Here is a 59,430-nt window from a genome sequence, read left to right as displayed (position 1 = left end):
GTAAGAGTGATTATTACTGTTTAAATTATCCTCATCCTCAACTGAAAATTCAGGATGGAAAAATGACAACATTACAAAACAAACAGGATAGACTGATACCACATACTGGAGATACTGGGTCGGAGACAGAACAACAAGAAGACTACTAAACAAGTATGCTTTCAGTCAAAAGCCCTTCTAAATTATGCCACACACACACACATATGCATGCACGCCCCCCCCCCCCTCCCCACACACACTAAGTATTATTATTATTTACCCATTTGAGATAAGTAACATTTGGTTTAAAATCAATGTTTATTTCTAAAATATTTACAGGTACACAAAACTATGTATATTAACATTTGATAAATAGGCTATATGGCTAACACTAAATATTATGCAAGAAGTGACGACAACTCTTAACACAACTTTACTAGACTTCCCAATGTTGAAGGAATCTTTTGCTGAATGTTTTGCAAAATCAATTTCTGTAAAAACGGTTGACAGTGGTAACTTGGGGAATGTATAAAGATTCTTATATGACTATGTCACGAGTGGCCACTACATTCTTAGTAAATAAAATGTGAATTATGAGGTCCAGCTTCAATGTACCAAATAGATTAAAGTGGTTTATAATATTTTAATAGCTGCAATTGCAGGTAAGACTTGCAAATGCAGGTAAGGAACTTGTGGATGCAATGTGGCTAACATTTTTCTTATCTGTGCAGGCCTCTAGTTACAAACTATAGAATGAGATGCCTATGATACCTGACTTTGGACATAAATTTATACACTGTATACATTATTCAGCTATTATCAGGTTCCTTTGTATGTGGTATGGTAACTTATTCATCAGAATTCATTCAGTCTGAGATACAAAGTATGCTAACTTATCATAATTATTCCCCAATTTCCTTTGCTCATGTTAAACTCAGAACTGAATGTGTGCCACTCAGGCATCCAAAATATACTGATAATTGCTTTCCCATTATTCAGAACAAAATTATTTGCTGCTGTATAGCTTTCTGAATTCCATTTTTCTTCTCGACAGAAAGCCTATTTAATTTCATAGAAAAGCAGTGGAACAATTGTGAAATGTAACAACTATTACAAACTGAGTTGGTGTAACAAATTCTTGATCATTTATGAGTGCCTGGTAGTGTTTTTTAATCTTAGCAGCTGCCTTCTCTCTTTAAATACTTCATGTATGTCTATTACTTGACAAATAACACATGTAATTAACACATTGACTGCTGTGTGGTCACCGGTGGCCACGGCAGAAATGCATGCCTGATAGCATGTAGCCACCGGCAGCAAAAGCAGAGCTTCACGCCGTAACGTGTGCCTCACCTGGCATGACCATGAAACATCCATCCATCACTAAGCATATGGCAGTCAATGTGATGAACAGAAGGAGGCTTTGGTGGGTAGTGCTACAGAGAAGAAATTGAACATGACAATATATAAACATTAACATAAAATTAAACAGTTTCACTGAGTACATTTAGTTAGGCTTTAGATAAATATTGTTTACCTCACACAAAAGCAAGTACACAAATTGCAACCATTTGCTTCATTATGTTTCTTTTGCTACAGTGCTACCTCATGTTCACAAAAATACTTCTCTTGGTAAATACTTTATGAGTCAACAAAAAAGCTTTCTATTAATACAAAAATCTTGACCTATTCATCTTAGAAATTTTGTACAATGACAACTGATGTGTTAACTGAAGCATTCAGATAAAGTCTAAGGTAACTGTGAAATTAACTAAATGATTTGCTTTGGTTGTAGCTCCTAAAACAATACGATTATTCACACTAATCTCTGTCGAGCATTTCTATAAAAGCAGTTTTCTACATTTTTAAAACAAAAAGAAAGAAATTAAGAATGCAAGCAATTCATTTAACTGTGAAATCTGGTACCTTGCTAATTTTTATTTAAGAACAGCTACTCAATTAGAATAAGCAGGTACTTCTGACATTAATACTGAAGTTTAGCAATCTACCATTTTCACATGTGCAACCAAAAATTTTGTTTGCATGAATGACCAAGTTTGTTACCATATTGATAAAATGAGCTGCATTCAGCTCAATCTGTGCTTGAGTAACTAGCTTTGAGCAATACCCTGTATTGTAATAATACAGTTACAAATTTCACACTTAATTTGGCTGGTTTTATGCAAGTTAAAGTAACAAAATTCAGTATATTTATTTTGTTGACAGCATTAGTGTCAAACTCCCTGAATATCACCAGAATGACATTCTGGGTAGTTAATTGCAAAAATAGATGGGAAAAATTTCTTCTTGTCAGTCTCTGCAATCAAGTGCCTAGCAGTCACTCAATGCCCCCTCCCCTCTCCCCCATAACCAGTTGTATGCAGTGAGTACACTGGTAATATATAATATTGCACTGCTGTAATTGTAACTTTTAACAATATTAAGTACTTTAACTAACATGAGGCAGTGAACAATCAATATGACATTCACACTTCGAACACAGAGGAAGACTATACAATGTGACTGAATTCTTCTACGACTTCACATTTAAATGTCCAGCCATGATGAAAATGATAGCATATGAGCCAACTTGTGGTTCACATACCAAAATGTTTACCACAAAAGGTCCTTTACAGAAATCAAAGCACAAATAAGAGACATATTCCACATTTCCATTTCTAGTCTACTTCAGATCTGTAAAATTCTCAGAAAAAGATTGACATTGTGCCTTCTAGGGAACAGGGTAAGTTAAAAGCTGCTCTCAATCAATTATTAGCTGTTAACAGTAACAAAATATTTACATGAGACAAATAAAGAAATACCTTGTGGTGAAAAAAATACAAAGAAATACAAAGACATTTCTACAGGTAACACAGAAAAGCAGAAAAGTAGTTCTAGGATACGAATACCACACAACCTGTTGCTATTCTGCGTATTCTGTACTTTTTTCAAAGTAGAATTAGATCCCAGGAAGCTATTTTCTTCATAGTCTCAGATTTGCCAGGTACTTAGCTATATCTTGACAGTCACTATTTGCAGTATCTGCATAATATCATATCTTTTTAGATCCCAACAAGAGTAAGGACTAGACAGTCTTAAGAGATTCATAACAAGTGAGCAAAATGATTTGTTATCACAATTATTAATTTTGTCAAGCAGACGGTTTCATGGAAATGTTATGATAACAATAATTTCATTTTCAATCACTACTGCCAACAGGAATAATAACGCTGTAACAAAACATATCACCCTACATATGGTAGATTGTAGCTGCTACCTGACAAAAAAGACTGCATACTATATGTAAGTCAGAACTCAATGATATTACATATCTTAAAAAAACTAAAAAGTATGCAACTCTTCATATTGTTTAGGATATCTATACTGAGTACAAGAACTACAGCCATTTCACAATACTGGTTTAAAATAAGTATGGTAGCAAAACAACATTACTTTTGCTTAACAACTGACACTATTTAACAATTATAAAAATAAATAAAGCATGTAATTACATCTAACAGTCAGTCAGAACAATACAAACAAGTGCTATAAGGTCGTTATTCATATGTACGATAATGAATGAAAATGGAACTTTGTAAAAAGTGGTGCAAACAAAAGGATAACAGAATAAAATGTTAAAACATACAATAGTACAATTGATCTCTTCCAAGTGAATATTTTGCTTATATAAAGAAATCATTTCTATTACTAAAATGAGTGCTTTACGCAACAGAATCGGCATCAGATAGTACAGAACAGAAGAATGAGATGCACGATCATGACCAGTACATGAAGAATTTAATGATTAAACTTAAAGAGAGTATCCAGCATGAAAGGCAACAATTTTTTATGCAGATGGAATAGTTTTATCTTCAACCCTTATGGCAAGAAAGAAGTGAGAATATGATTGAGATTCAAAATACTGGGAGGCAAAAAATAAAACAAGTTTACATAAAACTACTTAAACCCAATTACATACTCTTGGGTAACTCTTCCTGATTTTCACCTAAAATTATTTTTTAAAATGATCAACAAATGCCTGGATGTCATTACAAAAATGCTGCCAATAAAAACTTATGAACTACATTCCATTATTGACACATATTTGTAGTGTTTCCAGTAATGAATGAGTATCTGAATAATACCTATGAAACTGGTAACATATTTTAGTTTCTATCAGCAAATAACATTTTATTGGTGTTTCAGTACACCAATCTCCTATCTAAAATTGCAATATATCCTAAAACTAATATAAAAAATAAGTTTTAAAAGAAAAAAGTGTTGCTTGATAAAATCGGATCTGAATTGGAAAAAAAGAGCAAACATAATTACCACATTAGGGATAAAAGTATTCTGAAATGAGGAAAGTAAGAGTGCACAGGCTAGTTACTTTTTGCTGTCAAACTCTGTAATAGCATCTAAAAGAGATGGACATCCATCAACTTTTATACCACGGCGACGGAGGTCGTCTAACCTTGCTTCCAGGGGTCTTTTGTCACGTCCAAGTGCCCACCACAGCCGAACACAAAGTTGTAGCAGTGGTACATAAAAACGCAACAAATCAATATCACTTACAGCTTCATAGCGATGCAAAGCTAAATCAGCAAAACGTTCAGGGCGTGCAGACTCTCCTGCTGCATGGCTGCATGCTACAAGACGACACAGTGCCAACAGGACTGCTGGATGCCTGTGAATAAATGTAACTTCCATAAAACCATTTTTGTTGATGCCAATATTAATGATCATAACAGAAAAAGATATAAAATATATGTGACAATATTGTGAAAAGGATAGTTGCTACTCATCATATAGTGGAGATGCTGAGTCACAGATAGGCACAATAAAAAGATTTTCACTTTTATAGCTTTCGTCCAATGGCCTTTGTCAGCTATAGTACACACACACACACACACACACACACACACACACACATACATACACGAATGCAGTCTCAAGTAACTGAAACCACACTGCAGTTTCAGTTGCCTGAGACTGCAGTCATGTGTGTGAGTTGCGTCTGCATGAGTTTGTGTGTGTGTGTGTGTGTGTGTGTGTGTGTGTGTGTGTCTACTACTGATGACAAAGGCCACTGGCCGAAATCTGTAAGTGTGAAAATCTTTTTGTTGCACCTATCTGCGACTCAGCATCTCCGCTATATGGTGAGTAGCAACTTTCCTTCTCAGAATATTGTTATGTTCCATCCTGGATTTTCCATTGTTTGACTTCTCATAATATTATTACATTCCATCCTGGATTTTTCATTGTTTAAAATATATGTGTCATACATATAAAAATAACACTCAACAACGGTCCACTGTATATCAGCAAACCTACCTTTTTTAGGGAAGTATTTTTTCTCAAGAGCAACTGCGACACAGAAAATAATAAAATCACTTATTAACTACAAACACTATGTGATCCAAAGTATCCAGACACCACCAAATAGATATGTTTTTCATACCAGGTGCATTGAGCTGCCACCTACTGCCAGTCACTACATATTAGCCACTTCAGTGGTCATTAGACATCGTGAGAGAGCAAAATGGGGCGCTCCGCAGAACTCACTTCCACACTCCCAAAACATCTCTAGGTCCACTGCTTCCGATGTGGTAGTGAAGTGGAAACGTGAAGGGACACGTACAGTATAAAAGCATACAGGCCGACCTCGTCTGTTGACTGACAAAGACCGCCGACAGCTGAAGACGGTCATAATGTGTAGTAAGCAGACATCTATCCAGACCATCACACAGGAATTCCAAACTGCATCAGGATCCACTGAAAATACTATGACAGCTAGGCGGGAGGTGAGAAAACTTGGGGTTTCATGGTTGAGTGGCCACTCATAAGCCACACATCATGTCAGTAAATGCCAGACCATGCCTCGCTTGGTGTAAGGAGCATAAACATTGGACAATTGAACAGTGGAAAAATGTTGTGTGGAGTGACGAATCACAGGACACGATGTGGCGATCCGATGGCAGGGTGTAGGTATGGCGAATGACCGGTGAACATCATCTGCCAGCGTGTGTAGTGCCAACTGCAAAATTCGCAGGCGGTGGTGTTATGGTGTGGTTGTGTTTCTCATGGAGGGGTCTTGCATCCCTTGCTGTTTTGCATGACACTATCACAGCACAGGCCTACACTAAGCACCATCTTGCTTACCGCTGTTGAAGAGCAATTCGGGGATGGCAATTGCATCTTTCAACACAACGAGTACCTTTTCATAAAGCATGGTCTGTGGCAGAATGGTTACACGACAATAACATCCCTGTATTGGACTGGCCTGCACAGAGTCCTGACCTGAATCCTACAGAACACCTTTGGGATCTTTTGGAACACTGACTTCATGCCAGGCATCACCTACCGACATCAATAACTCTCCTCAGTGCAGCACTCCATGAAGAATGGGCTGCCATTGCCCAAGAAGCCTTCAATCACCTGATTGAATGTATGCCTGTGAGAGTGGAAGCTGTAATCAAGGCTAAGGGTGGGCCAACACCATACTGAATCCCAGCATTATCCATGGAGTCCGCCACGAACTTGCTAATCATTTTCAGCCTGGTGTCCGGATACTTTTGATCACATAGTGTACATGTATCAGCTGCATTAATATGTGACACAGTATGGGATATGACATATGGCATTAATTAGTATTGTCTACTTTCTTCACTCACTTTGATGGAAAATTAGCATCTATATCAATATGAAGCTATGGTTGTTTTGTGCGCTTGCAAAAAAGAATGACTGATAAAATCATCATCCTGGTAAGAATACATTATGTACTTAATTTAACACAACTATAACTTTCTTTAAACATTTAGATATTTCTTCATGGATTACATTTGATATCTCCTACCACCAACTATTCATTTCAGTCCCACACCCATACTAAACACAGATCACCACTACTGTTGGAGTGAGTGTACGGCCAGCTTTGCTGGCTGGAATACTGATGGTTTTTTTATGTTGTTTCTGACACAGGTATTGACGTATTTGCAAGGTTTTCTGATCATACAGTGCTATCCAGTGCTATTTAGTAAATATAGTACAGGTCTATTAAAGTGTTTTTTTTTTTTAATTTATTATGCATGAATTAAATCACTTTCTCCTCATACCATTTATACAGTATGTCAGCTGTCTAAGCGGTAAGATTGCACAAAATGAACTGATTAACGTGCAGATCATAATTACAAGTAACTTTAAAGCTCATATCCTTTCCCTTCAATTTTTAATAACCCCTTTCCCTCATATGCTGTGCAGCGCTGAAGATAAATCCTCCTTCAGCTTCACAGCTCTCCCTCCCCGAGAGAGAGAGAGAGAGAGAGAGAGAGAGAGAGAGAGAGGGGGGGGGGGGGGGGGGAGCTGTCATCCCAAGGCAGAGACAGCAGGTTGTATTGCTGCAGAGATGAGTGGTTGTATGTGTGCAGTTGTTAGCTATAAAAGAACATTGTTAAACATTTTGAAATCACCTATCAGAAAAAGAAATAGATAAATATTTAACTCTACATGAACGCAATTGTGAGGACTGATAAAAAGTAGCACTTTTGACATAGTTTTACATAAGTTATACACTGCCATTTCAACTGTCTACCAAAGAGCCTGCACGGAAACAACATACCGCAGCCAACTGTTTAAAACTTCACAAGATTATTTTTCTACAGTGATTTATAATTAGAATCTACAAATTAATCAATGTTGAGAAACTTCAACTGTAATATAAATGTTGTATGTGTGCAAATGCGAATGAAAGTAATCTATTTCAGACAGAACCAATTTGTGACAAATTATATATAGTTGAAGCAAAGCACTTCCTATCATTGAACAATATAAAGTTATGATCTGTACTTCAGAATCCATCAAAGAGCTTGCAGTTTCTCAAAAGTTTAACTATCTAAATACACACATCCAAAAAAGTTCTGCATCACCTCAGTTCCCAGAGTTCTGGAACCTGTGCAGAAAATTGGAATAAAGATCAACATAAACTTCATTTCTACCTTTTTTATTGCTCATGAAAACCACACACTGCATGATGTATCACCATACAGCAAGACCTTCAGAGCTGGTCGTCCACATTGCTGTACACAGTGGTACCTCTAATACCAGTGGCATGTCCTCTTGCAATGATGCATGCCTGTATTCGTCATGGCGTACTATCCACAAGTTCATCAAGGCACTGTTGGTCCAGATTGTCCCACTCCTCAATGGCAATTCGGCAAAGATACCTCAGAGTGGTTGGTGGGTCACATCATCTATAAACAGCCCTTATAAATCTATCCCAGGCATGTTCGATAGGGTTCATGCTTGGAGAACATGTTGGCCATTCTAGTTGAGCAATGTCGTTATCCTGAAGCAAGTCATTCACAAGATGTGCACGATGGGGGCACAAATTGTTGTCCATGAAAACGAATGCCACACTAATATGCTGCCAATATGGTTGCACTATCGGTCAGAGGATGGCATTCATGTATTGTACAGCCGTTCGGTGCCTTGCATGACCACCAGCGGTGTACGTCAGCCCCACATTATGCCACCCCAAAACAGCAGGGAACAGCCACCTTGCTGCACTCGCTGGACAGTGTATCAAAGGTGTTCAGCCTGACTGGGTTGCCTCCAAACACATCTCCAACGATTGTCTGGTTGAAGGCATATGCGACACTCATCGGTGAAGAGAACATGATGCCAATCTTGAGCGGTCTGTTCGGCATGTTGTTAGACCCATCTGTAATGCACTGCATGGTGCCATGGTTGCAAAGATGAACCTCGCCATGGATGTCGGAAGTGAAGTTGCGCATTATGCAGCCTATTGCGCACTGTTTGAATCATAACACGACATCCTGTGGCTGCATGGAAACCATTATTCAACATGGTGGCATTGCTGTCAGGGTTCCTCTGAGCCATAGTCCTCAGTTAACGATCATCCACTGCAGTAACAGCCCTTGGACGGCATGAGCAACCATGTCATCAACAGTTCCTGTCTCTCTGTATCTCCTCCATGTCCGAACAACATCGCTTTGGTTCACTCCGAAACGCCTGGACACTTCCCTTGTTAAGAGCCCTTCCTGGCACAAAGTAATAATGTGGATGTGATCGAACTACGGTGTTGACCGTCTAGGCATGGTTGAACTACAGACAACACGAGCCGTGTACCTCCTTCCTGGTGGAATGACTGGAACTCATGGACTGTTGGACCCTCTCCATCTACTAGGTGCTGCTATTGGGCGAATTTAGTGACATTCTGAACAGTCAAAGGGACTGTGTCTGTGATGCAATAGCCACAGTCAACATCTATCTTCAGGTGATCTGGGAACCAGTGTGATGTGAAAGTTTTTTTGATGTGTGTGTATCTGAAAAGTAATGACCACTGCACTTTTGCTTCTAAATAACTTGCAAAGATATTTTCTGAAAGCTGCTAAAAAACAAAAATAGTAGTTAATTTAAATCATTATTTATGACCCAGCTCCCCTTTATTTGTAACGGAGAAGATTATCTTTTACCATCTTCTTTCAAACTGTCAACAGCTGCAACATTATATTTATCTTATGATCACAAGGCACCATAATTGAAGGGAAACGTGTGCAGAGGAAAATGATTCTGTTCCTTCCATGCTGAAAATGGGTGTAATAAAACATAGGGTAATCACAAAGTTTTTTTTAAAATGCAAATACACCTAAAACAAACTACTACCACTGTGTCCGATAAAAAATAGTGAACACATGAAAGTGTTGAAACAGAAGACTTAGTTTTCCTCTAACCTGTATTGTGTCACACACATATACTTAATTGTGCATCTGACATAACATTACGGAGACTGCAGGAAATGGAAATTTCCAGCAGATGTGATACTAGGTTGTGCCAGTTACAATGATTTTCCTTGGCATCGAACATATATTCATGACTCCCTCAACATTTGGTTCATCGCTACTAAAGCCTTTGTCACTGTTGCTTGCTTTGTAGCCATTAGATGACCGTCGCATTCTCTCTATGTTTGACAATAATCCAGATTACATGTCGCCTGCAAATAGTGTAAGTCTAGATTTGTTTGGAGCTAAGTTGCTGCATATCTTTATTGTTAATATTTTTACAGACTGTGTTGATATGAACGATTCTGATGAAGGTATGTGGTATGCGGTGAAAATGAAAAAAAATTCGCAGAGAAGGCTGACAGAAAGGACATCTCATAAGAGTGCATAAACTGGCTGTAAAGGAAATACAAACAGAAAGAACACATGATTGCTTATGTATTTTTGGCAATAAAAACTACTATACGAATGCATAGTTTCACGCCGATATATACTAGTAAAATTTTTTCTGGCTTCCAGACGCGTCACCACTTGACAATGGCTGAGGAAAACTCAGCCGAAAGCTTGTAGATTTTAAACGACTGGACGTGGCTCGAAGCCTGAGAAAATTTTATGAATAAAAACTACTGAAATAAAGTTTAATAGTGTATTTAATTTTGACACCAGCAATATGAAAATTAGTGAGTTAAAGTAGAAAGACCAATATACCAAACAATGTTTTGAAATTCCAACAACAGATTTCTACACATAAGTTGGACCTTCCTGAAAGCCACAGACTTCAGCCAGTTCATAAGTAATGGCAGCTATCTATGAGACCAGCACCATAAGTGTTTTTAAAAAATGAATAAATACAATGGCAGATTTTAAGTGCCTACGCACGATATGTTTAACCTTTTTTTCTTCACATTTTATTTGCATTTTTCCATTTTAGATGAACCACAATTTTATAACTACAGCTCTTAATTTGTATATACAGAACTAGCGTAGTATATGGAAGACTAGGAGTACACTTTTACATCAGAATGATAACACTCTCCCCATACCTCAGATATTGCACCCTTTGGACTTTGTGACAGAAAACTCTCTTTAGTGCATCTTGTGTTTTTGCTATTTCCTGGAGAGAATTACAAAAATTTTGCAATGATTTCCTCCCTTTACAAATCATTCCCAGTTAACATTTGTCTTTCTTGATTTTCATTGTTCATTCCATCTTTCCTATCACCATCCTCCTTTAATTTAGTCCTCATTTTAGTTTTGTGTTGACCATTTCACCCTTTTTCCATGTATTATTATTTTAGTAATCATAATCGTTACGCTGTGCTCACTTCCCAATAGTACATCTAACCCCTGTTTACCAGCTACGTAATACGAGTTGACCACCAGCTGAACACATGAACATGACTTCAATATGAATTGCACCACTAACTACTACACTAACTACTAGCTGCAGACTCAATGTTCTACTCTTCATTTGAATCTTTGGACTAGTCTCTTCCATTTAGTGATTTCAGTAAGAAAGGAGTTTAGTATTTGGGATAATTATACATACCTGTCAGTGTACAATTTATTGAGCAATCTGAAGATGTTTTCAAGAAGGGGGACAGCTTGGTCATACTGCTGAGCTTGCATCCAATGCCGAGCTTCTGCCTCTTCCCTATTCTGTAAGAAGTTCATGAGGGCAGCAGACTCTCTCAGCTGTGTTTCACGACCTATATGTTCCAGTAAAGCCTCAAATCCTGAACTTCGGGCAGATATGAGACTAGGATTCAAATTTCCTAAAAAACAGAGGGAGATAATGACAATATACATAAAGATCAAAACTTTTAATACACTATAGTACACAGGGATTTCAAACAGTAAGTTAAACATCATAATGACAGTCACAGTAGCTTTTACTGAATGGTGCATTACACTTCAAAGCGACACAGATACATAACACTATTTTCCAACAGTCCATAAACAATGGTTGAAACATTCTATCAATCATTCACTTTCTTTATGGTAGAAATTTACTCTTTGGTCACAGAGCCATTCAAGAACTGATGCATGAACGTCCTGATTGTCAGAAAAACTGTGACTATTGTGAATCATTTCTTCGACTGCCTGGACATTGTCGCCATCAGCATGACATGCATGTGTAGCCGTTGTTAAGTTGATGGCACCATTTCACTACAGCTGGATGTAAAATTGCATTTGGTCCACATGAGACTACAATTTGTTGTGACTCTGTCTACAATTTAGATGCTTCTCATACAAGAATCATTCTGTCCTGTGTACTTCAATTTTGGAGTTGTTTCCATTTGATGCAGTATATCAGCCATTATCCGTACTGCAGTAGAACTGTTTCTGCAGGAAACCACAACATGTACTCTCTTCTGACAATGCTGTGTAATGGTCTTAGTGGGGGACATCGTCTGAAATTCACTTTTTGAAGTCCCTTTGTGCGCAAGTGGGAAAAAAGAATAAACTCCCCTCTGTTTTGCTTCCCTGTCTGTTTATTACAAGTCACCATTTTTGAAAGACACACATTATCATTTAACACAATATGCACTACAGCAGATTTCTCTCGACCCACGCTGAAAGCAATCAGCCGGCTAAAAACCAACAATAAGTTTGTTTGTAACTTGTCTATAATGAGATCATACCAAACTTTCGAAAACAAATTTTGCGTTCCGTACAGGCCCTTTTTTACTCAAATAAATCCACTTCAATGTTACCTGTTCTGAGGGAAAAAGTCATACATTTTTGAGCACTGTCGCTTAAGAAATATCTCACATCCACTTAACTACACCTGGAAAGCTCAAAAGAAATTAAATACAGATGCATTTATTGTTTACTGCCAATGGTTTGTCATATTTAAGCCGTTCATTTTCAAACTGGCACATTGCATACTATATTAGGTTTTTTCCGAACTTCATAACCCATAGCAAACTACTGCTTTTGCCTACCTTCACAGGATTCGATAACTTGACAATCATGCTTAAGCATTTAACCGTAATATTTTTTCATCTGTTAACATCAAGGTCATTAGAGTAGGGACACCAGCTGAACTTGACATGGCCGAGGTAGGGAATCAGCCATGACATCACCAAAGGAACTTTCCTTGCACTCTCCTGAAGTGATTAAGATGAAGCATGGAAAAAGTGAATCAGAACTGTCAGACTAAGACTTTAATCCCTCTTCTCCAAAATATGAGTCCAGCTTCTCAATCATTGCACACTTTCATTCAGGGCAAAAATCAAAATTTCTTGGCACATAATAAAAATTTAAATTGGTTTATTATTTGGTTTTGAAGCTCTAGCAGTAGCCATGTTCACAAACAAAAAATACTGGGTTTCAGGTCCACCTATTATGCAAACAGCCATTTTTTTTCCCAATAAAGCCCAAATGTGTGTGAGTACTTTTATGCCACCATTGGAGGGTACATTAATTCAGTTTTGTAAAATTTCAACTTGTTTTAAGTTACAATTATTGTAATGAAATTACATCTAAAACAGTTTTTGTCTGTTGTTGTTCTTACCTTAACTTTTCTACATTTTTGGGTTCTGTAGGACACTTTTAATTATAGCATATCGATTGCTAGTGATCACCAATTACACGACATTACTGTGAATTTGGTTGTCGCATTAACAAATCACTTTATCTACACTCCTGGAAATTGAAATAAGAACACCGTGAATTCATTGTCCCAGGAAGGGGAAACTTTATTGACACATTCCTGGGGTCAGATACATCACATGATCACACTGACAGAACCACAGGCACATAGACACAGGCAACAGAGCATGCACAATGTCGGCACTAGTACAGTGTATATCCACCTTTTGCAGCAATGCAGGCTGCTATTCTCCCATGGAGACGATCGTAGAGATGCTGGATGTAGTCCTGTGGAACGGCTTGCCATGCCATTTCCACCTGGCGCCTCAGTTGGACCAGCGTTCGTGCTGGACGTGCAGACCGTGTGAGACGACGCTTCATCCAGTCCCAAACATGCTCAATGGGGGACAGATCCGGAGATCTTGCTGGCCAGGGTAGTTGACTTACACCTTCTAGAGCACGTTGGGTGACACGGGATACATGCGGACGTGCATTGTCCTGTTGGAACAGCAAGTTCCCTTGCCGGTCTAGGAATGGTAGAACGATGGGTTCGATGACGGTTTGGATGTACCGTGCACTATTCAGTGTCCCCTCGACGATCACCAGTGGTGTACGGCCAGTGTAGGAGATCGCTCCCCACACCATGATGCCGGTTGTTGGCCCTGTGTGCCTCGGTCGTACGCAGTCCTGATTGTGGCGCTCACCTGCACGGCGCCAAACACGCATACGACCATCATTGGCACCAAGGCAGAAGCGACTCTCATCGCTGAAGACGACACGTCTCCATTCGTCCCTCCATTCACGCCTGTCGCGACACCACTGGAGGCGGGCTACACGATGTTGGGGCGTGAGCGGAAGACGGCCTAACGGTGTGCGGGACCGTAGCCCAGCTTCATGGAGACGGTTGCGAATGGTCCTCGCCGATACCCCAGGAGCAACAGTGTCCCTAATTTGCTGGGAAGTGGCGGTGCGGTTCCCTACGGCACTGCGTAGGATCCTACGGTCTTGGCGTGCATCCGTGCGTCGCTGCGGTCCGGTCCCAGGTCGACGGGCACGTGCACCTTCCGCCGACCACTGGCGACGACATCGATGTACTGTGGAGACCTCACGCCCCCATGTGTTGAGCAATTCGGCGGTACGTCCACCCGGCCTCCCGCATGCCCACTATACGCCCTCGCTCAAAGTCCGTCAACTGCACATACGGTTCACGTCCACGCTGTCGCGGCATGCTACCAGTGTTAAAGACTGCGATGGAGCTCCGTATGCCACGGCAAACTGGCTGACACTGACGGCGGCGGTGCACAAATGCTGCGCAGCTAGCGCCATTCGACGGCCAACACCGCGGTTCCTGGTGTGTCCGCTGTGCCGTGCGTGTGATCATTGCTTGTACAGCCCTCTCGCAGTGTCCGGAGCAAGTATGGTGGGTCTGACACACCAGTGTCAATGTGTTCTTTTTTGCATTTCCAGGAGTGTATAAATGTAACTTTGCTGTGTGAAAATATTTTGTGATAAGTTACAGTTACTTTCAAAATATCTGTTCTCACCTGTTTTGGAGATACACAGACAAACACAATTTATGTTTTTGTAGAACTTCACACCCAAGGTATACTGACTGACGAGAGTTCCACTTAAAAACCTGTAAGCCTGCTTGGTTGAATTTATCTGTGGGCATTTCTGTGTTCTGGATTTCTTCTCTGTTGTGTCTGTATGTGAATTGTTTTATTATTGTAGGTGAAGTGTGTGCCATTTTGTTTTGTGCATCGGTTTTGCTCGCCTGTACTCTTTGTGTGGTCACTGTGTGTGTGTGTGTGTGTGTGTGTGTGTGTGTGTGTGACATGAGTTGTTTAATATTGTTACTTGTTGTTGCTGTGCAAGGTCAAAATGGACCACTAGATGATCAACAAAAATGACAATATTTCCCGGATACTCAACAAAATTGACTGTCTAGGTGTGAGATTGAAAGGTTGTGCAATAACATTGGGAACTTCAAAACTTTGGAAATATATTGCACTGCCCAGAAATATTATGCTGTCTCCGGGCAGTATTAACAATATCTTTGACACTAACAGTCTCTCGCATGCTACACAGACCAAGAAAGTTAGATTTCTGTTGTGTGGAAAATGAGTTCAAAACAGGACGACCGAGCATTATTATTAGAGTGCATTGAAATGTATAAGTTATAGCCAGCATTGTGGGGTGTATCGGCAAATGAGTACAAAAACAGAGTGCCTATGTATGGAGATACCAATGTATCAAATTTCAAATGTATGACAATCTCTCCCTCCCCCCCCCCCCCCCCTCCCAGCCTCAATTCTCTCCACAATTTTAGATGAATGATCTGTAACGTCCCTTGTACAAAGTTTTCATCCACCTTTCTTTTCTGCTTATAACAAAATAGAGTCATCATCACAGCAGCAATGTCTTTATCATCCAACACCCCAAATCACAGAACCATTGTACGATATTATTGAACAATTTAGGGGCAACATCAATAATATTGCAAAGTACTATTGTGCAATATTATTGAGCATCTAGGGCCCACTTTATGTGCATGTGGCCTGCCCATTACTTATCTGCTTACATACTCCACTGGACATGGCGGAAGATGGAAAGAATAAGTTGGATGGACAGAGTAAAAAATTAAGAGGTACTGAGAAGAGTGGGAGAGAAAAGACAGTTACTAGATGTAATAAAGAGAAGAAAGAAAAAGAAATTGGATTGGGCATATATTAAGAAAGAATGATGGACTGATAAAAACAGTTTTAGAAAGTTATGTAGAAGGGAAAAGGAAGCGAGGAAGGAAGAGATTCCAGATACTGGATGACTTGATGGACGGTACAACATACAGCAGCCTTAAGAAGGAAGCAATGGATCGCAGAAAATGGAGAGGCAAAGGACCTGCTAATATAGCAGATAACTGATGATGATGATGATTATTTAACTCCTGCGTGCAAATTTGTTTGTTTATGAGTGTTCTGTTTAATCTTTACATGAATCTGAAGCTTGCTTGCTTGGGCATCAAGGGTGGTTTGATTGACTGTCAATAGTGTTGGTGCTTGTGGTTGTGGGTTTCCTATATACTGTGAAATCATGCGTGTTGTTTATTCTCTGTGTGTTGAGATCCAGAAAATTTAGTGTGTTATCTGTTTCTAATGTGAAATGAATTTTAGGATGTAAATTATTTATTTCATGATGTTTTACGTGTGTATATGGTTCATCAATAACACATATTATGGCAATAACAGTACCAGTATATAACTTTGTATTTTGTTGTTTTATCGTATGTCTGAAGACCTGGTCCTCTAGAGGCTGTTCATGAATTTGTGGCTAAGAACCTACTATGTGATGGTCTGACTGACAGTCATTGCCTTGTTGTTTTAGTCCTTGTATGATGATATTGAATGTTTCATTTATACTCTAGTGTGACATCAAATGATTTAAGTCTTGTTGCACCCCCCCCCCCCTCCCCCCGCCTCCCCAGCGGTAGGTGATAGGACGGAGCCTTTCTGAAGTTAATGAATGGTCTTACAGGAATATTTAGAATATTTAGTTTGTGCACTTTCAGATAGGAATGTAAAGTATGTACAAGAATAACATTCAACAAACACTGAAAAACATTAAAAATACATTCGCAAAAGTCTAGTTAAACAAACTGACAGAAAAATCTAATGGTATCTTCACTAAATTCCTTACTGAAAGTGAGCAAACAGAATATTCTCGTAGGACTAGTCATTAACTTTAAAAAACCTCTAGTCTATAACCTAGCCCAACACACACACACACACACACACACACACACACACACACACACACACACACCTTTCTTCAATCTATCTGCTATAAAATGCAGGGTCAGTAAGGTCTGACTTGTTTCTACATAACCCAAACATCTTGCTCGAGATCAGCTTCTATCAAGTTTTCCACTCTTTTCTGAATAATTTGTGTTAGTAACATGCAGCCACGACTTCTTAAACTGATGGCTCGGTAATATTCACACCTATTAGCACCTGTTTTCTTTGGAATTAGAATTATTATATTTTTCTTAAAGTTTGAGGGTATTCAGTACTCCCCACATATCTTGCATAATAAGTGGAACAGTCTTGTCATGACTGGCTCTCTCAAGGACTTCAGTAATTCTGGGGGAATATGGTCTACTCCAGGGGCCTTCCTTTCACTTACATCATTCAGAGCTCTGTCACATTCTTCTTGTAGTATCAAATCGCCCACCTCATTTTCACCTACTTCCTCTACCCTTTCCATGGTACTGTCTTAAAATCTGTATCATTTGTACAGTCTTTCTATGTACGCCATTTATGTTTCAGCCTCCCTTTATTTGCTTAGTGCTAGCTTGCCACCTGAACTCTTGATATTCATACAGGCGTCTTTTTTTCTCTCGAAGATCTCTCCAATTTTCCTACATATGGTGTCTAACTTTTCCAAAGTCTTGCATGTTTCTATACCTTTGCATGTCTCCTGTGCTATGCCTTCTGCATTTTCTATCTCATTTTTAGACACCAATATACACTTACACCCATTTCGTTAGGTACATTTTTATATTTTCTCCTTTCTTCAATCAAATTCAATGTCTTACATGTCACTGAAGGATATCTACCAGGCACTGTTTTTACAGTATGCTGCTTACACTATTTCATCTCTCAGTCCTATCCTTTAGTCATCTACTGATTCCTTTACCCTGTTTCAGTCACTTGCTGCCTAATACTATCAACAACAACCTGTAGTTCTTTCAATTTGTCAGGTCATATCTTAAAAGTTTTCTATCTTTCCAAAATTTGTTCTGTTTTATACTGAGGTGGCAAAAGTCATGGGATAGTAATATGCACATATACATATGGCAGTAGTATTGCGTACACAAGGTATAAAATGGCACTGCATTGCAGAACTGTCATTTGTACACTGATACTTCATGTAAAAAGGCTTCCAACTTGCTTATGGCCGCACAACAGGAATTAACACACTGAATGTGGAAATCACTATGGAATTCAATATTCCGATATCCATAGTGTCAAGAGTGTACAGAGAATATCATATTTCAGGCCTTACCTCTTACCATGGACATGCAATGGCCAAAGCCTTCACTTAATGACTGAAAGCAGCGGTGTTTTTGTAGAGTTGTCAGAGCTAACAGCAAAGCAACACTGCATGAATTAACCACAGACTTCAATGAAGGATGTACGATGAATGTATCCTTTACGACAGTGTAGTGAAATTTGGTGTTAATGGGCTAAACAGCAGGTAACTGATACAAGTTCGTTTGCTAAAGCACGACATTGTCTGGAGTGCTTCTCTTGGGCTTGGGAACATATCAATTGGACCATAGACAACTGGAAAACAATAGCCTGATCAGATGAGTTCCAATTTCAGTTGGGAAGAGTTGACGCTATGGCTCAAGTGTGTTGCAGGCCCGATAAAGCTATGATCCAAAGTTGACAACACAGCGCTGTGCAAACTAGTGGTGACTCCATAATGGTGTGAGCTGTGTTTACACGGGATGGATTGGGTCATCCAGTCCAACTGAACTAACTGATCATTGACTGGAAATGGATATGTTCAGCTACTTGGAGACCATTTGCAGCCGTCCATGGACTTCATGTTCCCAAACAACGATGTTATGTCACCAGGACACAATTTTTCGTGATTGATTTACTGAAGTCAGTTCCTGCAGGACATCCTGCAATGGCAACACTTTCGTAATTATGAACAGCAACAGAGGCAGCAATGCTCAATCTTTCCACAGTGGACTTCCTACAACTTGCCGAGTCCATGCCACGCCGAGTTGATGCACTATGCTGAGCAAAAGGAGATCTGATACAATATTAAGAAGTATCCATGACTTTTGTCAACTCAGTGTAATCTGCAGTTCATAACCAATAAATTAGGTCAAAGTCCACATCTCCCCATGCGAATGTCCTGCAGATTAGGATCTGGTTTGGAAATATCTGTATTACCATTAAGCTGCCTATCTGAAACTTTCCAATGTCTCCGAGTACCTTCCATATACATAACCTCCCTTCATGATTCTTTAGCCAGGTACTGACAATGATTAAATTATGCACTACAAAAAGTTCTGTTCTTTCCTCTGCTTTCTCCCAGTCCACTATCTCATATTTTCCTTCTCTTCTGATTCCTAATATCAAATTCCAATTCCTTATTACAGATAAATTTTCATCTCTCTTAACTACCTGAATAATTCTTTCAATCTCTTCATAATCTATGAAAACCACTAAGCAAATAATAAACTTTAATTACAATGGTGAGTGCTGGTTTTGTATCTATCTTCGCAACCATTAAGCATTTACTGTACTGTTGGTACGAGCTTCCTGCATTCATTAATTTTCTCATGCATTGTTAGTCCAACTGCTACATTATCCCTATTTGATTTTGAGTTGATAATCGTGTACTCATCTGACCCGAATTTCTGGTCTTCCTGCCTCCACATTTCAGTAACTCCCACTATATCTAACATCAACCTATCCACCATTGCACTTTAGATCATCTGTAGCTATATACAAAATGTGGCCAACACATCATAATAGTTTTTAAATTTAGAAGAAGAGCCATACCTCATTTTAATATTTTGTAAATGTATTTTATTTAATGGCTGTACATAATATAGTGCCAAGCTTAACCCTTAACTCAAGAAGTGTGGTCTCTCAGATCACGCCAGAGTTTTCTAAGTCGCTCTCATAGGTCAGCTACGGAGGAATGATTTAATACACCAGCTACCCTCTTTTAATCACAAACCCTACAAATTATTATTGTCAGTTGCATTATTGCCTCAATTGATTGTTGTTGACATGTGATGGGGTCTCTTAGACCGCGCCTTGTGAACTATGCACCTGTTTTTGTTAGTTTAGTACAAAATGTGTTTTGCAAGAATGTGACAATTTTATGCACTCTAAATTTTATGAAACTTTTAGTCAGTGGATGGCGAATGATGTCAATGATATAGAACAAAAAGTAGGAGGAGGAGACAATGATTTTTCAATAGCCTGTGATCAAAATTCTGCTAGTGAACAAGAGAACCATTCAGAGAAACTTCAGGACAATGGTGATGAGGACCTTTGTGTTTCTCCAATAAAATAGTTAAACTAAACTCCAATAAAATAGTTAAACTCTTTTAAAATAGTTAAACTCTTTGCCTTTGAATATGTCTGCTTGTGTCTGTATATGTGTGGATGGATATGTGTGTGTGTGCAAGTGTATACTCGTCCTTTTTTCCCCCTAAGGTAAGTCTTTCCGCTCCCGGGATTGGAATGACTCCTTACCCTCTCTCTTAAAACCCACATCCTTTCGTCCTTCCCTCTTTCCTGACGAAGCAGCCGTTGGTTGCGAAAACAGAATTTTGTGTGTATGTTTGTGTGTCTATCGACCTGCCAGCGCTTTCTTTTGGTAAGTCACATCACCTTTGTTTTTAGATATATAAAATAGTTAATGTGTTAGTTAAAATTAAATGTGTTCTGAGTGGTGGTAAAGAAAACTGTAGACCTCAGTACTGAATGCCAATTTTCCAGCCTTTCTTTTTCTGAGTTCAGTTTTTACATGCAAGTTTAAACACTGGATATTAGTTTTATGTGAAAATTTGCTTTCTATACATACCATAATTTTTCAGAACGTAAAATTCAGTTCTCTAACAGTTCGTTTACGTGCACTACTGAAAATGCTTCACAGAAGTATGTGATTTCTGTGTGATTCAAAAATAAAATACTGCTGGCTTTATTTAGTGCAATATAATCAACAAGGAGTATAGAAACATCACTTAATTTGCAACCATAAATCCGTGGAAGGACACTGATGAAAACAAAATAAAACTTTTTTGGTTGTATTACATATGTGTACATGTACATAATTCTATTTTTGAAGAAATAAAGTTTTGTTTTGTTCATATTTGAAATTTCAGATAGCAGTCATGGCTTATTGAAAATAATAAAAGTTAAAACATGATACAGTAGCTGACACCACGCTCGTAGTCATCGAGGAATGTAACAGATTCTTTTCCATGTATTTTCTTTGGCAGGGATCTGGGGAAAGCTGAGTGATGGGTGTTTATACAGGGTGAATATTAATAAAACCAACAAACTGCATGGATGTATTCCCGATCGACAATGGAGGAAAAAAGCTCCTATGAACAAATGTCCGGAAATGCATCGTTGCCACGGCAGATGGCACTGACAAATGGCAGTTCCTCTGACAACATGCCGTGTGTTTATTGTGTGTTGCAAGCTGTGTGATTGACGTAATATACTGTAAGCAGCAGAATGGTCCGGTATTCGTATTGGGAACAAGCCAAGATGGTGTTTGTGTACGGCCAAGCAGATGGGAATGGGCGAGAGACAGCATGGCTATAACAAAACAAGTAGCCTCACAGACAACTGCATCACACAACGTTTCAAGCCTGGATCCTTTAAGACAGATGAACATGCAGGTAGGTGGCAGGCTGTGCTTACACCAGATCTGGAGGATTGCGTTCTGCAGGATATTGAGACAAACCCTAGTACAAGCTCCAAATCAGGCGTACATACAGTCCGCTGCCTCCCTGTACATTTGTCTTGTCTGAAAGGATCCATGTTCACACAAGCACCCAAAGAAGGCTTGAAATGTTGTGAGATGTGGTCGGTGTCTGTGAAGGTACTTGTTTTGGTATAGCCGTGCTGTCTCTCGATCATTTCCATCTGCTTGGCCGTACACAAACACCATCTTGGCTTGTTCCAGACATGAATATCAGGCCATTCTCCTGCTTACAGTACACTGCATTTACCACAAATACTTGAATACACCAGGAAGATAGGGCATTGAGTCAGAGGAACTTTCATTCGTCAGTGCCATCTGCCGTTGTAACAATGCATTTCCAGACACCTGTTCACAGAACCTTTTTTCCTCCATTTCCAGTCAGAATCCGTCCCTGCTTTCTGTCGGTTATATTAATGTTCACCCTGTATAGGTGCAAATTACTGAATACCATGAAGAAATGTACAATAACTCATATCGGTGGTAGCATCGGGACTTCTTGAAGAAAACCTTAAGTAAGCAGTTCCTAACTTTAATGGACAATGTCTCACATCATTTGACACTTTTGATAAGGTCCCTTGAGCTGCCACTTTTCAGCTGTCTATTGGCTACAATGAAATAAACATAGATAGGTGAATTATGTGATCCTGTAGCAGCTGTATGTTTAACAGGGACTTAACTGAAATGTTACCATTAAGGTTCTGCCAACCAAACCATTGCCATTTTAACAGCATAAAGTTTATATGAGCTAAAATTAGAAGCTAAATGACCAAAGATCAACAAAGACATGCATTGGCACAAGCAGAACAATTGGCAAGGGATGGTACAAACCAACACTCATCATATGAGAGGCATACTGTTGTGAAACACAAACGGAAATTATGGGAGAGCAAATGCATAATTGAAAACAACATTAAGAACGTCCTTATTCAGTGATGTTCTGATAATATTTTTAATGAGAGCACAGACAACAGTGAAAACAGTTCACAATTCAACGAAACTGACACGCATTTTTTGATGGTACAATCCACACCAAACAAAACCTATGTATGGCAATCCCTGTTTTCATCATTGATGGAAAATATCTCTCAAATGTGTATGACAAAATTTTAGACATACGTAGTGAGGAGCATTTGAAATGGGAAATGCATCTTTGAAATTTCAATAAAAAAACTGGATACACTTATGTATGCTGCTAGAATTCTCAGTCAAAACACAAGTTGCTCACCAATGGTGACAAAGTACAATGGCAGTATGCAGGCACTACTGATAAACTGCATTATTTTTTGAGGGAATTCCACAATTTAAAAAGAAAGATACTAATCTTTACCAAATAAATCACCATAAAAGAAGAAAACACCTTCACACATGGTTGTTCCTTTTATACGTAAACATAGTATGTATAAATGTGTGAAAGCGAGGAGTGTATCATACTGGAGATACATTACATAACAGTGTGGCTTCTTATTTACAATGCATACAACATTAAATATATTTAAAGTAAAATTAAAATAATTCTTGTTTGACCACTGCTTCTACTATTTCTCTGAATTCCTGGAGCACCATATTATGTAAAACCTGATTTACCAAATATTGTAAAATATATCTTTGAGTATTATGTCACTTTATACTTGATAGTAGTTTCTCTTACAACTACTGTAATTATAAAGTAATTGTTATACTTCATCCTCATACATACCAGCAATGTACTAAAAACTATTTACTGGGGCAAATAAATACTTAAAATACATTTGCTTTTTCAATCAAGAACAGTTGATATTTTTGTTGATACTGAGTGCAGCTGTCAGCTTGTCAGGCAAATGGCATCACAAGTTCAACAGAAATTTCACAGCATGCCTTTATGCAACCTGCTTGTCCTTGGATTCTACTACAACAAAATCAAAATTTTATGCCATAACTAACAGTTGATTTTGAGATTGTTATATCAAGAGGGAAATATAAATGTTGAAAGAACACAATAGCTTGATAGTAGAGAACAGAAATTGTTTCACCTAACATCATATACCAAGTGAGGTGGAACAAAGAAAAGACAAGTGAATCATATTCGGTAGGAATGAGATACAAATCATCCTCAGGTAATCCAGACTTAGGTTTTAAATGATTTCCCTAAATCAGTGCTGGCCACAGTGTGGAAAACTTCACATAGGCCATATGTGAGCCATGGCTTGGCCTGTCTTGACTTTGCTTACTCCTTCCTGGAAGTACTGGTACAGCATGACATTTCATCTAGTACTGTGGTGTGGCATTTTTTGTTCAACACGGCTCTCTTCAGTTCAGCAGAATTGTAGTTTCAGCACTGTTTACTGTTTACCCTTCACTATTGGTTCATGTATGAAGGACATTCATAGGTCCAGAGCCTGATTGCACAAAAGGTGGCAGTCAAGTGATTTGTCATCCCAAGTCTTTAAAAATGAATAGGAATTACAAAAGAGACGGATGAAAATTCTCAATACATATTATGCAGCTGCAAAACAATGGGAACTGCGAATTTGCAATGAAAGGATATTACAATACTATGAAGAAAGAATTTAAAGATTTACTTGACAATGAAAGAGCAGAAAATTACTACAATCGACACGTGAGATTCTTTGTTCTGTACACCAAAAAGCATTTGGTGCTAAATTTGCAGGCATTCAGACACGATGAAAAATGGTGGTATCAGTAATACAACTGCATGCATTATTCCACTGTCAGTTGCAACATTTTCAGGAACCGAATGTATGGAGATTACATATTACTGCAAAGTTCATTGGTTAAGTCACGAGGCATGCCGGGAATGATTTTTCGATTGAAAACTCACTATTGTTGAATTCATGAAGTACAAAGGACTGCAGAAACAAACATTATAACATCCAGAATGCATTGCAGCCCTCGCGGTTTAAGTGGACTTGACAATGCACTCTCCACAGCACGACACTGCAAAGTGAGAAACAATTTCTTTCTGATTTGATGGTGACACATTTAAAAACAAAATTGCATTGCAGAAGGAACACAATCCGATAAACACAGTCCAGCACCCTATGCTCACTGTTGTTAAAGAAAATGTGAGGTTTGATGAACTGTGGCCTTAAATGAATTACAGAATAGTTTCCTAAATGTTTTGAGGACACTGTCAACTTTACATCTGTTTTCCAGACCATTTGTTGTGACAAATTCTCTCACGTTAGAATTTTCCAGGACACGTACGTTGAAAGTTTTCATGTCTCCATAATGAGGTTGCAACAGTGCTACAATAATCTGATTGATCAACTGCAAAACTAAATAGGTTATGATTACGTGGCCTGTCTGAAAATTGTGAAATTGTCTGAGTCTGCGCGTATGCCAATAGTTTGCACCAGATAAAAATTATATTATATCTTCAGTAGAGCAAAAGTAATTAAATAATACAGAAAATCTCATTCATTTATGATCTACTTGCTGCAAAATGCGAACTATAAAACCAAGTAGTATGCAGGGCATCTCAACTGGCATTTAAATGCACCACTTTCACAGTTTCTCCCTCTTCCCACTCCACGGGTTTATACAGCAGTGTGACAGTGGGGGAAGTGTGCAACGAGGCTGGGGGAGAGGGGGGGGGGGGCTAAGAGGACCATGCATTTGCTGAATCATGCTGAGTGTCAATGATAATGAAGAGCCTGAAGCACCAAAATACCCCTCCCTACCCCATCCTTACTCAAGTTCAATAACTTCTCAGTTTCACCCTCTGACACTTGTACTTGCTCGAGATTACAGTTTGGCTTGAACCCAGGGCTACATCAAATGCTACAGAAGTGATAAGCATCATAAAATAAACAAAAGATTGAAAAAGACACGGTCTATTAGGGAGTAATATACAATAGTATACAACAGACATCCTAAAGAGATACTTTATTTTACGGACTATAAGGTGCACTTTTCTTTGAAAATTTTTCTCAAAAATTCAGTAGCATATTATATTAGAAATTAATATAAAAATGCCCAGTTTCTGATTTATAATTCCCACCACTCTAAAAAATGGCTATATATATTTGATTCCACGGGAAACCTATCTCTATCTGGTAACAATGGATTCAATTGAAAGCAGCACTGCACTGATGCAACCAACATGAGTTGCAGGGATTCATAAGCTTGCTAACACTTCTCTCTCCCACCTCACCATCACAAATCCAGAACACTGTCTAGCCCACAAGGCGTCATAGCAGTCTATCGTGCAAGTGGACTCTAATTTAAAGTGACTTGTGTTATCAGTAACAGTACAATATTTTTGTTAGTAGCTAGTTTCGTAATGGAAAAAAATAAAGGGTATTCATACAATGCAGGCTATAAATTAAAAGTAATGACATATGCAGAAGAACATGGAAACAGAGCAGCAGAATGGCATTTTGGCTCTCAGCCAAAATCTATTAAAGATTGACAGGAAAAAAATGTGCAAGTAGAGGACTGAATGCAAAATGGCCGAAACTAGAAAATGACATATTGAAATGGGTTCAAAGACTCTGTCAAAAAGGCACTGGAATTAATACAAAAATGATTCAAATACATGCTCATAAGCTAGAGTTACAGGCAAACCTACAGACTGTAAAGGTTGAGTAGGTTGGAGCCACTAGTTTACAAAGCTTCATGGGCTTGGCATGCGAACCCAAACCAAAATATCTCAGAAAATTCCATAAGAGTATGAAGAGAAATATTATCTTTTCATTGTTTTACTATTCAATATCAAAAGAAAACCAGTGTGGAGCTAACTCAAATAAGTAATATGGACGAAACTCCTCGGACATTTGACGTGCCGAGTAATAAAACTATTGCCGTGAAATGTGCTAAAACTGTAACTTTAAACAAGTGGACATGAAATAATGCACTACCCTGTTATCCTTTCATGCTGTGTTGACAGTATTAAACCTAATCCAATGATCATTTTCAAGTGTAAAACAATGCCACGCCTTCAGAAACACCGTCAGGTGCTGTTGCTCTCGTACATGACAAGGGTTGGACAGATGAGGCTGGTATGAAGTATGGATTAACAGAGTGTGGGAGAGAAGGAGAGGTGCTTTACTGAGGAAGACTTCTTTTCTTGTGCAAGACCAGGTCAGTAGTCAATTGAAAAAAATCTGTGAAAGAGAAATTGAGACAAGGAAATACAGAGCTTGCTGTTATTTTGGCAAGACTTACTTCACAATTGCAACCTCTTGATGCTTCGATAAACAAACCATTTAAAGAAATGAATGATGGATGAAACCCAACACGAATTCATGCCGAAGGGAGCTTTAAAACGACTTACAATCAAACAAGTGTATCAACGGATAAAACAGTCATGGTCTAGAGTGTGGGAAAACATTATTGCTAATCTTTCTTTAAAGAAGTGTGGCATAAGTAACACTCTTGATGGCAGTGAAAATCTACTTATATATGAAGAAGACAACGATGATGATGAAGAGGAAGAAGAAGAAGAAGAAGAAAGTTGGCATGATGCTTTTTAGAGATTTTAAAGGTCAGTTCGGTTTTATAAACTTAAGATTTTTTTTAGTCTGGCTTTGTAATCTAACAATAAAAATGTTATTTTTTTTCAAAAGAATGCTAAAGAATTAAGGCGAGTCTTATTGTTTCCTTAAATAGGTTAATAAACATACCTCCAAAATAGTTATTACTACACACTGAAGAAAATAAATAACTTTCTTTTGAATACAGTAATACAGTGTGGTGCATTAGCTTGAAAAATCCCACATCAAACAACAGCAACACTGATAAAATCTCTCTTCTGCATGTAATGCATCAGCAATAAAGTCTAATTTCTCTAACAGAAAATAAGAGAATAATTCAAAATTGTGGTAATACAGATGCATTCATGCTGCAGTGTCCTTTTCCCTCGACTAGATTCTTTTTAGTATTTTATTTACAGTGTGCTTGTATGTGTGTGTGTGTGGGGGGGGGGGGCGGAAGGGGGAGGGGGTGCATGATAAATTTTTTCACACAAAACATATCTTTATAACAACAAAATAATCAATTACTGATAATATAATGTAAATGGATAGATAAAAATCTACCCACCAAGTGGTGGCAGAGGACCATACACACAAAAAGGTTTTCTTTCCTTCTCATCCCATCCGGTAAGTCTTACCGGACTCATCCCTGACCTGGGGTTCTAGGTGAGTTTTCTGAACTGTACCCCTTTCCCTAAACCTCTCCAGTCCTTTTCCTTCACCCCTCTTCTTTCCCCTTCAACTCTTCTGCCAGAAGAAGGAGTCACTGTCTCCGATAGCTTGTAAAAGTTAAATCCTTTTGTGTGTGAAACATATCTTTAGGTAGAAGAGAAGTCATTTCTTAAAAACACATGTATCTCATGAGATTAATTTATTTGTAAGAACATAATTATGTCTGTTAATCCACAAGTGGGTGCACTAATTTTCATAACACAAGCAGGTGCACGGCGTACTCTGCACACACGTAAAGAATAGCTGTAGTCATACAAACATGCTTGAGCAAAACTACAGTTTAATCTTAGCTTAATTAAACAATGATAAAATGAACTTATATCATATGAGCTATATCACAGTCTAGTTAAACCATAATAAAATAAGCTTTTGTTGCATCACTCTGTTGCCGCATATAATTGTTCCCCCTAAGTAATAAGCTCGGAGCATTAAACAGTATAGTTTCATCAGATCCCTGCCAAACATTTATTTTATCACTAATTGTCTCGTAGATAACTGCCCCATTGTGAGATTATGCTGCTGAGTCATTTTCTTGCATGGATCGTAAATTTTTTCTCACCTAGCTCGCTGTTTATTTTATGTTACTGCTGCTCACTTGGACATATGACAACACAACGCATCTCTGTTTTGGCTGAAGCTATGACAAAGGCATACACGAGGACTGACAATTGTAAAACAACAATGGAACCATGTAAGACAATGTTACTTGTGGTTGGTGCACTGTGTACATAGACACGCCCACTTGACGTTAAGATTGTAAACACATATCATTACCTGTCAAGACCTTTCTGGGGAAAGCGATGCCTGTCATTAACGCTGGAAAGTTTCGCCGCAATCCATCATAAAGTTCAAGGAAATCTGTGTAACGTCGCTCGATGACAGCAGGGTTTGGATCAGGTTGTACACCGTCCTTACGAATCATTAATGTGTATGCCTACAGCAGATAACAAAAGTAGTAATATTAGATTGACAGTTGAGTAACAACTACAGGACAAACAATTACAATGGTGATCAGGATTGCAACTCACATTTTTTATGAAGTAAAAAGCTAAACTATAATTCTGAAACTCACCACATGTTTCTTTTCATTTTCTTTTTCTACTGTCCTCGCAGACACTATTTCAAACTTGAGAACAGGCTCTGCAAAAATGGCTGCATCATCCACTTCATTTTCCTCTGTTGAATTGTGACTGCTAATAACACCTCGTTTCACCTTGGACCACGACTCTAAAATAAATTATCAATACATAACTTTTACTGCCATTACACAAATCTGACCCAGTCAGTATATATGCTTTTCTTTTCTTTACAAAAAATAATAATAAAAAATCAAAAATAATTTTTAAATGGGGGAGGGTGTACAAAGATTTTATGGCACTCCTTAACATCTGCCTGTTGCACAGTCCCAAGAACATATTCAGAGTTAAATATACTATGTATCTCCACATATGACATCTTCTCTCCAAATAGTAGAACAGGTTCAGAAAACATCATTCATGTTAAATGCAACTGATATATTTAACACAATGGTTTGCAAATTCCAGATGCAGAGAAACAGGCACATGCCACATTCCCACATTTCCAAAAGGCACTGGGCACCACATGGACAGAGACAAAGATGGGCATTTGAGCTGTTTTGCAGATCAGTTTTACAGTGATACTGGTAATGAGATGAATTAATACTGTCACTATACAGGATTGTGTCAATAGCAGCATCAGAATAGAGTGATTGGTGCATATTGTTTGGGCATGCCACACTGTCTGCTACCACCATGAAGCAGTCCTTATCAGTTGCTCCCAGAGTACTGGTTCTTCATAATTTATTGTCCCAGTGAAGACAATAATTGAATCGAATACCGCACTGCCTCTCTATTGAAAAGCACCTAAAACTCCATTTAAAAAAAGATACTAATGAAAAGGAACAAGTCAAAGTTTCCTGTCAATTCTGTGTTGCATGAAACTTGTGATGAAAAGAATTAGTTTGAGGTGACTGCATCTACATCAGTCTTTAGGCCAGGGTTGCTTTCCTCTGGGTCTCGTAACGAGGGAACTGCTGTACTGTGTTATCCACGGTGTGCTTTATTTTGTTGTGACACCTCTACTGGCTATTGGATTACATTGCAATTTCAAAAGAATGTTGATACGATTGTGGAAAGAAATGGAAACTTAATAAAGTTAGTTTTCTGTAGTGCAAGGAGTGGCACTCTGCTGTTGCCCATTGACATATTTTATACGAGTGTGCTGAATGAGATGTAGTTTACTGTGACAGTTGGTAGCCTCATGAGGGATATCTGTTGTGCTCATCTCATTAGTAACACTTATATCTGATGCTGTTAGTATACCCTGTTGGGCTGTGATGGCTGGCACCAAGGATGGTCCAAGCCTATAGTTATCTGCTCTATTCAGATTATTTGGGAGAGATATTTGATGGAGGTAGTAGAATAGATTTCCCATGTAACTTCAGAGGTGACAGCTTTGTGTCAAAGATGCTGAGTGGACCACAGCAACTGTTAATGGCAGTCAAAAGCAATTAAATTTCACAACCTCCAGCATTGCTGGCCACTATAAACAGTGAAACATTAGCCAAAATCTGACTTAGCAAAATATTAGAGAATATAAACCACACAACAGCTAAAACAAGGCCTAACTCCACTTTGTCTGACGTTCAAAGCCAGACCGCATTCACAGGATGTAGCTGCCTATTCATCTCCACTTTAGTATGAGTGTCACTCTCATTGAGAATAAAGGTTTTTGACACAACTGCTGGTGTTCCTGTTGAGCGGCTGCACTGCAGCTTCCTTTTCAAGCTTTTGGACCCTGTTCTCCACCACTGCTGTCTGAACTCGCAACAAGTGGGCACGGAGCAACTGTATCGTCTTGACTGACAGAAGAACAGTATCTCACCACCTCTGGTAGCAATATTTACAAACCTCACATCTACATTTGGTGGCATAAATGGAATAACACAAGTGGAGGTAGAACTTGTATCCTTCTGACACCTTCTACAGGTGAATTCAAAAATAATAGTGCCAATGGTCAGCTTAGACTCCTCATCACCTGATGGCAGCAACAAAACCAACAACGGTCATGCATTGGGGAGCAACCAAGCCGTGGAATGCACTACACCATTGTGATTAAATGGCAGCCTGAGGATATCATTACTACTCACAGGTTCCTTAAGTTTCTTTTGTCCTCTTTCCCTTCCTTGCAGACATTCCACAGGCAAATAGGCTAGAAATAATAGCGCAAATTTATTTCGAGGGCAAGAGCCAAGGCGTGAGCTTGTGAAACCTGTAACATGTGCTCAGCATAGCCTACCAGGTCATGCAGTTTCTTGTACACAGTCACACAAAGTAATGTGTTTTACTTCTCAATGGAAGGGGCATTATGAAGAGACAGTGCAAAAAGAGTGTGCTTGGCCAAACCAAGCTTCTGGGCAAATACAGACAAGCATAAGCTACATTTGACAATGGTGGAATTGACCTTCATTCCACTGAAGCTGAAATTGCTATGGACAACATGTGACTTCTAAGTTCAAGAGTCCTCCATCGATCTCCTTCAGTATATTTTTCTTTTCATAATCCATATTAAGCTTTGAGTCACATGTGCAGTTAATACCTTCTATAGTGACATACATTTTGACATGTGTTAAACCATAGTTTGGTGGAAAGTTAACTGCCTCTAATGGCACAGAGCAAGATAAGGTCAAATGTCACTCCTCAAACTTCAAAGGATAATACTGAAGCTCCAGCTTCAAGGAAATGAATCACTTAATCTGATCCAATTTAAAGTTTGGTCAAAAGTACGCCGTTGAATACCAAACCCACTGGTTACTGGAATTTTCACTGATATAGTGTCCATCTTATTCCATTGCATGAGCACAGAAAACAAGAACCTGAGTACAAGATGTATGATATGCACAAGAAGTATACCTCAGACTTTCTCCATTGTTCAAAGGAATCTGTTCATATAACTAAGTAGTGCACCTATGTAGTTTCATGCCACAATTTGTTAGGCAGTAAATCCTTCCCATCATTTGGGCAGCTGAAGGCTCTATCAGTTGATAGTTCACATGAAGAAGTACTGAAGTTAGTATGAGTCTTTTGTTTTTGAAAGCGTGGCGATGATCTACTTGAAATGGCCAAAAGCTGTGATGAAGAACTGAGAACTGAAGTTTTTCCTCCATTCTTTACAATGAACTGAGAGCAAAGCAAAAATGTAAAAGTAAAGGATGTCCACGAACCCTTCATGTATCGTATTAAATAAAACACACACACACACACACACACACACACACACTAGACAGTTTGTTTGCTATCTAATGAACTCATAAAAGAATGCTTATTATATCACTTGAAGCCAATTCCACATCTAAAAATTGGTTCAGAAGGGCACATGCTTGATTCTGAATTTGAATTAATGAATGTACTGAATTGTTCAGAAAAGCTATTTCTATTAAATCTCTCTAAAGAATTCCAACTGATGACATTACTGCTGAACGGTTGGTTATTGACTTAGTTGGGCCTCCTTTGGACTGTTTATTATGTGAGATTCTTAAACTAGAAGCACACAGAATGCAACTTCAAAAACGTTAAAAACATATGTTGTGACAGAGCACAGAGAAACTGTGTGACTGTGAAACTGTTGCATTCATTTGTTGCAGCTTATGTGACAAACTACATTTTCGCCAAGGTTGAAAATACTGCTACAGTTGTAATGTTCTTTTATATAGAACACAACTGGTTTCGGGCTCTTATACGCCCATCTTCAGGTGTCGTACCGAAAATAGCAACAGATGGGAGATATTTTTTTTTACAAACAGCAATACACATAAAAAACAAAACAAAAAATTCCATAAAAAATTTAAAATCCACCGGTTGGGCTAGGTGCTGTAAAACCTAAGTCAATGCCAAAGTGACACCAGACAGTACTATGGACGACTGCCTGGGTAAAGAAATATGCAAAGAATACCAGAACACTTATACTTGGTGCTGTGACCCCGAGCGGCGCGGTGTACAAGACTCTGTGTGCTACCAGTGAGTGCAAGAGCATGAAGTGGCGCACATGAAGGAGGAAGCAAACTGGTAAACCAGAGTGGCAAAAGTACTGCCATCTGTTGTAGGAAGAACGCGGGGCCGCTAGCCAGGCCATTAACAATCTGAATTAGTGATTTACATTTAAAATGAAACATGAAAAAAAGAAAAAAACATTATTTAGGAAGTCACATGAAAAAAGTTAAAGCCTTGATTGGTTGTCAACTTTTAGTTAGCAGTTTTTAAACTGACCCCACTTTTAATGTGTCCTTGCTCCTCGGAGTATGGGATCTCATCAACATTGGTGTTATTACTACTAGCTATTAATTGGCATAATAGTTTTTGACAATGTGGGCTGTAAGGTTTTGCTACTTTCCATTTCATTTTGGAGCTTACAAACAGGAGTGACACTTGTGTATGTTCTTTTAACTAATGGGTGTGGCGTATTGTTCCATATATATAGAACCTTACAACTGTAGCGGTATTTTCAACCTCTCATATAATGTTCCTCCAACAGGACTGTTTATATTATATTTTCATATATATACACCCCCACTAAACTAAAAACTTGCATGCCACTCATGTAAAGGGAGAAGTTTCATTGTGTTTTATGGTTTATACATAAATTTTATGTTGCCAGCTCCCACTCAGTATTCCTACAGTTTTTTACTACTCTGTTCAACATGTTCCTTCACCACGCTTAATGCACTTTTAATGTAGTATTGTCTGGCATCACTTTGGCATTGACTTAGGTTTTACAGCACCTATCCCGACCAGTGGATTTTACTTTTCTACCTGGAATTTTTTTTTTTTTTTTAAACATGTATTGCTGCTTGTAAAAATAAATAAATTCACCCGTCTCTTGCTATTTTCAGTGCAACATCTGAAGATGGGTGTATAAGAGCCCAAAACCAGTCATGTTCTAAATAAAAGAACCTTACAACTGTAGCGGTATTGTCAACCTCTCGTATAATGTTCCTCCAACAGGATTGTTTGTATTATATTATCATCATTTCTTTGGGAGTGATCACACTGACATAGCAACATCTAAATCTGGAAGGGAGGCATACCTCACTCACTCACCAGGCATACAAGTTAGGTGCGTAGATAAGAGATTCCTATCATATGACACACACACACTCACCAATATCGTGTATGACACACCAGACTGTTTTCCAGTGGAGGATTCAGTTGACTTGTTGCCTCGTCATCAAAGGTTTGCAGTTCCCATTTGAAATCCACTTCCTTTCAACTGCTGACAGAGTAGTTGTCCAGAATCAACAACTTTCATTATAGGTCCCTTCCTTACACCTCACCATTGTAAATGGCCATTACACCTTGACACAAACACAAATTTGAATACGGCGAACAGTGAAAAAAAGTAAAACAAAATTTTAAAAAATGCACGAGGGAGCTTTCAACACGGCTCTCCCACATTGCAGCCTAACACCGTGACCACTTGATAGCGACAGTGCCACCTGTCTTCTTTGCTTAATGTTGCACTTGTTAAGCTTGGTCCATTCACTGTTTCTATTTTGCTTTTTTTTTCACAATTTAGTAGACTTTCTTCTTGTTTCCATGCTTGATCTGTGTTCAGTTTTTGACAGGCTGTCCACTGAACCCTCTTACCACTAAATCTGAGGGGGTGGGGGGTTGCTATGGGGAGTTTCCCTTGGTATAATTGTTACAAATCAATAGTTTGCTCTCTATACATTAGCAGCAGCAAATGCATGTCATAACAGCTGATCTCAAAGGGCTGACCCAAAAGTGTTGATTTCTATGCGCAAATCAGAGTTGTAAACAATCCTAAGCCAAATCATTAGTGTGTGATGTAATAATTAAGAGCACACCTGATAAGGAAGTTTGTACGCAAGCATTTAAATTAACAAACCTTGTTCTCGAGGAACAGCAAAAAAACTTGGAAATGTCATGTGCAGCACAGTCATATTTTGATGGAAGTGGTATATTTTTGGTAAAATAATGTTCCTGTTTAATGTTCCTGTTCTCGGCACAGAAAGCGTGATTAGAACTCATCATGATCATCATCCAACTCAATGATTCAAACTCTGATGTTCATTTAGAGACCTGGCACAGACAACAAATCAGCAGCGGCACATATTTGACACACAGTCTTAAGGTAGTCCCTATACTACCCAATCTCACCATAACAGCAGGAAGTGGTACCCAGAGTGTTTTTCTAAACATATGCACAATCAGTGCCCACATAAGGATATGTGCTGAGACACTGCTGTAAACAATGACATGTGACGAAAGTCTGCAAAGGCTGCATTGCTGTGCTCGACATAAATAGGCTACAGCCGCCGCTGAACCCTTTCACAACATGTTCACAAAAGTTCTATTTCCCACAAATAATCAACAACCTGCTAACAAAATTCCTACTTGATACCAGTTCACCAATTTCTATAATAAATGAGGAAACCCATTCTCAGATTAGTTCTCTGCCTCTTCTACATCTACATCTAGAATCTGCTAACCACTGTGAGGTGCATGGAAGAGAGTACATATCCCACTGTAACATTCATTAGTGTTTTTTCCCATTCCATTCACATGCGGAGCACAGGAAGAAAGACTGTTTGAATGCCTCTGTGAATGCAGTAATTATTCTAATCTTATCCACACAATCCCTATGTGAGTGATATGTAGGGGATTGTAGTATAATCCTAGAGTCACCATTTAAAACCGGTTCTTGAAACTTTGTAAATCTACTTTATCGGGGTAGTTTACTTCTATCTCCAAGAGTCTTCAAGTTCAGTTCCTTCAGTATCTCTGTGACACTCTCCCATGAAGCAAACAAACATGTGACCATTTGTGCTGCTCTTCTCTGTACACATTCAATATCCTCTATTAGTCCTATTTGGTAAGGGTTCCACACAAGATCAGTTACCTAAAATGGGTCGCACGAGTAATTAGTAAGCTATCTACTTAGTAGACTGATTGCACTTCCTCGGTATTCTAAAAATAAACCAAAGTCTACCACCTGCTTTACAGGTACCGAGCCTATAAGGTCACTACATTTCATATCCCTACAGAGAGTTACACCAAGGTATTTGTATGAGTTGGCTGATTTCAACAGTGACTCACTGATATTATAGTCATAGGGTACTATGTTTTTTCATTTTGTGAAGTGCACAATTTTACATTTCTGCACATTTAAATCAAGTTGCCAATCTTTGTACCACTTTGAAATCTTATCAAGACCTGACTGAATATTTATGCAGCTTCTTTCAGATAGTACTTCATTATAGATAACAGGATAATCAGAGGTTGTTATTAACACTTTCTGCAAGGTAAGTCAGCATGATGTAATGATTATGAACACGCCAGATAAGTCTTCGGCTGCCATTACAAAGGCTACAATCCTACAGTACACAGCGTAGTTTTGTGCAGTAAATGCACAGTAATGGTGTTGAACAAGAAAGTCAGCCGTTGGATTACTTTCCTCACTGTGCCTCCCTCACCTCAGACACAAAACATTTCTGGGATGGACACTTTTTCGTCTTTTGGTCTGAAAATAGTACAAGGCATCAACATTGTATAAGGAGTAGTAACATTTGATATGTAGGAACTGCTGGTATAGCAATAAAGCGTGTGACTGGAAACAAGAGGTTGCGAGGTCGGATCCTGGCTGCACCATGGAAATTTTCTGTCTGCCTTTAATCTAATCTTCACCTCTTAACAATGTTAGAAGTAGCCTGGAACGATATGTGGTTTGGATTACACATTAAACTGTAGTTCCCCTTTCTCTGGTTATATAGATGGGGTTGATTATGGAAATACAAGACTATCAACTTTGAAGAGAAGCTATCAGTTATCAAATGGCAAATGTGGTTGCCCCCCCTCCCCTGGCTAGAAAATTTTATAAATTAAAATCTCGATTAAGGCCTTTAAACACTATATTTCAGACTTTTCTGACCCTAAATAAAGAGGGTATGCCCTAAATAAACAGAGTATATTTAATTGAGGTTTTATTTCTTTCATATTAAAATTAATTCAAATTACTGTTTTTAATACAGAAAACTATTTCATCCTCATTGTTACCCACACTTCCAAAGAATGTGACGGGGGAAAAGTGCAGTTGATGGTACCCTTGCCACATCAACAAACAGGGTGGTCCATCTGAAGTTTCGGATGAGATTATCTCGAAAACTATACATCGGGTAAAAGTAGTGGGTAACCCAAGTTCGTAAGCTCAAAGGGGGACATCAAATGATACTACACGTGACCTCCAGCCACCGCCCCCTTGGGTGGGGCGGGGGGCAACTTTTAAATCTTAAATGGAAACACCCATTTTTTATTCAGATTCGGATTCTCCAGAAAAAAGTTATCAAGTTTTGTCTGAACATTTTTTTAAACCATTGACAGATGGCACTGAAATTGAGAAAAAAGTAAAATTGGGGAATAACTCTGATTTATTTAGAATTATCCGACAAAGATGCATCAAATTGATAAAAAATGTGCACCAATTCTTTAGTTACGCCAAATGAAGCTATTTTTGTACAAAATATGCTGTATCCTACTTTCAACATTACCCAGGAACAACAACATGGACGTAGCACAATGATGTTCCCATGGGGAGCTTCATTAGTGTGAGTCCCCTTGCATCTCACATGTTGGGGTGCTTAATTAGTGTGAGTCCCCTTACCTCTCACATGTTGGGGTGCTTCATTAGTGTGTGTCCCCTTGCCTCTCACAATTTGGAGTGCTTAATTAATGAAATTAGCCATGAAGAAATTGTTCAAAATGATTTCCATCTGCTTCAATGCACACAATTTTGAGCAGCACATCCTGTGGTATGGCTGCACAATCTCTTTGAATGCGTTGCTCCATATTGTTTCATGTTGTGGGCTGTATTTCATAAACAATATTTTTTAAACAACCCCACAAGAAAAAATCAGGAGGTGTTAGGTCTGGTGAATGTGGAGGCCACTGAAATGGTCCACCGCGTCCTATCCTCCGACCAGGGTACTGTAAATTTAAAATGTTCTGCATATTTTTACCATAATGGGGAGCTGCTCCTTCCTGTTGGAACCACATTTGTTGCCTAGTTTCTAAATCAACATCTTCCATTAGCTCCAACATAACAGCTTCATTAGTGTGAGTCCCCTTGCATCTCACATGTTGGGGTGCTTAATTAGTGTGAGTCCCCTTACCTCTCACATGTTGGGGTGCTTCATTAGTGTGTGTCCCCTTGCCTCTCACAATTTGGAGTTCTTAATTAATGAAATTAGCCATGAAGAAATTGTTCAAAATGATTCCCATCTGCTTCAATGCACACAATTTTGAGCAGCACATCCTGTGGTATGGCTGCACAATCTCTTTGAATGCGTTGCTCCATATTGTTTCGTGTTGTGGGCTGTATTTCATAAACAATATTTTTTAAACAACCCCACAAGAAAAAATCAGGAGGTGTTAGGTCTGGTGAATGTGGAGGCCACTGAAATGGTCCACCGCGTCCTATCCTCCGACCAGGGTACTGTAAATTTAAAATGTTCTGCATATTTTTACCATAATGGGGAGCTGCTCCATCCTGTTGGAACCACATTTGTTGCCTAGTTTCTAAATCAACATCTTCCATTAACTCCAACATATCATCACAGAGAAGTTGTAAATAAGATTCCCCAGTAAAATTTCGGTCATAAAAATACGGTCCTATCAAGTAACCATTTAAAATTCCACACCAGACCATTAACGACCATTTATGTTGATTGTCAACGGGTCTGTGCCAGTGCGGATTGACAGGCGACCAATAATGACAATCATGACGATTTAATTCACCATCATTTTTGAATGTGGCTTCATTGGTGAACATAATGAACCTAAAAAATTCATTGTCACCTCTTGATATTTCCAAGGCCCATTGGCAGAAATGCATGCGTATTTGCATATCTTTTGGTGTTAATGCCTGTGTCAGTTTGCATGATATTTATGTGCCTTCAAAATCCTCAAAACAGTTGATTTTGGTATTCTAGTTTGTCTCTGAATCGCACAACTACTAATTTCGGGATCCAGTTGAACACAGGTGAGAACAGTAAGGGTAAGAGCATTATTTTCATTGCATTCGCGATGACGAGGTGGATGGTGCATGTATCCATTTCGAGCTTGCTGAGTGCAATTTCGAATAATGGTCTTGCTTGGATGTCATCTGTTTGGGTAAAGATCCGCATACAATTGCACAGCAGTAGCGTAATTGTTATGGCAGTCACCTAAAATTAACATCATATCGACAATCTCTGTATGAGGATAGAGAGCCATGTTTCGCTAAAGAATAATTTACTTTCGTCAATTGATGTTTACAGTTCACAATCTGAAAGTGAAGTGACGTCTGATCACATTACACCAACCTTTATACAGAGCCACAGTTCGCAGTTTGGCCATGGTAGCGCCACAGTCGGGTGGGTAATGCAATTGTGAAGAGTTCCCTAATGAGATTTTAATACCATTCCACCTCCCTCCATCAAAAACTGTGGCAGGTAGGATACATTTTGTAACAAAAAGCTTAATTTGGTGTAATGAAAGAATTGCTGCACATTTTTTATCGATTTGATGCATCTTTCTTGGATAATTCTAAATAAATTGGAGTTCTTCCCCAATTTTAATGTTTCTCGATTTCAGTGCCATCTGTCACTGGTTTAAAAAAATGTTTTTAAGGAGAATCAAAATCTGCAATAAAAAATGGAGGTTTCCATTTAAGATTTACAAGTTGCCCCCCCCACCCCAACAAAGAGGGCAGGGGCTGGGGGTCACATGTAGTATCATTTGATGTCCCCCATTAAGCTTACAAACTTGTCTTACCCACTATTTTTACCCGATGTATAGTTTTCAAGATAATATCATCCGAAACTTCAGATGGACCACCCTGTATACTATGACTGCTGCTTCCTACATCCATTCATCATTCATTTCTGCCAAGATTCCAAAGGCACTTGGCACTCCTCTGCCTCACAGTTAGTGACAAAATCATAAAGTCTGCTTCTTGTCAGCTCCATTTTGGAAAGGAAGACACGTAAAAACTACACACAATACTACAGACAGAGCAAAAACAAACAAAAGTGCTGCATACCAGCATTTAATGGTAGCAGCCTAGGAACAATGTCCCTTTGATCTGTACACACACAACCGTGAAACACTGGTTTTGTGTTGCCAACATGTTGATGACATGCTGTGAACATCTGCAGTCCAGTACTAGCTGCAAACAATATTGCAGACCATGTTTGAAACTCAGTGTAAACACGTCTTTAGTAAGCTGTGGTGACAATATCATTTGTAGATAGGATTTCTGTGTATTCAGGGAGGAAACTGGTACAATTTACAAAACATTTTAGTAGCATATGATTAGCAAAGTGCAAACCGTACCTCTTTTGATTTTTTAAAAACATCAATTGTAAAATAACAATTTCCATAATTTTTTAGTGACTTCCCGTAACTCTGTAATTAAGTTGATAAATTATGGGCAATCTGTAATAATTGGCAGCCATGGAAACGCAAGTCACTGAAGTGGTGTCCAATAGAAAGACTAGCACTAGGTCATTAAGTCATACACAATTATTACTATTAAACTATTTGATGATCCTTGTTTACTATGCACGGAATTTTCAGATCTATTTCCATCATGCTTAGGGTGTGCAAACTATACTGTAGCTCACACTCAGTTAAAATCTTCTGCAGTATCTTGCTAGTTTAGTGCTAGATCAGAACTAGTAGCATTGCGTGATGACCTCAAGATGGATGTAGATAATCTTGGCAACAAGACCTCTTCACACTCAAGACATCAAGTCAACGGGCAACACCACTGGTACTTTTGTGCATTCCAAATGCACAATCATAAATGCACTATTGATTATTTGCATCTATCCCATCCCAAGGGCAGAACGGCTCTTGTCAAAACTATGAGGTGGCCCGTATCTCTCCAAATTTGATTTATCCGAAGTATATTTGCAACTGCCGTTAGATGAACAGTCATTCCAATTCATGATTATTAACACACCATTTGGATTGGACAGACATAACAGGATGGTCTTCAGAACTGCTACTGCATCAGCAATTTTCCAACATTTTTGGAGCAGCTGATTCAAAACATTTTGAACGCAGTCAACTATATGGACAATACAGTTGTGACACTACAAGAGAGCAACACCTGACAAACTTATTATGTCAAGTGTTCCAGACACAACAACAAAACAGATAAGAGCACAATCTGTCACGTGGGGTACTAAGACCACACACTGAATCATAAAGGACTCCAAGCAACTCAGCAATATATATAACCCACAGACAAAAATTCAACTTACACAGCCTTTAGTCATTTCCTGGCAAAACCAATCTCAGAGTGACATTAGCACCTGACAACAGTACTGTTCCACCCAGCCTCTAATGGTGAAGTGGAGTGGTTCGTCCACATATTTGAAGTGCTGCTGTGAAAAATGATGTCAGTCACACCCAAAGCTGAAGTCCTAACCCAGTTCACGGCCACCTACAAGGCGACACCAATCCAGGGTCACACTTTGGTGGAACTACTGCAGGGCCAATGACACCTGACACTCTGGAACCCCCTGCAGCTTAAAATACATCCATGCCAGCCCAACCATAACCCCTCAAGAAGTCTGGACTTGCCTTTGGGAGAGCTCCATGATGGCTACCACACATCATCAGAGACAACTGAACATGACAGGTGTTCACCAAAGAAGCCAATGGGCCATCATAATATGACATGTAAACCAGCTGCAACCATGCTTAGCAACTTCCACTACAAGCTCCGGTCCCAGCACCAGCTCAGTACAACTTCAGATGCCAGACCGAGACAGGTCAACAACCACAGGTTCAAATCTAAACAGGTTCTTTGTGGAATATGGTGTCTTCCCATATCCAGCACCAATGACTCCCAGCGGTGACCCAAAGACCAGAGTACCAGCACCAGTGAGCTCCAGCATCATGACAATGCCCTTGCTGTAAGTAGAGGTCACAACACAACCACAAACACAAGCTGATGTGATGGTGGACATTGAACCCCTAGCTTGTCTGCCCAAACATGAAGCACCTCTCCCCTACCGGTATGGAACCCCACTACCAACAAGGTGACTTTTAAAGCTATGGACCAGTTAAAGAGGGGGCAGGATGATATATATACATCCTCAATAGCAAGGCCAATAATCTGCAATGTATGCTGCCAAAGACTTCACCAGCAACCGATAAGAGGCACCTACAAGCAGTTATATGGGCTAGGCCTCTGACAACATGCAGAAAATAAAACCAACCACCTTGCCAGTACAAGCTCACTTGATATCGTGCTGTGCTCTAGTATCTACCTTGCCGCCACAGTGTGTACATGACCAGCTGCTTATTGGATCTCACTTGGAATAAGAATTTATGATTTGATGGATTTCTCTGAAAAATCCACAAAATCACTTGTAGAAGTGAAAAAATAATAGTGGGTGAAGCCATTAGATAGACATGAAATTCAATAACTAAGTACTCATCCCTCCAGTAATAAATCCCACTGCTTTAGTCGTTACCTTTTTTTTTCATTATCTGCATCATTTCTATAATTCTTATTACAGTGTCACTATCTGTCACATAGCTACAATGGTCAAATCAACATTCAAGATTGACACTGAGTTTTCTTTCTTGTATTAATATCCATCTATGTCACTAACAAGCCCTGCTGCATAAATTCAATAATCAATTTAAAAAAAAACACTACTAGTTATCTGATAATATAAGCATCTATTATCACATTTAAATGGTGCACTACCAGAGGCAAAAGAACTGTGACTGTTTACACATCAAGTTTTCATAATTGTTCACTATTTTATTGCAATAAGTAGCTTATTTATTGTTTTTATGCGCATCACTACATACATGATACAAATACCTGCAAAGCATACATCTTACGCATACTTTTCACTAGTTCACATTTTAAATTTTGTCAGCACATTAAAATTAAATGTGAAATTATTAAACAGATTTATAGCAATGCAAGAAAAAGTAAACTTTTTCATAACAGCTGTAAATATCACAATTTGGATCCAATAAAACAGAATGGGATTCCACATTCTTAATACAAAAGAATAAGGTAAAACACAATCATTTACTTCTAATAGTATTTAAAGTGGCACAATTAATTACTTATATGGGCACTGGCTTCACTATGTGCCCCTGGGGTCTCACTAAAGCTCAGTGTTCCTTGTTCCAGTCGTGTATCTGGTTCCTCACCAAGAACCAGGTTTTCAAGATCCTGGCCACCATTCAGAAGGTTATCTGTTTTATCTGTGTAAAATTAAAGCACAATTATTTCATAGTTACAATATTGTTAGTTGAATTAAGCATAAAATTAGGCTAAGTAAAACTGTCAATGTCTTATAGTTTCTTGAATAATATCTCTCACATCAAACATGAATTTAAACAACACACAAAAGGAATAGTAACAAAGTAATACAAATACAACATCTTGCCTGTGAATGTGGTGCAGGAAAAATGAATACAAAAAAAGAAAGAAAGATTATGCTCTCTCTCTCTCTCTCTCTCTCTTTCTCTCTCTCTCTCTCTGAAATGACAGAAGTCATGGGACAGCGATATGCCCATATACAGATGGCAGTAGTATCACACACACAAGGTACAAAAGGTCAGAGTTTTGGCAGGGCTGTCATTTGTACTCAGGTGATTCATCTGGAAAGTTTTCTAATGTATTTGTGGCCACATGATATAAATTAACAGACTCTGAACATGGAATAGTAGTTAGACCCAGATGCATGGAACATTTCATTTCAAAAATTGTTAGGGAATTCAATATTGCAGAATCCACTGTGTCAAGTGTCTGCCAAGAATGCCAAATATCCGGCATTACTTCCCACAATGGACAATGCAGTGGACAATGGCCTTTACTTACCTACAGCAGCAGCAGCATTTGCGTAGAGTTGATAGTGTTAACACTGCATGAAATGACCACAGAAATCAATGTTGGGCATACGACGAACATATCCATTACGACAGTGTGGCAAAATGAAGCATTAATGGGCTACGACAGCAGATGACGATCATGAGTGTCTCTGCTAACATCACAACATTGTCCGCAGTGCCTCTCCTGAACTCGTGCCCATATCAGTCGGACCCTCCACAACTGGAAAACACTGGCCTCATCAGATGAGTCCCAATTTCAGTTGCTAAAAGCTGATAATAGTGTTCAAGTGTGGTGCAGACACAAAGAAGCCATGGACCCAATATGTCAATAAGGCACTGCGCGAGCTGGTGGTGGCTCCATAATGATGTAGGCTGTGTTTACAGGGAATGGACTGGGTCCTCTGGTCGAACTGAACCAGTCACTGACCAGAAATGGTTACATTTGGCTACTTGGAAACCTTTTGCAGCCATTCATGGACTTCATATTCCAAAACAGCAATGAACCTTATCACCATGCCGGGTCTGAAGCGCATCCTCGACAATCCAAGTGAATGATTTGGCCAACAAGAGAGCCCAACATGAATCCTTTTAAACATTTATGGGACATAATTGAGAGGTCAGTTGGTGCACAAAATCATTCACTGCCAATACTTTCGTAATTATGGAGGGCTACAGGGGTAGCATAGCCCAATGTTGCTGCAAGGGACTTCTAACAACTTGTTGAGTTAATGTTGAGTTTCTGCACTATGCCAGGCAATAGAGGGTCCCACACAATATAAGGAGGCATCCCATGACTTTTCTCATATCTCTCTCTCTCTCAAACCAATACATCATCATCACCATCTCTGAATGCATGATGCTTTTGTGTTGTGCCAATGAGAAGGTTTCCGTTTTCCCCCCAAGCTGAACCTACTTCTTCCCCTTTCAGTTTTCACTCACAAGAATAAAATTTACAACAGCATTGTTGGCCATTCTCTTTATAAATACACAATTTTTAATTATCCCATAAATAATACTAAAATATGTTTTACATTAACTCACTTATCAGTTATCAAACTAAAAAGGGCTTTTCACATGTACAGCATTTAAATGCATGCACTATTCTGTGTGTATGACAACCTCAATGGAAAAAAAGAAGAACAACCAAAGCAAGCTGCTGCCACCCAGGCTGACAGCATAGGCTTTCCAGTCATAACAACTACTTGTGTCCTTGTCAAGTTTGCCAGTCAACCTTGCAATCAAGTAAACATATTTCAGCAGTCCACATCACTGCTATCTTGAAATGAAACTTGATGCTGTACCTCATTGAACTGAATCTACACCACAGATGCTCTATCATTCACCAAACAAAAAATGTACCACATTTATGAAAATTAACATCAGTTTTCATCAATAATCGTTTTGCAATGCCAACATCACTCTTGCTACATTCACTACACTTTGGTCACACACTTGTGACAATTCAAAACAGTAAAAAATTAAGCAAATATGCATTTCCAAGATGTGGTAAGACTTGTCATGACACTGAACGGATGGGGTACAAATATATGACTCCAAGACTTTATTTCAAAGGTCAAATTTATGATTTCAAGATTATTTCAATGTATGGAAATCAAATTTTCAACATTTCTTATCAGGTACAAACACACAAATGGGTGCTCTAGAAGGCTTTTTGTTTATTTCATTACTTTCAGTGTTATTTGTGCTTGTAAGTAATGGATGGCTTATTAACCCCCTAAACTTAATGGTTGAGACCTCTCCACATTTATAATTAATTATCCATTAAAATATTTCTTTGGATTGCTTAAACTTATATTATGGAATAGGTTCAAATGTTACAAACCACCATAAAAAAAAATGGTTCAAATGGCTCTGAGCACTATGGGACTCAACTGCTGAGGTCATTAGTCCCCTAGAACTTAGAACTAGTTAAACCTAACTAACCTAAGGACATCACAAACATCCATGCCCAAGGCAGGATTCGAACCTGCGACCGTAGCGGTCTTGCAGTTCCAGACTGCAGCACCTTTAACCGCACGGCCACTTCGGCCGGCAAACCACCATAAAAATTGACTGTATAACTGATACTGTATACCCAAATGGGATGTGAATTCTGATCACAGTCTTTCGCAGCAGCTGCAATCTCTTGCGGAGTTGGAGAGAGGGTGGGGAGGGAGAATTAGAGAAGACTAGTGGATGCGTAAGTGGAACAGAAGGAAGGCAAGTGAGATACTGGGGTGGGAGCAGGGAAGCAGATAGAGGATTGGGACTAGCAAAAGTCAAGGCCAAGGGCGTTAAGAGAAAGAAGAATGCATTGTAGGGACAGTTTTTAGCTGCAGAACTCAGGAAAGCTGTTGTTGGGTCCAAATGATGCAGGCTGTGAAGCATTCACTTAATTGAAGCACATTGTGTTGGGCAGCAAGTTCAGCAACTGATTAGTCCAGCTGTCTCTAGGCCATAGTTTGGCAGTGACCATTCATGTGGATGGACTGCTTGTAAGTTGTCATGCCCATGTAGAAAGCAGTACAGTGGTTGCAGCTTAGTTTGAAGATCACGTAGTTGCTTTCACACACAGCCCTGCCTCTGATGGGATAAGAGATGCCTGTGACAGGACTGGAGTAGGAGGTGGTTGGAGAATGTAGGGATAGATCTTGCATCTATTTCAGGGATATGTACCACCAGGCAAGGAGTTGGGAGCAGGGGTTGAGTACGAATGGACAAGGATATTGTGTAGGTTTGGGGGACAATGGGAAACCATTGTGGGAGTGGTAGGGAAGATTGTGAGTAGGATATTCCTCATTTCAGGGCACAACTACGTATAGTTGAAACTTTGGTGGAGAATGTCATTCAGTTGCTCCAGTCCAGGATGGTACTGAGTCATGAGAGGAGTGCTCCTTTGTGGCCAGATGGTGCGTATTTGGGAGATGGTAGGGGACTGGATAGTTGGGACAGAGAGATCTGTTTCTGAACAAGGTTGGGAGGGTAATATCAGTCTGTGAAGGCCTCGCTCAGTGAGACCATCATGTGGAGGACTACATTAAGAAAGGTTGCCTTTTGGGTTGAAGAGGACTAGGCGAAGCAAATGGGGGAGAAGGTGTAGAGAATTTAAAGAGAGATATGGGCAGACTGCAATTATAGTGAGAATTACTTAAGTGTAATGGCAGGAAGAGCAGAACTTTTGATTGGATTTATTTGTAGGTGATGCCTTCAAATGAGAAGTAACTGTGGGTGAGGATATGGCTGTTCATGATGACCAGGGATGAGGTTGCAGCCTTGGAGTCAGTTGGGTATTGGGAAAGGTACAGTTCAATAGCTGCAAGGCTATCAGCATCAGTGATGTTTAGTATAGAGGAAGGTGGCATCAACAGTGATGAGTGGGGTGCCAGGTAAAGGAACAGGAACCGAAGTATATAAGGTTAAGTTGCAAGTAATAGGCTGAAGATATTGGTCCATGAGAGCAGAGATTCTCTCTGTGGGGGCAAGTAATCTGTCACAATGGGGTGTCCTGGGTGGTTGGGTTTATGGGCTTTAGGAAGCATGTAGACAGGAATGTGGGGAGTGGCAGGGGTGTGGGGTGAGATAAAACTCAGGGGAGAGGTTCTGAAATGGACCTAAGGATTTGAGGAGGGACTGGAGATCCTGCTGGGTTTCTGGAATGGGGCCTCTGTGGGATGGTTTGTACATCTATGAATCTGAATCCCTGCACTTCATAATCACAGTAGTGGCACCTTTGTCTGCACGTAGGGTTATAGGGTCGAGATTGGTTTTTAGACAGTGGATTGCAGTTTTTCCTGCAATGTAAGATTGGCTTCCATGTTGATGGATTTGTGGAATGACGATGATACAAGGTTCAAGGTTAGAAAATTCTGAAAAGTCGACAGGGGTTGATTTAGGGGTAATGGGAGTCGATCACAGTAGGATGGGGGTAGTGAACTAAGTCAGGTACAGTTCAATATTGTTATTGGATTGAGACTGATTGGTAGGTTTAGTATGAAAAAGTCTTTCCATTGTAGGGACCAGGAGATGGAGAGCCTATTTCATCTTTATTTCACTTCTTTGGTCAGTCTACACCCAGCCCACAGTGAGTACAATGAGTTTACTATGGTCCATGGCTGGAGTCTGTAACGGGAAATCCTCTAGCATTACTTTTCCTTAAAAGTAGTTGTCGATACCAGTATTATTTTTCGAATTTTGGACAGGTCAATATTATCTCAGTTGCTTTTCTGAAAATTTCCACATAATTTTATACACAGTATTTCAATTAGAGTACATTTCAAGTTAAAATGTATGAAAAGGAATTACTTTATAAAATATTTTAGTTTTAATACTATAATCGATAAGTACTAGTTCTGAATGTATAGTTAAAATTATATTTTTAAGAAACAGGAAATTATGAATTACTGGCACACACAACATTTCTATAATTAATTACACAATCCTGTACTTTACTAGGTTTATTCTGAATTCATTTATGAAATAATTAAAACTAGCAGGACTTCATCTGTTAAGAAAAATTAAAAATCCGTTGGAATATTGATATGTCCGCAGAGCATGGAAGTCATAAGCATGCCTCTGATGTTATTGGACATATTTTTGTAAGAACAATGTAATTTCGGCTTTGTTAATGTGAAAAATCAAAAGACTGTATGATGTACTAAAAAGTGAGACAATATATTTACATAAAAATAAAAATTCACCAACAATCTTCAAATTTCTTTAGTTCAATCCAACCCCTGAGATTTTCAGCTTCAAGAATCAGACCCCTACACAAGAAGAACTGGAGCCATCTCAGCATGCCACACAAAGTAAACTAGAAAGTTTATTGTAATCCTCACTCCTCTCAAATCTTCATAAAAGACATTGTATAATGTGGACTATAGATGGAAGTAGGAGGGAGGGGGTGGTTTACAAGTCCAAGCCAAGAAGCCAGTGTGCTACCTTCTGCAGCATTCATCAGTGAGCGGTAAAGCGTAAAGCAGAAGGTCTGGGTTGAAGTCTCAATCCAGCACAAATTTTCATTGTCACCAATACATTGTGCAACTGAGGTCTGGTCATTCTGGGAAAAATAAGAATAATCTGTAAGGAAAGAGAGAACATGTACAAGAGCCAAGAGGGAATAATAAGAATGGAAGACCAAGTATGAAGTGCTGGGATTAAAAAGGGTGTAAGACAGGGATGTAGTCTTTCACTCTTTCTGTTCCACCTATCCATCAAAGAAACAATGACGAAAATAAAAGAAAGGTTAAAGAGTGGAATAAAAATTCAAGGTGAAAAGATATCATTGATAAGATTTATGATGACATAACTATCCTCAGTGAAAGTGAAGAAGAATTACAGGATTTGCTGAAGAGAATGAATAGTCCAATGAGTACAAAATATGGATTGAGAGTAAATAAAAAAAGGACGAAAGTAATGAGAAGTAGCAGAAATAACAACAGTGAGAAACTAAACATGCGGATTGGCGATCACAATGTAGATGAAATTACGGAATTCTGCAGTCACTGGTGAGTGGCAAAGCTTAGGGAAATCTGGGTTTGAGTCCCAATCTGGCACAAATTTTCACTGTCACCAATACACTGTGCAGCTGAGGTCGGATTGTATTTGCAATAGTGACTGCATTTCTTGCTTTGTTATTTGCTGTACCTTGTTCTTGGAAGAGGGATTGGTGTTCAGTTATACCAGAGTTCCATTTTTAACTGAGCATACTAATAAATGCAGTTAATGTATTTGGTTTATTTATTTGTATAGGTGTCTTCAACATTACACTGGCGCAGTTATATTTGAGGTTACATGTTACTGGACACATACCCAAGTCAAGGCAGCTTCTTAACACTTGTTTGCACATCCATTAATCTGTCAACAGTCAATCTTTTTTTTTTTCAGTGGTCTTTGGTGCTTCTTCACTGTGTTCAATATTTACTTTTTCTTTTTCAAACTTACTCTTCCTTTATGTTACAACAATTCTTCTTTTTCCTGTTCTTTTTGTTGCCTTAGCCACACTTTTCTCCTCTTCAAAGTACTGTTTATATCTGATATGAGCTGTGTATGTCAATTGAAGAAGCTCCTGAGTGATCACCACAACCTTTCCCTCGAACACATTCACAACAGCTTCTCTTAGGCACAGCTCACACTGAGATAATATGACACATGATATGACATGTTGCAATAAAGTTCATGTGATGTGACACTTTTTGGTGCAACACTGGTCTTCCCACTGGGGAATTGCACAAATTGTGTTTCTGTTTCAGCTGCAATCATGGGTTCTCCTGAAGAGAATGTTACGGTGGTTTACCATTATTTAAAGCTCAAAACACTGAAAAAGAAATGGAAGTACTAGGTGCCCCCCAAACAATGCTATTAAATATCAAACATACTGCATCTGTCTTTTTCCACGAGCTCTCCCAACACTGAACACAAATTCCACAAATTCTACAGACAGTTTCCAATTTTTACAGCAACTAGTATCAGCTACTCTGGCAAAGCAGGACACAAATTTTCGACTTGCTCCTTCTCCTGCTGAAAAGCATTCTGGAGTTAGCAGTGTGAGTGCATGAGGTGTCTTTGCTTGTATGTGTATGAATCGTGTGTTTCTCTTTGCTGATGAAGGCTGTGGCCAAAAGCTGTCTTTTAATTGTGCCTATCTGCAACTTAACATGTCTTCCTTAAGGTAAGTAGCAATCTACCTTTTCCTACACTGCTGATATTCCTACTTGGAGTTTCCATTGTTTTATTTGTCAATCCATCCATCATACAAAACATTAATTTACCTTTATTTTCATATCCTGTCAATCTCTTACAATGGCCATGGTATAAAATTGACTTTATAGACCAAAAATGAAAAATACAGATTAAAACTGATTGATCTGAAAAATAGGGTCTTTTTCTGATTTCCATATCTATTTACATAGAGAAATCTATTAACAAAAACTAAGGAGAAATTTGGGCAGGGTACTGAAGTTCAGGGTGAAGAAATAAGAACTTAGTTTCGCCATCTCTGAAGATTAGTTGGATATAATGGACAGTGTCTTCCAAATATGCTGTAAGCTGAATATTAACGAAGGCTTACGGAATGTACTCAAATTAAATCAGGTGACTGAGGCAGTGAAATCTTAACAGTGGACATAAATAGTTAAGTATTAGGCGGCCTTTTCTTAAGGTAAATTAGCTGAAGTACAGTCTTGTACTGTTCAAGCAAAATGTAGTACTATGAACGATTCAGACAAGAAGAAAATAGAAGCTATTGAAATTTGGTGTTACAGGTGAATACTGAAGATTAGAAGAGCAGGTCAGATAACTAATGAAAAGGTACTGAATGGAATTGGGGAGAAAAGAAATTTATAACACAACTTGACTAACGAAAGGTACGAGTTCACAGACTGGATGTAAGCTGCAGTAGTCATAGAGAAGAAGAGGCTTACAAAGGATAGATTAGCATGGAGAGCTGTATCAAATCAATGTCTGGACTCAAGACCAGAGACCTAAAACATTTAAAGCATGCACTATTTGAGCCACTACTAAAGACGGCTAATGTGAAAATATGGGAAACTCTCCCCCCCCCCCCCCCTCATCATTTTCAAATACTGTAAAATCAGTTACTGAAAAACAGAAAACTGAGTTATTTTAATGCGTAAAATCTTCTTAATGAAGCACAGTTTGCTTTCTAAGGCAGCACAGATTTACAAAAGTAGTACTTAAAGCTCTTGACAAGGATGGCTGCATAACAGGCTGCCCACAGCTTTTGATACTATTGATCATAAAATATTACTAAACAAACAGTGTGTAGTAGGCATAGGGGGAATAGTGAATGAGTGGTTCCAGTCATACTTACAAAATAAAGTACAAAATATGCAGGCATATAACAAATGGAAAAGGATTCTCTTTGCTGATGAGAGCATCAGTCAAGTCACTGATAAAACAAGAAAACATTCTATTTATATGACAAATGAAAACCTTAAGAATAAGTGCAACTGAGCAATATGTCACGAAGAAAACAAACAGCATGAATTTCAGCTTAAATAGGTGAAAAATAACTTCTGTCATTTAAGGTAAAAATGATAATGTTGTAGGCTGTGTAGTTTTTAGGGTGAACATTGAGTGCCAACTGAGAAGGAATGAACACATGATGATATTGGCAAAGAGTGTGTCATCAGCATGTTACACTCTCAGTGCCATATTATCAATGTGTAACACCCAGTGTCTTGTAGTGACATGCTACGCCTATGTATAATTGATTCTTAGTTATGGGTTTCTTTTCTGGAGACAAAATCCAAAAAACTTGGACACAATTTTCAGACTACAGAAAAAGGTCATAAGTTAAAACACTGAATATGTTTACAACAACTACTGTATCATCTACCAATCTGACATTGTGCACATCAGGAAAATCTCCAGTAATATGTCTCAAATTATTCTATTCACAATAACCGAACAAGATATAATTTGTACTTACATTTACCAGGGAAGAACAAACCAAAAATTCTAATCAGTATTTTTCATAGAAAGTAAAACTGTGTAACAATGCATCCTAGGAGATGAAAGAGATTACTAAAATACATTTATTTACAAAGGTTGTCAAAACACACATTTACCTCTTAAATACTGTTTACTACAAAAATAAAGATTACTTAAATAACTCTTAATTGTGGATTAAGATGGCCGCTGATGCATAACACCAATTCTCTCCGTTTTTCTGTGTTCAACATCTCACTCACAATAGGGGGGGGGGGGGGGGGGGGAGAGAGAGAGAGAGAGATTTAGTTTTTCAGACATGCAGAAAGGAAGAGGAGGAGCTGTATCAGTGGTGTGAAAGTGCAGTCATTCCTAATCATCTGCAAGTATGTGTAGTTGTAAACAATGAAAAACATGAAGAGAGTACAAAATATGCTAACATTATAATATTCAGCTATTTCTACATGACCACTCTGCAATTCACACTCAAGTGCTTGACAGATAGCTCACAGAAATACTGTCAGACCATTCCCCTCTCTAATAGAACATGGTACAATAAACACCTACATTCTCCCTATGTAGATGGGAGTCAACTAAATATTTTTGCATTCGGAGAAGAAATTGGTGATTGGAATTTCGTGAAAATAATTTGCCACAACGAATAATGCTTTTATTTGAATGATTGCCATCCCAACTTGCATATAATATCTGTGACACTTTCTTCCCTATCTCTTTACAAGCTTCCATCAATCCTGTTACCTAGGTAAGGGTTCCGTACACTGCAATACTTCAGAAAAGGACAAACAAGTGTAGTGGAGCCAATCTCTTTTGTACATTTGTAGTGCCTCCTAAGCGATCTAGCAGAAAACACAATCTTTGGTTCAGTTTCTCAACAATATTTTCTATGTGATGATTGTAACTTAAAAGTAATCTGTTCACAAGCTCTAGATTGCACCCATGGTCTAGCAATAGCGTCTTTGATTAGTAATCAATTTGTCCTCAATCTTGGGTTCAAACCCCACGTATGTTTAAATTTTGAATAAAAATCATCAGCAGTGCTGGCTGAAGACTTCTGTCTTAAGAAGTCATCCCTTGATTAGCAAAAGGCCTTGTCAAAGAGGGCAGAGGAGAGGACAGAGGTTCACGGCACTCTCTTGCCCTTAGGTGGGAAACTACCCCTACAGGCAGAAGACTCAGCAATGATCAATGGCATGAGGAGGCACAATACAATGGAAACCACTGCATTAAAGACACATAACATGTATCCACAGGACATGTGGCGTGTACTTGAAAAAGTGTCATGATGATCTCTCCATTGACAAAAGATTCTGGAATACTACCCCATTCATATCTCGAGAAGGGTTCTGCTAACGTGGATGTGACCATGAGAAAAAGATTGAATAACCAATGAAAGGACAATGTCCTATGAGTCGGGGCATGGAATACAGAAGCTTGAACATGGTAGGAAAGATACAAAATCTGAAAAAGGAAACGCTAAGGCTAAATCTAGATATAGTGGGGGTCAGTGAAGGGAAATGGAAACAAGACAATGATTTGTGGTCAACTGAGTGCAGGGTAAATAGATAGCGCAGGGAGGATAAGATGAAATGGCTGCATGAACAATGTGAAGAAATCGAAAATGAAATGATTGTCGGAAGAATTGACTTAACATTGGGAAAGTCGAAACAAGCTTTGCTGAAACTAATAGCAAGGGTGGTAACATTAACAGTGCAATGGGAATACCACTGCTAAAAGCAGAGGGGAGAGCAGATAGGTAAAAAGAAAACACTTAAGGCTTCTATGAGGGGAGGACTTGTCTGATGATGCAATAGAAAAAGAAACTTGAGTCGATATAGAAAAGACAGGGGATCCAGTATTAGACTCAGAATTTAAAAGAGCTCTGGAAGTCTTAAAATCAAGTAAGGCAGAAGGGATAGATAGCATTCCCTCAGGATTTCTAAAATCATTTGGGGAAATGGCAACAAAATGACCATTCACATTGGTGCATAGACTGTATGAGTTTGGTGATATACCATCCGACTTTCAGAACATCATCATCCACACAATTTCGAAGATTGCAAGAGCCAACAAGGGCAATAATTATCACATAATCGGCTTAACAGCTCATGCATCAAAGTTGCTGACAAGAATAATATACAGAAGAATGAAAAAGAAAATTGAGGATGTGCTAGATGATGATCAGTTTGGCTTCAGAAAAGGTAAAGGCACAAGAGAGGCAATTTTGACATTGCAGTTGATAATGGAAGCAAGACTAAAGAAAACCAAAGACAAGTTAATAGGGTTTGCTGACCTGGTAAAAGTGCTCAATGATGTAAAATTGTGAATATCTCTGAAATTCTGAGAAAAATGGGGATAAGCTATAGAGAAAGATGGGTAACATACAATATGTCAAAGAACCAGGAGGGAATAATAAGAGTGGAAAACCAGGTATGAAGTGCTCGGATTCAAAGGTGAGTAAGACAGTCTTTTGCCCCTACAGTTAAAACTAGAAATTGAAGAACCAATGAGGGAAATAAAAGAAAGATTCAAGAGTGGAAATGAAATTAAAGATTAAAGGATATCAATGATAAGATTAGCTGATGACGTTGCTATCCTCAGTGAGAATGAAGAAGAATCACAGGATCTGTTGCATGGAATGAACAGTCTAATGAGTAAAAAATATGGAGAGAGTACTTCGAAAAAAGACGAAAGTAATGAGAAGTAGCAGAAATGACAACAGTGAGAAACTTAACATCAGGATTTGTGATCATGAAATGGATGACATTAAGGAATTCTGCTACCTAAGCAGTAAAGTAAGACGGATGGAGCAAGGAGGACATAAAAAGCAAACTAGCTCTGGCAGAAAGGGCATTCTTGGCCAAGAGAAGACTACTAGTCTCAAAGGCAGACATTAATTTGAGGTAGAAATTTCTGAGAATGTACTTTTGCACCACACCATTGTATGGTAGTGAAACATGGGCTGTGGGAAAACCAGAAAAGAAACTCAAATAATTTGATATTTGGCACTACAGAAGAATGTTGAAAATTAGGTGGTCCGATAAAGAAAGGAACGAGGAGGTTCTCCGCACAATCAGTGAGGAAAGGAATATATGGAAACCACTAACAAGAAGAAGGGACACAATGCTACGACATCAGGCAGTTACTTCTATGGTACTAGAGGGAGCTGTAGATGGGAAAAATTGTAGAGGAAGATACGAGATCGGAATCCATCCAGCAAATAATTGAGAACTTGGGTAGAAAATGCTGCTCTGAAGTTATGAGGTTGGCACAGGAGAAGAATTCATGGTGGGCCACATCAAACCAATCAGAAGACTATGAGTGCAAAAAAAACCCTGTAAGTATTTTGTTGAATCACTGACCTTTATATTGGTGGAGTTTATCGTGTAGGGTAACTGAAATTCAAGACTGTTTATAGTATATAACTTAATTTGTTCTCGGTATGTACTAACACATGACAACTTCAGATAATGGATAACTAAATGAAGTAGCGCTTGTTAAGACACCGGGCTCCAATTGGGATGGAGCCTCATGCTCTGTCCAGCCATCATGATTTAGGTTTTCCACTGTTTCCCTAAATCACATTAAGCACATGTCAGGATGGTTTCATCAATAAAGCCACAAATGTGTGACAACCTGGCCTACGCTCTCCTTGACAAATCCTGTAAGAATGTAAAACTATCCTGTAAGAAATAAATTACTAATACCCAACACACACTTATGGAATTAAAAATACACCTTAAAACAGAAACGAAAAACTTCAAATTGAAAATTAATTTGACAAGGATTTCAAATTAACTGATTACATTTTACCAAACAAAAAAGACAATGAGCAAGATATTTCACTCTTAAACCAACAGACAGTCCCTTGTAAATATAGCCTAATGTTGTTGTTTGGCAACGCTACGTTTGGTTCAATGCAATGTTCCATTCCTATCATTTACCAGTCATCATCTTTATTTAAACATAGCTGCTGTATTCCACTTTGACAATGAATTGACTTAGACACTTGTTTCCAGTTCTGTCCTATGATAGAAACAATAGGCAGTTTGAGGAAAGACAACGACTCAACTATGGCTGACTTATTCGTGGTATATGTACAGACATAGCAGACATATGTAGAGACATGTCAGGAAAACAATAATACATGACAAATATTTACAACTAAACTAGAGGTGGCGTCAGTGCATTTGGGATTCTGTATGGCACCCTGATACAATGTGTACCACATTATTCAAGAGCAATAGCTCAAAATATAGAACTCAGTGTTTGAGCTGTTATGTGTAACGACAGCTATAAGTGAGTGGTTGCTTTTCTTCAAGTTTGTTTACTATTCAGTAATTTCTTTGAGAATATATCACAGTGTACAATTAATTGTTTTTAAGACACACAATATTTAAGAGCTGGCCAATGAGTAATGAAAAGAAGCAATCTCAGGATAGCAACAACAAACATTAATACGAGGACACTAGTGACAGGTACAAAACTAGTTTACGTATTACAATAATAAGTTACTGAACAGGAAATGCACTGAGCATATGGCCAACGGGACTGGAACAAAATTTCAAAAACCTCTCTCCTAAGTCGTTTGTGATAAAACAAATTAGCGACTACCTAATGGAACCTAGCTGTAAGGTATAAAGAAACAAACATAGATGCACAAACTGTCTGTAATAGTCCCTACGTGGGAATGTTTGGAAGGAGACTATCTCCAATAGTGTGTGAAAAATAACTGCTGATGATGAATTTAATGTTCACAGTTAAAGTTGGTAATGAAGATGTGTTAGTTTGACTACAGGTCAATGCAAGTGATTAACAAAGAAGAACAATGTTAAATTGCGAGAAATTCCTGGAGAATTCTCAGTTATTTGCCCTTTATCTTTCAGAGAAAAGCTACAGAGCTGGATATCCTTATAATTGGTCACAGGGCATTTCACCTTATATTTACAATAAAATATGCTTTTTTTTATCGTATACCTACACAACGAGGCATCATGTTTCCACAGGTCTCACGGAAAGTACATGGTAACTTAAGGACTGAAACTTTATGGGTTCTACTTTTAGGAAACATTTCAAAATGAGACTGTCACATTGTCTTCTTGCAAAATTTTGCTGGCAGAAACGTAAACTTTACATATAAAAAAAGTACGAGGAACGACAATTCCTCGTCTCCACAAACACTGCCTATTGTATTTAAAGTTGTTGTTCACACTCCGATAAAAACACAAACATAAATTCGCAACAATCACATCCTGTTGCAAGCGTAACACCTTGTTTGACATTGATTACTAAGCACACAAAAGGGATGTTTATTAATTCTTACCATTCATTTTGCGTCCCACGCTGGCCGCTGCCTGTGGAAGCAATAATACTTCATCTATGTGAATTTGCTACCAACGCTGTGAACTGCGAACATTTGTTTACCTTCCCCACCCCCACTACTTCACTACTGATGACGCATCAGTCAAAGCGCTTCCATGTAAACACAACGTACAGATATGCATATGTTGTGAAAGGTCCAGTTGCAGGAAATCACTGTTGTAACCCCAGTCTAACATGTTAGACTGTGGTTGTAACTCTAAGCAGGTAAACTGAAAGAAAAGGGGGAAAGCAGTCAAAAGAATGCAAGACAGATACCACGAATGCAAACCAGAAAAATATTCAGCGCAGAAGGAACTATATACTACAGAAATTATCAGGTCTACAATGTTGTTTGAGCCTATGTCAATAGAAACATATCACGACTGAACAATAACGATCTTGCTGTCTACATTTATACACTGCAAGTCACTGGTAACAGAGGGAACCTTTTACTGTACCATACAACGTTACAGTTTCCTTCTATTAGTAGATGAAGTTTGCTAGCAATAGCTTCCCGATAATTTAAGTACTGCGGCAACAGAAGAATATTGTAAAATACATTTCTATAAAACTAAATTCTGCGACATTATGAGTTTAGCTGGAATGTCATACTTATTTTCGAATGCCTGCAAATTAAGATTTTCTCAGTTTTCGTGAGCTACATCCTTCTAAGTAAAACATCTTTCACCAGTGAGTTTATACGTAAGCCCAGTGGACAGAGATTAGGGTTCATGTCTCACTTCAATACATAGAGCAATTCTGGCCGTTAACTTAACTGATGTATTTACTTTTCTCCAGAGAGAAATTTTATTCTGAAAATGTGTGGCCTTTCACACTTTGTTATATAACAAAAAATGATAGGTTTCCCCTGATACTACAAATCGACAGCTATCTGATTTTCTTATTATTGCTTTTTCAGTGGTACTGCTGCAGTTTTCAACAAGGTCATTCTAGATTCGTATAAAGGATTTTATTCAATAAAGAGCGTGACAAATATTCATATTTTAGACCTAGACTGGGATAAAAAGCAACCTTCGATTATTGGACTATGTCAGATCTGACTGCTTATAGTAAAGAATGTACCTCAAATCTATTTTTTTTTCGTAAATTATTAGATAAGTACGTCGATTTTACAATATCACACAGACAAAGAGGGCATTCATGGTCAAAAAAGTCTGCTAGTATCAAACATCAGCCTTCATTTGAGGAATAAGTTTCTGAGAATGTACATTTACAGCACATCATTGTTTGGAACTGAGTGTGGGAGCATCAGAAAAGAAAAGAATCGAAGCATTTGAGATGTGGTACTGTAGAAGGACATCGAAAGCTAAGTAGACTATCAAGACAAGGAATGAGAGGTTCTCCTTAAAATAAGGAGAGGAACATGCAGCAAACATTGACAAAAAGGAGACAGGATGGTGGGACATGTATTAATAAATCGAGGAATAACTCGTGTGGTATTTGAGTGAGCTGTAAGGAGAGACAGAATTTGGATTATATCCAACAAATAATTGAGACGCCGGATACAGGTGCTACTCTGAGGGG

General features: G+C 38.6%; 1 protein-coding gene across 1 annotated transcript; it reads right to left on the bottom strand.

Annotated features, from left to right (window-relative positions):
* Nucleotides 1–249: 249 nt before the first annotated feature.
* LOC126457203 (sorting nexin-21) lies at nucleotides 250–57,969 on the bottom strand. The gene is made up of 7 exons (XM_050093302.1): nucleotides 57,848–57,969; nucleotides 43,288–43,428; nucleotides 29,184–29,338; nucleotides 28,886–29,045; nucleotides 11,329–11,554; nucleotides 4,555–4,666; nucleotides 250–1,415 (listed from the first exon to the last, which is right to left on the bottom strand). The coding sequence occupies exons 1-7, from the start codon at nucleotides 57,852–57,854 to the stop codon at nucleotides 1,329–1,331; spliced, it is 888 nt and encodes a 295-aa protein (XP_049949259.1). The 5' UTR covers nucleotides 57,855–57,969; the 3' UTR covers nucleotides 250–1,328.
* Between the last annotated feature and the right edge of the window lie 1,461 nt (nucleotides 57,970–59,430).

Source organism: Schistocerca serialis, chromosome 2 (genome assembly GCF_023864345.2).
Source record: "Schistocerca serialis cubense isolate TAMUIC-IGC-003099 chromosome 2, iqSchSeri2.2, whole genome shotgun sequence".
NCBI lineage: Eukaryota > Metazoa > Arthropoda > Insecta > Orthoptera > Acrididae > Schistocerca > Schistocerca serialis.
The sequence above is the reverse complement of the archived record's forward strand: the minus strand, read 5'-3'. Positions and strand labels throughout refer to the sequence as shown.

What these genes read in the sequence shown, in the direction of transcription:
- LOC126457203 (XM_050093302.1), bottom strand. An exon ending in CCCCAGAAAGGTCTTGACAG is followed by an intron (nt 11,555 to 28,885) that starts GTAATGATATGT and finishes TCTGTTTTTTAG; the next exon opens with GAAATTTGAATCCTAGTCTC. An exon ending in AATAAATTGTACACTGACAG is followed by an intron (nt 4,667 to 11,328) that starts GTATGTATAATT and finishes ATTTATTCACAG; the next exon opens with GCATCCAGCAGTCCTGTTGG.